The sequence below is a fragment of the Ipomoea nil genome, unplaced genomic scaffold (genome assembly GCF_001879475.1).
Source record: "Ipomoea nil cultivar Tokyo-kokei standard unplaced genomic scaffold, Asagao_1.1 scaffold3195, whole genome shotgun sequence".
In the NCBI taxonomy this organism is placed as follows: Eukaryota; Viridiplantae; Streptophyta; class Magnoliopsida; order Solanales; family Convolvulaceae; genus Ipomoea; species Ipomoea nil.
Window position 1 is genome coordinate 4,001,459 of NW_017619623.1, and position 72,089 is coordinate 4,073,547.

At 39.1% G+C, this 72,089-nt stretch overlaps 2 long non-coding RNA genes across 2 annotated transcripts; both read right to left on the bottom strand.

Annotated features, from left to right (window-relative positions):
- Nucleotides 1-22,510: 22,510 nt before the first annotated feature.
- On the bottom strand, nt 22,511-23,535 carry LOC109168205. The gene is made up of 3 exons (XR_002052017.1): nt 23,406-23,535; nt 23,042-23,093; nt 22,511-22,730 (listed from the first exon to the last, which is right to left on the bottom strand). It is a non-coding gene; the product is annotated as an uncharacterized LOC109168205 (long non-coding RNA).
- Nucleotides 23,536-23,542: 7 nt separating this feature from the next.
- Nucleotides 23,543-44,608, bottom strand: LOC109168206. Its single transcript, XR_002052018.1, has 3 exons — nt 44,311-44,608; nt 23,966-24,066; nt 23,543-23,737 (listed from the first exon to the last, which is right to left on the bottom strand). It is a non-coding gene; the product is annotated as an uncharacterized LOC109168206 (long non-coding RNA).
- Between the last annotated feature and the right edge of the window lie 27,481 nt (nt 44,609-72,089).

Here is a 72,089-nt window from a genome sequence, read left to right on the forward strand (position 1 = left end):
GTTTTGAATACTAGCCTTTGTTTCTTGAATACTAGCTCTTGTCTCTTGTTGGAATAGTTGTGTTTCTTGTTGAAACTGCAAAGTGTTAGTAGCAAGAGATTTAACAATATCTTCTAGATTCATACCTGAGCTAGAGCCTTGGGTCGGTTGTTGTCTTGAAGGAAATGGTTGTCTATACTGTTGAAAATTAGAACGATTCTGAACAAACTGGTTCCCTTGTGAGTTCCCATAGCTAAGGTTTGGGTGATCCCTCCATCCAGGATTATATGTATTGGAGAACGGATCATACTTACCTTGAGGTTGTCCAGGAAAACCTCCAGCCATGTTAACTTGTTCAATAGGTTCTTCTTGAAGAGTTGGGCAGGCATCAGTTTGATGCCCAACTACCGAGCAAATTCCACATGCTTTTACAGTTTGCATATTGCCTACTGCTAATTGACGGACAAGAGTAGTTAAACCAGAAATTTGTTGTTCAAGAGCAGAAATATTTACCTCATTCACATGCTTAGACGGTTGGACTATTCTATTGCCAAACTGTTGAGAATTTGCAGCCATGTTCGCAATTAGAGTTCTTGCAGCGTCTGGTGTCTTGTCAACTAAAGCACCACCGCTTGCAGCATCAATCATGCTTCTATCTATTGGAAAAAGTCCTTCATAAAAGTATTGAATGAGTAATTGATCACTAATTTGATGGTGTGGGCAGCTTGCACATAGTTTCTTGAAACGCTCCCAATATTCATACATGGACTCTCCATTGTTTTGCCTTATACCACAGATTTCTTTCCTAATGTTGGCCGCCCTTGAAGCTGGGAAATATTTTTCAAGGAATGATGTCTTTAAGTTATTCCATGTGGTGATGCTCCCAGAAGGTAGATAGTATAGCCAATCCTTCGCTGAATCTTTCAACGAAAAGGGAAAGGCTCTTAACTTGATTTGTTCTTCAGTAACCCCAGTGGGTTTCATACTCGAACACACCACATGGAATTCCTTTAAATGCTTGTGAGGATCTTCACCTGCAAGTCCACGAAAAGAAGGCAAAAGATGAATTAATCTAGACTTTAGTTCGAATTGCACATTGGCATCCAGAGCAGGGAAGGTGATGCATAATGGTTGTTGATCTAGATTTGAAGCTCCAAGCTCTTTTAAAGTCCGATTTTGAGCCATGAGTTCCCCTTCTAAATCAGAATTGGTAGATTCGGTAGCCAGATCACTAAACTCCAATTTCCTCAAAGCTTGTTTCCTCCACCTGCGTATAGTTCTTTCAATTTCCGGATAGTACGGCAAGATTTTTTTATTAGCAGATCGAGTTATAGGCATAAAAAAAGAAAAGAAAATATATTGCAGCATTTATGCAAAAGTAACGAAAGAAAATGTTTATTTTTTTTTTAAATTTTTATGGGACAAATTAGCGAGAAAAACAGATGAACAAATAAATAAATAAATAAACAAACACAAAATAAGCTAGAAAATCTCCCCGGCAACGGCGCCAAAATTTGGTGAGCTGTCGTAGGCTCCCAAATTAAAACCTTACAAACGTAGTAGCGGGAGTAAGGATCGATCCCACGAGGAGTAACTAGTTTAACTTTTATGCTCAAATTAAAGGTAGGGGGTTTGGAATATATCGAGAATAAAGATAAAATAAAAGAGAATTTAAATAAACAAGAAATTTAATTGAACGAATAAAGCAATGAAAATGATATATCGAAAACACTTATAATAAGAAACCTTGGTTAGTAAAGATCCACCACCGGAATTCAACACTGATCATTGATTAATAAAGTAATTAATATGCAATTGAATATTTGTCGTGAAATTATTTCATTTCTGTTTTCCCTTAGCTGTAGGTAAATAAATCACAAACGGTTTAATTACCCCTAACTACTAAATAACCTAAGACAAGCGCTATAGATTTAATTTAATAGCAGCAATAGGAACTAGGAAAACCGACAAACTAAATAACACAAGCACAAGCGGTTGCATTTAATTTAGGAAAATATTCTACCCGAGTCCAATTATCACTAAGCAGTCAATAATTAACCCAGTTGCTACTGAATATTAGAGTAATTTGTAGCACAACATTATCTAATATAGCAAATAATTATATCAAATAAATAACTAGTAGGCCTCCCTAGCAATTAAATGACACAATTATTTCAAATAACTTAGAAGAATATTTAATACTCAAATGTATAAAAAAATATATAATAAAAATAAATAAATAACCTTACAGCGTAATGAACTCCGGGGCTTCAATTCACTAAACCAAACAAGAAATTAGCCGCGAGTGGGCATTGATAACAACCTTAAAAAATATTCGAGAGGGGAAGAATGAATATTTTATAATAAAAAACTTCTGCTATTTATATACTTCCTAAATTAATTTCTACCGCTCAATTCCTATTGTTTCTCGCCGCACGACTCCGTCGACCAAAGTTGCGCCGCATTTGCCGCACGCCCTGAAGAAGAAATCAAACAATATTATTACTTTGTTTCTTTATCTTTAGGATAGGAAATGGATTAGCTATTAATATATTATATATATATTTAGTATATAGCACGCTAAATATATTAAACTAGGAAATGGAGTAGTACGTATTCTTATATATTATATATTATATATATTATATATTATATAAGAATAGATTATATATTATATATAAAAAGAACTAATTATTAGATAATATTAAATAATTAATGCAAAATTATTATAAAGATGTACCTAAAATATGAGTGTAAAATATGCTTATCAATAGTCCTATTTTGAAAGGGATTTAAGGAATCCTTTCTAAATATAAACTAGTGTTTTCTCTTTAATTCCAAACAATTTAAAATAATGATGACCACAAATAATAAAGCTGATTTGGGCCTTCGATCTTGTGATTGACCCAATTTGTACTGTTAATGGATCTTCATTATGTTGGGCCGCATCATCCTCCCCTTCTTGAAAAATGATTCGACCTCGAATCTTCTTAACATTGTCTTCGATCCGTGACATCACTTGAAACGGGCCACTATAATACTTTCCTCTATCGAATGGAATTATTATTGGAATTCCTTGATTTTTCCACCAATGATGCTTTAAGGATGTACGTTTTGGCCTTGTGATGAGCCCACTATAGACCCTTATTGGATTCCATGTCTGCTGGTTCTTATTAGCCACGAACTCTTCTTATGCCCGGGTGATATTGTGAATTAGTCCGATGAACCACCCGACCCTCGGAACCCCGAAGGGACGATGGATGAGGATGTTTTCGTCGATTTGGATGAGCATATGCCCTCATCCTGTCATCCTTCGATTTTGTTCCGCACACCAGTGAATGAGGTTGGGTTTGTGTGTGTGTGTGTGTGTGTTTTTTTTTTTTTTTTTTTTTTTTCTCACTTCTGTGATTTTTGTTTTTTTGTTTTTTTTGTTTTTTTTTTTTTTTGTTTTTTTTTTTGTTTTGTTTTTTTTTTTTTTTTTTTTTTGTGTTTTGCTGCTTTTCTGTTTCTATGATTAGCATTTTTTTGAACTGCAAAGGAGCTGCCTCCAAATAGGGGCTCCGATACATCAAGTTTTTTATTGCCAACCATAAGCCCCCCATGTTGGGCTTACTGGAACCAAAAATCTCTGGGGCTGATGCAAGCACGATTTGTAAAAAAAACTCAACTTTGACAATTGGGTTAGATTTGAGGCCCTTGATTTTAGTGGTGGCATTTGACTGTTTTGGAATAATTGTATTACTGTGAACGTCTTACATACTGATCCACAGTTCATTCTTACGCAGGTGAAGGAAATTGGGAAAGATCCATGGCATCTATCGATTATTTATGGTAGTCCCAACCCGAGTCTTATGAATAAACTGTGGGATAACCTTGAAAAAGATCTTTTGAATATTAGTGGCCCTTGACTATCTGTGGGGGACTATAACGTTGTTCTCAACCAGCAGGAAGTCTCTTGCCCCAACAATTTCTCCCTTTATAGAAGCACCGGCTTCAAAAATTAGGTCTATGGCGAAGATTTAATGGATATGGGTTTCATTGGATCGAATTTTACTTGCCATAGAGGGAAGTCCAAGGACACATTCAAAGTTGCTAGGCTTGATAGAGCTCTTTGCAATCCAGAGTTCCATTTTGCTTTGGAGGATATCACTGTTGATATCTCCCCTATACTGGGTCAGACCACTACCCCATCTTAATCAATTTAAAGGATGCCTCAGCGGACCAGAGGAAGCATAACTTTAGGTTCTTCCTCCCCTGGTTAAACGATAGGAATTTCAATGAGTTGATTAGATCGAAAGGAAAAAAGAAAGGTTTCTTGCCCGTATAAGAGGAGCCCAAAGAAAACTTGACCACAACCATGAAAGTGGCCTCATTAGGCTTTTAAAGAAACTCCAGGGGGAACTCGATGAGGTCCTTCTCCAAGAAGAACTCAAGTAGTTCCAAAACTCTAGAGAAGATTGGATTAGATCGGAGGATCAGAATACAAAGTTCTACCATGCGAAAACCCTTGCCAACAAAAGAAGGAACAGAGTGAGTGCATTAATCAATAACGATAGCAAACGCACCACTGATAAGCAAGAAATGAAAAATCTCATTTTGGAGAATTTTACTAACCTTTTCCAAAAAAATGAGGAGGTGGATTTTTCAAATGCTCCCCGAAATTGTTTCCCTACCATCTCTGATATTGACTTGCGAACCTTCAACAGCCCGTTCACAAAGGATGACATCAGAAAAGCTCTGTTCGACATGGCCCCTGCTAAAGTAGCTGGCTCAGATGGTTACATCGCTGCCTTCTACCAAAGATAGTGGGAAGTTATTAGGACAACCTTTCGTCAATGGCCATGGATTTCTTCAATATTGGTGTGATTAGAGAGAACCTAAATAACACGAATATTGTTCTGATCCCTAAGGTGAATAACCCGGAAAGTGTCACTCAATCTGTCCTATCAGCCTATGCAACATAGCATATAAAGTGATCACGAAAACCCTTGCAAATAGGCTAACACGGGAACACATCCCAAGACCACAAGGAACAACAGCAACTCACAAGAAGTCTCAAGGTATGGTTTATCATCACACAATAGACCAACACCCGACATGCATAACTCAAAGAATAAGACACGACAAATGGCAACACATGCCAAGGCGACACATACCCTTGTGACTACACACGTCACAAGAAAAGAACTCACAACAACGGCTACACAAGCCCTCGTGACATTACCCATCACGAGTTGATATGCCTTCCTTATGCCCGGTTCCAACCTTATGGCTACCCCCAACCTTGTATCTTCTTCCAACCATTACCTCCAGGATCCCTGTACTTCTTAGTCCAACCTTTTCCCTCTTGGGACCTTCGTCCCCCACCAACAAACCACCAACAAGACCACCAATTTCATAGTACACGAGGGTACCGTTCACACACACGATGGCACACGCCTTACCCAAAACACGTGAACCTGACACACAGGTCACAACTCCATAATCACGTCATGGCCACCACGAGGACCACTGCAATACCTTGGTGACTAGTGTCCCATACCACTATTCGTGCAATCCAGGTAAAGCCACACACACATCACACCACAACAGGAATCAATCAACGGATCACAACGAAGATATGAAACCATACTCAATCAGGGAATGAAACACAGTCTAACAACAACAACGATGAATAACACAAGTTATTATCAACTCATAAGAAGGTACAAACAACACACATGCTAGCATTTAAACACCGAACTAGCATGCTTAACAAACAGGTAAACCAAACGTAGTTCCGAAGAACACACAAGACTCATCACGGTTCAACGAAACACAATGTTGAACACTTAGCACGATTCAAGACACCAAAACCTACATGGATACCTACCATATAGTTCTAGACATACGAAGCATCAAGAAGACACTCAGATAGTTCCACAAAAGAACAACGGGAAGTGAAAAGACCAAATACGGAGTTAAAAGAATTACGGGGAACAAATCCCCCAACCAAACAAACATGTTCCCCGCGGGTGGACCCACGGGTAGGCCCCTACCCATGGTCCTGCCCGCGGGTGCCAACACCCACAAGCCACGTTCCTGCGGGTGGGCTGGCGGGTAGGGCTCTGCCCGCCGTTCCGCCCGCGGGTACATTCCTGTGCCCAAAATAATCCCTTCGGGGATTTTCAACTCCAAGCTCAAATTCAAGTCCAAAACATGCCAAATCTCACCAAATACAACAAAATGACTTGAATCAAAGGAATAGCCAAGCAATGACATACAAGAACCCTAAACACAAGCTCTAGATATGCATTTTCACAAGACAATGCATAATCACTCACATTTCATAGCAAAACACATGTAGAATCCAAGAATTATTCACATAGGTAAGCAAAATAGATTTTGTAGAGCATGGGTTACCTCTTGTAGACCAAAAACCTTCACTTAACACCACACCAAGCTCCTATTAAAGCCCACCTTCCAAACCCACTTCAAAAACACACCAAAAGATCATAAAGATCCTATCTTTAAGAAAAGACACCTAAGAGAATACTAAAAACACAAGATGAACATGGATCTTACCCTCCTAGATGCCTAAATGTATGAAAGGTAAAATCTTGGAGACAACTCTTGAAGTCTTGACAAGGTTTCAACTTGTTTTGGAAGAAAAGCTACCCACCTTTTTAGAGAGAAGATGGAGCTAGGATTTTGGAAAGTGTAAGGATAAAAATGAGGTGTTCTCACTAGGTTAGGTTACAATACTAACAGAAGCTGAAAGGTCAAGAATACCCTTACTAACATGGAAAGGTGTAAGGAACAAGGGAACTCCTTACAAAGCTCAAGGTACAACTTTGACTTTGGGGTTGACTAGTTAATTACTAGTCCCTGACTATTAAATTTCAGGAATTTAAGGAATGGAATTACATTTTGAGATAGGATTAATTACTTAATTAATCCCTCAACTGAATTTGGATTTCGGGGTGTCACATCCTCTCCCCCTTCAAAGAAGCTTCATCCCCGAAGCTTGGGTACGACGAATTAGAACAAACGGTAAAAAGGATAACAATGTGACAAAGAGTGTCAAGAACAATTACTTTTGGTCAAAACCCCAAAGGATTCCAGAAGATTTCAAGGCCAAAAGAGTTCAAAACAAGAATTGGCAATAATTAAGCAAACGGATAGATTGAGCATAATGAACTCTAGTCCCAACACACACACCAACTTCTAGACAACAACTAAGAGCTAAACAACTAACTCCGAACACCAACTACAAAACTAACTAAGCAACAAAGCAACAAGCAAAGACAAACATACAAAGCAAGAAACTACTAATCGGCTAGGAAGATAACAACAACCAAAAGAAGGGCAAACAAGACGGCTTCAGCTCCACTCTAGAAGGATTCGCTCTCCGACTCCTCAGACTCATCTTCATCTTCACCTCAACGGCTAGAACTGGCTTCGATCTGGTCCAGCCTCTGGTGCATTGCGACAAACTGTGCTTCATGAACGCGAAGCCTTCTGCGATCAAACTGTTCTGTTGACGAAGCTAGGTGACAACGCGCTCCTCATGTGCCATGGCATCATGCTCCCTCTTGGTGCGAGCTTCCTTCCTTCTTCGATTTTCCTCACTTTCAGAATCACTTTCTTCGGCTTCGGCAGCTTCTGACGCTTCCACTTCTTCTGCTTGGCCTGCTTTACCCTTATCTTCTTCATCACCGCCCAAACTCTGGACTGCGAGGCTCAACTTCCCGACATGAATCCCAAGCTCTGTTGCCAACTCAGCTCTCTCTTCAGGGGCTTTCCTTGCAACTTCTTCAAGAGTGATGTAATCACCATCATCTAACTGAAACAGATTACAACTCCGAAGATTGGTGGCATCCAACACCAACTTTCCCACAGCCTTCGGTAGGTAACCAACCACACTCACACCCTTCCTAACCAAGATCCAGCTCAACACCATCCCATTCGGTAGGCTTTTCCGGTTATGATCACGACAGAAAACCATATGTTGCAACATCAAAGCTAGCAGGTTGAACTTAACCATATTCTTGAGGCAAAAGGCAAACGTGCACTCCAACTTTCCCAACAACTTACTTTTATTGTTATTGGGCAACAAATAATCCTAGACCAACATAACCAAGATCCTCTGTTCTGCAGACAACCACTTTTTCTCCGGCCTTGAAGCTTGGGTGAAACCACTCGTGCGACCCAACAGATAACTCAATTAGTCCCAGTATCCCATGGTATCCGTACTAATCCATGAGTTACCGCTATACAGAGCAACTCCCGAAGCAGATAAACTCAAAAGCTGAGCCAGCCTCTTTTCAGATAGCACAACCTTCACTTCTCTCACTTTAGAAGTGATCTCAAGCTTATCGCCATCCTTCGTCACAACCATGTGACGATAAAATTCCTTAACCAAACTCGGGTAAGTCTCGGCCCTTATGGCGAGAAACCCATCCAACAAACCTTGGAATCTAAGCATTTCCAACAAGGAATCAGAAAAAGATTCCGGGTCAAAGGCTTTACCTTCAAGAACAAGGTAATGGGCATCCACCCATTCCGCTTTCCTAGCCAAACTTGACCTTCTAGGCATGGTAGGAGATGAACCAAAGCTCAACAAAAGAAACCCGAAGCTTTCCACTACTTCTCCTTCTTCTCGCTTCTCTCTCTCACTCTCGCTGCACTCTCTCGGATTCCGGCGAACAAGGCGGCTCGGCAGTGGCGAACAATGGCGGTAGACGGTGAAGCGGTGGTGGCCGGCTGCTGCGTCGGCGGTGGGGTGGCGGGCTGCAGGCGGTGGCGACGGGTGGGGAGGGTTTCGGTGGTCTCACGGGTAGAGAAAAGAGAAGAAGAAGACTTTGGGAATTTAGGGATTTTGGGGGAAAAATTGGGGAAAAGATGATTTAATTGGGGATTTGGGTAAAATGGAAATTTATGGTTTAAATGGAATTAAAATTCGATAGGTTTAAAGAAAGATAATTGGTTTAAGTGGTTTAGAGGTTGGGTTGGCAAAGATTAGGCTTGGGTTTGAAACTCAAGGGTTGTAATTAAAATATTTTGCTTGGGTTTTAGACTACACAAGATAGGATTTTTGCATGGGTTTTCTATCCTCACATCCAAAGAATACTTGGAAAAATTTAGAGGGTTCTCAGAGGAAAGGTTGCAAGAATTTCCAAGAATCATTCCAAGCATGATCATTAGGAGATGAATAACTATTTTCACAACGAGACATACCCACAAAACTAGGGGAAATAATCTATCAAGAAAGGCTTACACTTAACTCCAAAGAATCATTATCAACGAAATATGACAAGGGTAGCCAAGTAACTCAAGTATGCAACAAATGACACAGAACAATACTCAAGGTAACAAGGAACAAGATGCGCACAAGGAATAAGGGTAGGCTAGGAAAGAATTACCTGCTAGCTCCTCCTCCACCAAACCCTCGGTCTCCGCTTGCGAATGCCCCATCACAAAGACTCTCCCTGCTGGCCTGGCCCCAGCTGCTCCGCGGCTCGAGCTACCTCCCGCTACTCCTACGGCTCCAGGGGGTGGCGGTAGCGCCCTTTGATTGGCCTGGTGAGGGCACTCAGCAACCTTGTTGCCCCTATCTCCGCATCGGAAGCACTTAAACGCTTGGCCATAACATTCCTGGCCCGCGTGCACTTTCCCACATCTTCGGCACGGAAACAACTTAGCTTGATTCCCTTGCTCCATCCGGTTGGGTACTTGAGTCGAAGATGGCCCACTCTTGGCTTGAAAACTCGGCTGTGGCTTCTTGAAGGTGGAAGAACTTCCGCTCTCTGTCCTTTTTCTTGCTTGCTCAAAAGATCCCCGCTGAAGCTACTGCACGCGGTACAGACCCGAGACACTCAGATAAGCATCTTTAAGAGAACTCGGCCTACTCACTGTCAAATCCCTCGACCTTAGCAAGCTCCGTAGGCACGAGCATCCGAGCAAAGTGCGCCAACTCCAAAAACTTCTTATGGTACTCGACCACAGACATGGATCCTTGTTGCAGGTGGAGGAATTCATCAAACATGGCGGCTCGCACGTGCGCCGGGTAAAACCTCTCGCGCATCCTATCCTTAAGCGCAGACCACCCGAACTCAGGCTTTTCAAGGAAGGTCGGACCCTCATGGACCCACCACAGATCAGCTTCTTGGCAGAAGTAGAATGTTGCCAGTTCTACTCTTTTCTCTTCAGGACAACCCACAACCGCGAAGATCTTGTAAAACACTCTCATCCATTCCTCCAAAACTAGCGGGTATTCTTCACCTGCGAAGGTCGGCGGCCTATGACCTGACACCAAACGGCCCATATCCCGGTGCCTAGCAGGTTGAGGAGGTGGCACGGGGTGGTTGTTGTTGAGCAATGCCTCGCTAAGCGTCTGCATCGTCTGTGTTAGCTGCTGGAGGTTCTGAGCAAGCTGCTCATTCGTCGGGGTCTCCGGGGTACGCGCTCGGGGTTGAGGAGGCATCACAAACTTCTACAACAACAACACAGTTACCAAAAAGACAACAAGCAAGCAAATAACTGAAAGCAACACTCAGCTCACCGCGCAACCTAGAGTCCTAAGCCTAACACTTAGGTTCTTAAGGTCGCTTAAAGGTCTCAAACCCTTCTTAGCCACTTAGAAAGTCTAGACTTTAACATCCTAGGCTCAAACCTAGGCTCTGATACCAACTGTAACACCCCCCCTAAAATCATGCTATTTAAAGCCTTAAAACATGCAGATAACTTAAACCGAAACACTAAACACATCGGAAGACTGAAAGATAAGGTTTATATAAAATGAGGAAACGAGGTGCTTTGCCACGCTCACCCAAGAGTGAACGCACAAGCTAAATCTGCAATGTTTAGTTCTAAAATCATCTAACAAAGTTCTATGTCTATACTGGCTTACAGGCCTCAAAACACAAAGGGAAAACTATGTTAGCAGGCACTAGACTGCGCACTCATCTAAGCATCACCTAAAAGAAGCATATAAAACATGGGACGACGCCCGGTCAGCGAATAATGCTAGTAACCCACCAACACATGTGAAATATCATACGTTGGTAAGATATACATTTGTAAAATCATTTGCAAAACGGAATACATATACATAAGTCAAAAACCAAGAGTAATAGTCAACACAAGACTCAACACTCTCAACAAGAACACGGGAACACATCCCAAGACTACAAACAACAACAACGACTCACAAGAAGTCTCAAGGCATAATCTATCATCACACAATAGATTAATACCCGACATGCATAACTCAAAGGAATAAAGACACAACAAACGGCAACACATGCCAAGGCAACACATGCCTTTGTGACTACACACGTCACAAGAAGAGAACTCACAACAACGGCTACACAAGCCCTCGTGACATCACCCATCACGAGTTGATATGCCTTCCTTATGCCCGATTCCAACCTTATGGCTACCCCCAACCTTGTATCTTCTTCCAACCATTACCTCTAGGACCTCTATACTTCTTAATCCAACCTTTTCCCTCTTGGGACCGTCGTCCCCCTCCAACAAACCACCAACATGACCACCAATTTCATAGTACACGAGGGTACCGTTCACATACACGGCGACACACGTCTAACCCAAAACACGTGAACCTGACACACAGGTCACAACTCCATAATCACGTCATGGCCACCACGAGTACCACTGCAATACCTTGGTGACTAGTATCCCATACCACTAATCGTGCAATCCAGGTAAAGCCACACAGGCATCACACCACAACAGGAATCAATCAACGGATCACAACGAAGATATGAAACCATACTCAATCAAGGAATGGAACACAGTCCAACAACAACGATGAATAACACAAGTTATCATCAACACTAGGAAGGTACAAACAACACACACGCTAGCATTTAAACACCGAACTAGCATGCTTATCAAATGGGTGAACCAAACGTAGTTCCGAAGAACACACAAGACTCATCACGGTTCAACTAAACACAATGTTGAACACTTCGAACCCCTCTGTTCCGGATGGTAGGATTAGCACTGGTGCAGTCGTGAGCCTCTCTTTCAACTCCCGGAATGCTAAATCGCAAGCTTGATTCCATTGGAAGGGCAAATCCTTCTTCAACAACTTTGTCAACGGTTGAGCCACCTTAGCAAAGTCTAAAACAAATCTTTGATAATAACCCGCTAAACCCAAGAAGCTTCTTACTTCCGCCACAGTTGTCGGCACAGTCCAATCTTTCACCGCCCGAATCTTATCCGAATCCACCGATATCCCCCTGCTGTCTATCACATGGCCCAAGAATGCTACACTATCTTTTCAAAACTCACACTTCGAAAGCTTGGTGTACAACTGCGTACAGCTGGTGGTAATCTAATCTCAAATCAATCTTGGAGAACACCCCGGCACCTTGGAGTTGATCAAACAAATCGTCTATCCGCGGCAGGGGATACTTTTTTTTTATTGTGACTTGATTCAGCTCGCGGTAGTCGATGCACAATCTCATGCTTCCATCTTTCTTCTTTACAAACAACACTGGCGCTCCCCAAGGTGATGTACTCGGCCGGATGTAGCCTTTGTCCAGTAGCTCTTGCAACTGAGTCTTCAACTCCTGCATCTCATTGGGCGCTAAATGATAGGGAGCTTTGGATATGGGTGCTGTACCAGGTATAAGGTCCACTGAGAATTCAACCTCTCTTGGAGGAGGCATTCCCGGAATCTCTTCGGGGAAGACATCAAGGAATTCACATACTACAGGTATGGCCTGAGCTACGTCCCTTTTGGCTTCCAGGTTTTCAACTGAGTATAAGATGATCTCGTGGCCCTTCTCCACGTACTTTTTCATCTTCAACATGGACACTAACTTTATCCCTGGTTCTTCTGTTGATCCTTGATACGACACCCTCTTTCCACCTGGTCCTCTCAAAACTACCTTCTGTTCACCACACAAGATCTGGGCTCTGAACCGTCCTAGCCAGTCCATACCCAGGACCACATCAACCCCGTCCAGGCTGAACTGTATTAGATTACTAGAGAACTCTTCATCGCCGATGTTTATCTTAACGTCTTTGAAGAGGCGATCACAAGCCTTAACTTCTCCCGATGCCACCTTGACGTTTAGCTTCACTCCGACACCTTCGGTTAGGCCCAACTTCTTCATGAGTTCCGGGGATATGAACGAGTTGGACGCCCCGGAATCGAACAAAACTACTGCTGGAACGGCATGCACCAAAAACGTTTTGATCACTACATCACCATCTCCTTCCCGAGCCTCGCTTAGGTTGAGGGTCTTCTCTTGGGTTAAATCTTCTGACAGACTCTGAGCCCCCAACCCACCACTTCTTCTTATATCACGGAACGATGGTAAGGTAGTTGCGCTGGGACTCACTCGTGTGGATGTACCACTTCGAATCCATTGCTCGACTACACTAGGAGTGTTACGAACTCCTGTTGTCCTGGGTCTCTTGGCGGCATCACACACTTCTTCAAACGAAACGATACGCCGACTAGGAGACATCGCAAATTTCTACAACAACAACACGGTTACCAAAAAGACAACAAGCAAGCAAATAACTGAAAGCAATACTCAGCTCACCGCGCAACCTAGAATCCTAAGCCTAACACTTAGATTCTTAAGGTCACTTTAAGGTCTCAAACCACATTTAACCACATAGAAAGTCTAGACTTAACCCTCCTAGGCTCAAACCTAGGTCTGATACCAACTATAACACGCCCTAAAAACCATGCTATTTAAAGCCTTAAAACATGAAGATATCTAAACCAAAACATCAAACACAGCAGAAGACTGAAAGAGGAAATATATATAAAACAGAGGAAACGGGGTGCTATGCCACGCTCACCCAAAGGTGCACGCACAGGCTACATCTGCATTGTTCAACATCTAAAACCATCATAACAAAGTATTAAGTCTAAATTGGCGCACAGGCTACAAAACCTAAGAGGGGAGCTATACTAGCTAGCAATAAACCGCGCACTCGTCTAAGCATCACCTGAAAGAAGCATATAAAACATGGGACGACGCCCGGTCAGCGAATAATGCTGGTAACCCCACCAATACATGTGAAATATCATACATTGGTAAGATATACATTTGTAAAATCATTTGCAAAACGGAATATGTATATATAAGTCCAAAACCAAGAGTAATAGTCAACACAAGACTCAACACTCTCAACAAGAACACATGAACACATCCCAAGACTACAAACAACAACAACGACTCACAAGAAGTCTCAAGACAATCTATCATCACACAATAGATTAATACCCGACATGCATAACTCAAAGGAATAAAGACACAACAAACAGCAACACATGCCAAGGCAACACATGCCTTTGTGACTACACACGTCACAAGAAGAGAACTCACAACAACGACTACACAAGCCCTCGTGACATCACCCATCACGAGTTGATATGCCTTCCTTGTGCCCGGTTCCAACCATATGGCTACGCCCAACCTTATGTCTAGTTCCAACCATTACCTCCAGGATCCCTGTACTTCTTAGTCCAACCTTTTCCCTCATGGGACCGTCGTCCCCCACCAACAAACCACCAACAAGACCACCAATTTCATAGTACACGAGGGTACCGTTCACACACACGGCGACACACGCCTTTCCCAAAATACGTGAACCTGACACACAGGTCACAACTCCATAATCAAATCTTGGCCACCACGAGGACCACTGCAATACCTTGGTGACTAGTGTCCCATACCACTAATCGTGCAATCCAGGTAAAGACACACACACATCACACCACAACAGGAATCAATCCATGGATCACAACGAAGATATGAAACCATACTCATTCAAGGAATGAAACATAGTCCAACAACAATGATGAATAACACAAGTTGTCATCAACAATAGGAAGGTACAAACAACACACACGCTAGCATTTAAACACCGAACTAGCATGCTTATCAAACGGGTGAGCCAAACGTAGTTCCGAAGAACACACAAGACTCATCACGGTTCATCGAAACACAATGTTGAACACTTTTCACGATTCAAGACACCAAAACCTACATGGATTCCTACCATATAGTTCTAGACATACGAAACATCAAGAAGACTCTCAAATAGTTCCACAAAAGAACATCGGGAAGTCAAAGAACCAAATACCGAGTCAAAAGAATCACGCGGAACAAATCCCTGTCAAATACCAAAGTGTACCCCGCGGGTGGACCCACGGGTAGTCCCCTACCCGCTGTTTCGCCCACGGATACATACCCACGAGTCCTTTGTACCCCGCGGGTAGGCGGTGGGTACACCCCCCCCCCCAATGGCATACAAGAACCCTAAACACAAGCTCTAGATATGCATTTTCACAAGACAATGCATAAACACTCACATTTCATAGCAAAATCACATGTAGAATCCAAGAAATCATCATATAGGTAAGCAAAATAGATTTTGTAGAGCATTGGTTACCTCTTGTAGACAAAACCTTCTCTTAACACCTCACCAAGCTCCTAACAAAGCTCACCTTTCAAACCCACTTCAAGAACACACCAAAAGATCATAAAGATTCTATCTTTAAGAAAAGACACCTAAGGAAACACTAAAAACCCAAGATGAACATGGATCTTACCATCCTAGATGCCCAAATGTATGAAAGGTAGAATCTTGGAGACAACTCTTGAAGTTTTGGCAAAGCTTCAACTTGGCTTGGAAGAAAAGCTATCTACCTTTTAGAGAGAAGGTGGAGCTAGAATTTGGAAAGTGTAAGGAAAGAAATGAGGGGCGTTCTTACTAGGTTAGCTTACAATAATAACACAAGGTGAAAAGTCAAGAATACCCTTACTAACATGAAGAGGTGTAAGGGAACAAGGGAACTCCCTACAAAGCTCAAGGTACAACTTTGACTTTGGGGTTGATTAGTCAATTACTAGTCCCCGACTATTGGATTTTCAGGAATTTAAGGAATTAAATTACCAATTGAAATAGGATTAATTATTTAATTAATCCCTTAATTGAATTTGTATTTCGGGATGTCACATACATGCTTGTCAAGATTGACCTGGATAAGGCACACGATAGGTTTTCCTAGGATTTTATTCAAGATACACTCATTGATGCCAAACTTAGTCCTTCCTGGGTTAAAAACATTATGGCTTGCATCACTACGGCCCTGTCTTTCCATCCTGTGGAATGGTGACAGCACTAATTTGTTCTCACCTACCAGGGGAATTCGCCAAGGAGATCCTATCTCCCCGTTACTTCTTGTTTTGTGCATCGAAAAGCTCTCTCATATGATTCATAATGCAGTTTCTTCGGGGCGTGGAAAAGGATTAAAATCTTTAGAAATGGTCCTTCTTTATCCCACCTTTGCTTTCTGGATGACATGGTCCTTTTTCGGTGAAGCTACAGAAGCACAAGCCAGAACTATTTCTGAGTGTCTGGATAGCTTATGCACCTGCTTCGACCAAAAGGTGAGTTTTCTCAAATCCCAACTCTTCTTATCTTCTAATGTTTCCCCCTCTATCGTAGATGCTGTTTCAGAAACCTCAGGGATCCCCCTAACGACGGAGCTTGGAAGATATTTGGGTGCGCCCTCTATCCATGGCAGAATCACCAAAGATACTTTTGCAGCTGTGGAGGACAGAATCGCAGCCAGACTTGAGGATGGAAAGCCAAATTATTATCCTTAGCTGGGAGGCATGTGTTGGCTCAATCGGTCCTCAACTTGATTCCTTATTATACTATGCAAACTAACCTTCTCCCTAAGGGACTCTGTGACAACATCGGTAGGAAAGTCCACACTTTCATTTGGGGAGGTACCGATTGCAAGAGGGGCTGCTACCTGGTAAGATGGAACAAGGTTACAATTCCTAAACATGCGAGAGGCCTGGGATCAGAAATACGCGTGATATGAACCTTGCAAAAATGACAACAATCACAAGTAGTAGGTTTGTCATTACAAATTTTATTGTTTATAGTATGAAGGAACCTAATTTTTCCTTCAGAAGCATGTCCCATCTGGCATGCCAAGAACTACATACATTGGTAGCAACTTTACAGTGCATAAAAGCAGGAAAAGTAAGCTGGTAGAGGCCTTTCCTGAGCTCAGCCATACCAAGCATCCTCCCATGGTGTTGATCCTGTATAATGCACTGATTAGATTGGAATAATATGCTGCAATGTGATCCTTTTATCAATTCATCCAAGGATATCATATTGTAGTGAAAAATGGGAACACATAACACATTCTGTAAGATTAGCTCAGTAGACAGTTGGACACTCCCAATGTGGGATATTTGGGCATTATGCCCATTAGGTAGATCAACATATATGCCCTGAACTCTTCTTGAATTTTGTAAAAGATGCATTCTACAGAAAATATGATGAGTAGCTCCACTATCAAGAATCTATAGAGCCTCAGTATCTGTCAATTTATGACTAGAAGTGGCAGATTTAACTTCCAGTGAGTTGTTTGGAATGAAATTGGCTTCCTTGGCACTGACATGAGGGGAAATGCTGAGAGGAGAACTGCTGGCCTTTTCAAGTTGCATGAACTCCAAGAATCTCCTATAGTCCTCTTGATTAATTGGAGGATTGCCCTCATAATTTCCAGCTTCTTGCAAGGATGATGTCTGAACCTGATTTGCTGACCCCATCCCTTTACTTCTTGGCTTCCAACCAGGGGGTAGCCATGCTTTTTATAGCACTTTTCAATAGTATGACCTGTATATCCACAGAAGCTACATACAGGTTTTTGTTTCTGGCTGGGAAAAGGTTTTCTATTGCCATTAGTCTTGGTGAAAAAGGCAGTTTCACCTATTATACTATCCCCCGGAGAGTTTGAACCAACAGTGACTTGCCTCTCTTGTTGTGAAATGTAACACCCCGTGTTACGACCCCTAAGATCAATTAAATCATTTAATCAATTACCCAAAAAAAAGAATTAAATCACAATAATTAATTAGGAAGGCCCACCATAGTCCACGGGCCCTTACCCCTAAACCCAATCCTTAGTCCCAAAAGAAATAGAACTAGCAAGCCCATAATATTAGTTCCTAACTAGGACACCTAAATATATAAATAGGGGACTTAAGGGGCACCTAGAAACCCCCACCACAAGAATAACGCCCACCACCCCAAAGAGCTCCAAGAATCCCCCTAGAAGAAATCAAGAAAGCAAGAAAGCTTAAAGAAAGACCCTTCATAGCCAAGGAATTAATTAAGGCTAAGAGGTAACCCATGTCTCAACAAAACCTATTTTCGTAGCTATGATTTCCCTCGTAGGATTTCCCCATATTATTGTGTATTGATGATTTGTGATGTTATTATTGATGACTGATGGGATAATTCCATGGGTGATCTTGATATCGGGAGATTCTTGATAATTATGGTGTTCTTAACGATTACGTTGAGTTCTTGATAATTATATGTTGTTCTTGATAATTATATGTTGCGCTTGATAATTGTATGGCGTTCTGGATACTTATGTGTTATTTGTACCGGATCTTGTAATTAGAAGACGAATCGTATTCTCGTTGGCATAAAAGTGATTAGAACCCTAGGTTGTATCGTATGGAATTATTCTTGGTATATTGGGTGGGAATTCGCATGATTGGGTGTTTATTATGTTTAGAAAAGCATGATAGGTTATGTGTCGATGGTTTCCTGATTTTGATCCGTTAATTGTCTACGTGTGTTATCAATTGCGTTTGAAAGTGTCCAAGCATGGTTTCGGGTTCCACAAAGGTTCCCGGAGCGTTTCTTGATGAAAAGAGTCAGTGGGGGGTAGGTGGGCGTAGGGGACCCGCCACCTACCCGCGGCCTCCTTGGGCAACGTCGGCAGCGGGCAGCCGGCGGGCGGGCAGCTGCCCGCCGGGCACCCGCTGCCCGGTTTTGTTACCGCCGACGGGTGATCCCTCACCCACCGGCTACCCGCTGGTTTTCACCCCAATTGGGGATCTTGGCTTCCCCGTTTGAAGTTTCCCCGACCCCCGAGGTGTCCCAACGGACTCCGTCTATCGTGCCTATGTCTAGTTTGATATTTCGGGTACCGTTCGTAGGTTGTATGAGTCTTATATATTGCATGCTAGTTGAATTGGTATCCCGCTGACCTAGGTGAAAGGAAGTATGAACCCTTAGGACTATTCTTAGTATGTGAAGGATCAAGCATAGGTTTCGTTATACGTTTCCTCCCCTTCCTAATAAGTTAATGTGGGTTGCATGTACTTGCTACGTGTTATGTGTGCGTGTCACCCCGAATTGGTTGAGATCAATCGGGTTATACGGGCAGTCGGGTGGGCTGAGAACCATACCGGCTGTTAACCAGGCTGGTAGAGACCGGTCAGGTATATAAACATTATATCGGACTAAGTTCCACTATACGGGCAGTCGGATGGGCTGAGAACCATACCGGCTGTTAACCAGGCTGGTAGAGACCGGTCAGGTATACAAATATTATATAGGACAAAGGTCCACTATACGGGCAGTTGAATGGGCTGAGAACCATCCCAACTGTTAACCAGGCTGGTAAAGACCGGTCAGGTATATAAATATTATATAGGACAAAGGTCCATCAGTCGGTTGCGATCGGCTCCTCCGTAATGTGAGACGGGGCAGGGTGCTGCGGGGCCGTGTCAGAGCTATATGCGCTGACCCTCATGTATGGGCATGCGATTGGTCCTGTGGCGCCAACAAAGTGTGCTATGTGATGAGATATGGAGGAGTTGTGTTTATGAGTATACTGGGGGTGTGACTAAGGGATTTATGCTGGGGACTGTTTACATTGGGTTATGATTATTAATTGTGCTCAGCTCTATCTGTCTTGCCTGTGGAGGATTGTATACGCCTGTTATAACTGTCGCTTGTGTCTAGCCTTGTCTGTCGAGTCATTCCCGGTTTTAAAAGCTAGAGTCTCATAGGATATATCTTCATGCTTCAAAATGGTTTTCGTATATCTATATATATATCTATATGTATTGTATTTCAACGCGTTGGAGTGGGTTACCAGCATCTCTCGCTGAACAGATATATTTGGCTTTCAGGCACAGACGAGTTGTTCACTGGAGCGCGCTAGAAGCTTGGACGTAGCTTAGATAGTTTTTCCCTTTCGGCCTGCGTGCCATGATTTAGTACAGATACTATTTGAGGATATTAGTCAGTTAGCCTGTGCACCTGAGTTCTCTAGCTTAGGTGTGGCATAGCACCCCATACTCTTGTACTATGTTTTGGGATTCAACAAGATTTCACCTTTATTTTATAAGTTTTAAATATCCTGAAAATCTGGGGTGTTACATGAAACCATAGAGAAGGTTTCTCCAACATCAGGGAGTGGCCTCATCAACATGATCTGGTGTTTGGTATTAGTGTAGTTCTCATTGAGGCCAATGAGAAAGGCTGACAACATATCATTCTCCAGATGATTTCTAACCTTCTTAGACAGGTCACTTCTACAGTTACAACTTGGTGAACACTCACAAGCAGGAACAGGCCTAAATACAAGTAATTCATCCCATAAAAGCTTTAATTGAGTGAAGTATTCATTTACCATAGATGTGCCTTGTCTTGTCTAATAAATTTCTGCTTGAATTTCAGAGATACGGAACACGTCCTGCTGGCTGAAACGTTTTCTCATATCATTCCATACGCGTTCAGCTGTGTTGATCTATAACACGCTTCTACCAACAGTAGGTGAGAGGGCTCTGAGGATCCATGATAGGATCATAGTGTTGCATTGATCCCAAAAAAAAAAATACATAGGATCAGATCTGCTAGGGATCACCATCGTCGCGTTGACTAGAACCATTTTGTTTTTGGATCTGAGCGCCATTTCCATGGCTCTTGCCCCATGGGTGGTAGTTTGATCTTCCCTCCAATTGGACGGTCACAAATTGCAGCGATGGACTCTCATTTGGATGAAGGTAAAGAGGATCAGTCCGATCCTTAGGATCAAAGCCAACAGCTACTGGAACTGGAATTGGAGCGGGTGCCGGAATTGAAGTCGGAATCGCATTCGAAGTTCCAGCATGATTGTTGGATTTGCAACCATTGATGGACGAATTGTGTTTACAGAGGGTGTACGCCAAGCCATAGTGGCTCTGATACCATATTGGGAAACTGAGATGAGAGTTTCCAAAGTAACAAAGAGAGAAAAGAAAACTGCGTGTCTCTGTATTGCAACTAGTTTACACGTATACAAAGCTACATTAGCTAACTGGAAAGAAGCGGGAAGAAAGAAGCTATAAAGCTAAGCTAACAGAAATCAGTTACAAGAAGTAGTTGCATGGATATTTATAGAGGAGGCTGTTGACTTGACTTGTGCATCTGTTGACAAATATTGTGATACAAAGTGACTCCGTCAACGTGGTCAACCATATCAATGACTCCCTTTTTTACGCTAACGGAGGTGGAACCCTTTGCAACAACATTTTTGAATGCAAAGCTTGGATCAAGAAAATTGGAACGTGAAGTTCATCTACATTTTGAGGGAACAGAGTCAATTTGCGGATTGGCTTGCAAAGAATTTTGCCCCTAACCACGAGTTGACTGTGTTGTATATTTGCCCTAACGCCATGCTCGCATATTGCATTTGCAAGGATAGTTTTGGTGTTCCCTATGTCCGCGGTGACTGATCGTTTTGTTTTCCAGGGTTCCACCCTTCCCTTGTATTGAAATAAATAATATAATAGTGTGTACGTTTATCCCAATGTGAAGTCATTGAAAACATCAGTATATTGTTTTTATTTTAATAAGTATGATAATATTTACAATTTAATATATATGTGAATATTTAAATAACAATACTTAACACTTTATAAGTCATATCCGTGCATCGCACGGGTACAATACTAGTTAACTAAAACTATCATGCGTGTAATATCTACTACTTATTTAGATATTATGTTTTTTACAGGTATCATGCTCAATAGAAAAATTTATAATAGGCACACACGGACTTAGCTTAGTGGTTAGTAGGTAGTATTAATTTGGAGAAGAAACGGCCGCAACTGTGTGAGAATTACGCCCAAAGTGGGCAGATTACTTGTGCACACCGGTATTTGGTCCTGTCTATTAAGCTATTGAGTTACCGTGATTTACCTCATCTCACATCATTGTTGGAAATCCTGCTATTTTCGTCCAACGAAAATTGGACGGAAAATGGGGGATATTAGTCGAAAAACGGGTTTCCGTCCAACATTCTGTCCAAAATGAGACCTCGGAAAAATGAACATCGGTAATTCTGTCCAACATCAGATATCGGTCGGTATTTCCGTCCAACGGGTCAAAGTTGGACAGAATTTCCGGATGATAACCCAGCATTGTTAAAATGGGAATTTCCGTCCAACTTTGACCCGTTAGACAGAAATACTGCCTCCATGTTGGTCGGAAATCCTCCTAGTGCATTATGTTAATTTCCTTCCAACTGTTGGTCAGAAATTGTGACCAACTGTGTTGGCAGGAAAATCTATATTTATATCAATTGTTTTTATTATTTTGATTTTGATCTTGCAATAATTTTGTTTTATCTGTTGTCAATACATTCTATATCATTTACAAAATAATGTACACACTATCCAAACTCAAATTGAAAATATATTTAAATATCAAAATTATTTTCAATAAAAACATAGTATTGTGTCCAATCCATAAATATTTAAGCAATAAACTATTGCTATACATACAAAAAAGTCATAAAAATATAAAGTACTTAATCTTCATCAAAAGGAACTTGTTTTTCATCATTTAGTCAATCTCCCGGTTAGCTCCAGTTTAATCTCAAGAATTTGTGCCCTCATCTACAAAAATTAAAAAAGCAATAGAAACATGTATATTTAGATGTCAAGTGCAACCCAACGTAGACACTAAGGTGAAGCAATTTAGTCTAAAGCAAGAGCCAAAACATGAGTAAAGTATGAGGGAACCATATCCAATAAGAGTAAGAAGAAACTGAAAATGAAGCAAACAAGTTATTTATCTTTAAAGCATAATAGATACACTATAAGGGGGGGGGGGGGGGAGAGGGGGGGGGGGGGAGAACAAATAATTAAGGTGGAAAGTCTAAACATAGTAACTACATAATAAGATGCTTAGATAGTTAGATATGAACCTGCTATTGACTGAAAAAAAACTCATCCAAATTCTTTCCCTGCTCTGCACAACTACAAAATGTGACAAACATTAGTGCGAGTGCTAAGTGCTCACAGCTCTGTTCTCATATTAAAGAATTCTACGAATCCTTACATAATCAAATACATCATGTTTCAAGTGTTATCTGAAGAAATATTTATAACTCCAATCAAATAAAATTATGTTATACTCATGCTAGTATAAGAAAACAAGAAAACAAGAAAACAAACAAGCACTACAACAGTATACTTAGATAACAGGCAAGTTCTCAAGACTTCTAAGTTACAAGACAGTACCTCCAGCAATTTGCTCAACAGTTTACTTAGATGTCTATTTCTGCATACCTTATAACAAAGAAACAAATAAACAAGACTATCAGCATCAGTTGTAGTACCAAAACAATCATCACAGAGAATCTGCACAGTCCTACAACATATTTAGGCAAAACAGCACTACAGTAACCACTTAAGTCATGTGCAGAGTAAAACATTTGAAGTTAATATTTGTTTTATACACTTAATAATGACAGTAATGCATCATTAACCGGCATAAATCTTTTTCTATGACATTAAATGCATTACCCCAAAAAGAAGAGATACATTTCGTAAGATCCCATTTCATGAGGATTTGATAGTGCCTATGCCAACTCTTATGTACAACCGTGGTAGACAAGAAGCTGAAATATTTATCAACAGCATTGTGAATCATTTCCTCGTAATCCAAAATGCATATATACCCACCAAACACTACAATTAGCTGGGGAGAAAACAAGTGCAGAAATAAGAATTCATAACATTCATATATAGGTACATCTAATGAGTGAGTAAAGGATGAAACATGAAAGGTAGAGTTGATGAAGCCAGGAAAATGTAGAAAGAAACATTATATATATTATTGTACTTACTGCTTGCACAATCTGAACAAAAAAATCCTTAACCACAAAGAGCTTGTGCTTTACTCTTGTGACGATGTCAAATATCACCTATTTCACTTGTAATCGAAATGCTGCATTACAAGTGGAGCATTAAAACCCAAAAATGAAGACATAAATGCGTTTCGGAAGTTGTGAGTATTAGAACCCCAAAAAGAAGCAAGTTGAAATAAACTGCAATCACAATACTAACACAACCTTCGCACAAATATTCATAAAAAATGCTCCAGTGTCAATATGTTAAATTCTAACTCAAATGATATGAACCTAGTCCAAGGTTCAAATAAAGATGGAATATTGTCCCAAGAATGCTCTCAAAACTAAATATAGAGATGGATTAAAATACCTTATACCTCACAAGAAACCCATTGTCTCGAATCCTCAAAGACTGGGAAGAATCCCATTGTAGCTTCAAGTACCTCGATGATGCAATCTTCAATCAACTAGAGTCGGATCTAGTTTCCTTCGATTCAAGAACGAGTCCACGAACCTAACTCTAAGGTTGAAGAAAGGAAGATTGATTCGAGCCCATGAATCAATTTGCTAGTCGAGTCCATGACTAGCTACTAATTGAGTCCACAATTAGCCATAAGGTTTCTTACACAAGTGTAAAGAAAAAACTTAAGAATTTTATTGAATTAAAGCCTCCTCAAAACTGATATGGATGTGCCCTATTTATAGGTATAGGGGAGCATTGTAATCCTAAATACAATGGGAAGAAGAGTCCTAAACCAAATCTAGAAAGCAAGTAAATATAGTCCTATTTAGAAAGGGATTTAAGGAATCCTTTTCTAAATACAAAAAGAGTCCTAAACCTAATCTAGAAAGCAAGTAAATAGTCTATTTAGAAAGGGATTTAAGGGATCCTTTTCTAAATACAAACTAGTATTTTCTCTTTAATTCCAAACAATTTAAAATAATGATGACCACAAATAATAAAGCTGATTTGGGCCTTGGATCTTGTGATTGGCCCAATTTGTACTTTTAATGGATCTTCATTATGTTGGGCTGCATCATCCTCCCATTCTTCAAAAATGATTCGACCTCGAATCTTCTAAACATTGTCTTCGATTTGTGACATCATTTGAAACGGGCCACTTATAATACTTTCCTCTATCGAATAGAATTTTTATTGGACTTTCTTGTTTCTTCCACCATTAATGCTTTAAGGGTGTATTTATGGGCCTTGTGATGAGCCCACTATTTACCCTTACTAGATTCCATGTGTACTGGTTCCTATTATTCTCCCCTTCTTGAAAAGGATTCGTCCTCAAATCAAAATCTTCAATGAAAGACAAAGTAGCAAGCTCACTTTCTGTTTTATCACGCTCATGGAAGTTTTTCTTGGGATGCTTGACACGAGTCGCTCCAATCATCATCATACAATCAACAAGTAAGGCAATTAAGTCTAATGACACATCATGGAATTTAAACATTCTGGATGGTAATAATTCAACAAAATGAGACATATAAAATTTAGGCATCTTGTTTGAATTGTCAACAAGCACAAAATCTTTCCTCCTAGAGATTAAGGTAAAATCAAACAGAAAATTCATGGAAATATCAAGTACTGATTTAGATGTATTATGGTGGTGAGTAGCACAATTCTGAACATACGATTCTACATCTTTTTTCTTCTTTGGCCAATGAAAATATCCATGCAAAACATCGTCACTCTTTGGAAAATTAAAATGTCCCTTATGTGAATCAACAATTAAATCATTGCCCAAAACAAAGCAAAAAGTGCCAATCCCATTGACTTTGAACCAAAACCCCTTGTGCAAGTAATATTTGACATAAGAAGTTTTCAAATGTGCCTTATAAATTCCAAGTGATTCCTTATCTCTATCAAATAAAGTTTTAGTAAAATCAAAATTAAGGAATCTTGGATGTATGGAGGCAAACAAATTTCTAACACATCTAACAAGTATGTCATTAATAGAAACATGGCAAACAAATCTAGAGAATTTTAATGCATGCTTTTGAAATAAAAGTGAGTAAATAGTTACTCCCCTTATTTTCTCTTGCTTATTATCCTTTTTTGTTAGCAAGCGAGGCTGCACTTTGATAGCTCTGGCTGGTTCTTTCCATTGTACCACTGATAGCGGTTCCTTTGTTTGGCTACAATCTAGGTTAGAGGATTGGAGTGGTGACTCCAATTCTAAACATGGAGGTTCCAGTTTGCTCTCTTTGATATCTTCTTTCTTCATGGCTGGTTTGAGAGCTTGATTCGATCTCAGTTGAATTTCTTCTACTTGTTTAGGAGACAAAGGAGGCAAGACATATGTAATTCCATTCATATGAAACACATAAGTGTTCCTCATTCCATCAAAACTTATTTTTCTGTCAAATTGCCATGGTTTACCTAACAAGATATGAGTATCCTGCATTGGGATAGTATCACACAAGATTTCATCAGAGTAACTGTTAAAAGATAAAGGAATAAGAGCCTGTTTGGTAACTCTAACTTCTCCTGCATCGGATAACAACTGCAAACAATAACTGTTCAGGTGATCAAACAAAGGTAACTGAAGAAATTTAACCATAGCTGAAGTAGCCTCATTTGTGCAACTTCTGGAATCTATTACCATAGCAGAAGCATTCCCTCTAATTAACCCTTTAGGACAAAATATATTTTCACTTTGAGACTCATCTTCTTTTATAGGGTGAACATTCAAAACCTCCTTAACAACATCAGTATGACTAGACTTACTATCAACATCTTTAGAATCAAAATCTAAAGGTATAAATGGTTCCCCCTCAACATGTTCATTGGGGGTTTGAAAATGGTCACAAACCTCATCCTCAGATTTATATTCAAGACAAGAAGTAAATTTTTCAGATTGTTTTGTTATCTTAACTTCCCACTTGTTAGGGCAATCACGAGCTATGTGGCCTCTCCCATTACATCTATAACAAATCAATTCTCTATCATGTTGAGGCCTCACTGCCTCACTTACCTTATCCTTACCTTTTTCTCGTGAATCATCTGTTAGAGGAAGATGTTCATCACACCTTTGAGGGGTTGAACGAGTGTTGTTCCATCTTGATGCACCATTGTTGGACTTGTACATTTTCATCTATTTTATTTTTGCCTCAGATTCACGTGCAGCATACAAGGCATCATAAAGGGTTTCATATCTCTGAATACTCATTCCACATCGAATGTCTAAGTTCAATCCATGTACGAAACGAGCAACAGTTTTTGTCCCTTCTTCATGTATATTTCCCTGTTCAAGCAAAATATTTATGGTTTGGTAGTACTCATCAACTGACTTTGTTCCTTGCATCGTTCCCTGCAATTTTCTTTCAAGATCATAGAAAAAAGATTTAGGACGAAAGGTTAGGCACATATCTTCCCTCACTTGAACCCAAGATTCATAAGGAATAAAATTAGCAACTCTCTCTCTATTTCTTTTTCGCCACCAAGATAATGCATGCATACCCCTTAAAAGATGTAGCAACTAGCCTAATTTTTGTAAGATCAGAATATTGCTTTAAATAAAAAAAAGTTTCAACAGCATTCTCCCATTCTATGTATTCGGTAGGTCCTTTCTCACCAGTGAAGTTAGGAATTTCAAGTTTAATGTTTCCTAACTCCGCATTACGCTGTTGGATCCTTTGACGTCTAGGCTCCACTCTTCCTACCGGTGGCAAATATTGCTGATCATTGTGTATCGATTGCACTTGCTGAGGGTGTTGCTCCAGATTATTTATTTTTGTGAGTAACCTTTCGTGGCGAAGGTTAGAGCATCTATTTTCTGCTCTAATCTCTTACGTGTATTTGGAACCTCTTCAGTCATCTGTAGATGAGAAACAAAATCTCAAAACAAGAAGATATGTGAGTATTCATGTTAGTGAAACCATAAAGTTGGCTCGCTTCCTCACTATTCTCAGCTCGCAGGTAAGAGGTGGATTATATGGCTCTGGGGGTGCACTACACAATCTTACAAACACACACTCCACTGTGTATCACTCCAAGTGGCAGATACTCTCACAAGCCTTTTTCCAAAAAGGAAAATTCTAGTCCTGAACTCAAGTTGATATGGATTCAACCTCAAAGTTCAAGAAAACGTACCTCGGAAAACTTCACAAGCCTTTGAGAGTAAGGTGTATCGCGAGGTAGGTAATAAAATTAAGAGCAAGAAGCAAAGAAAAAGGACAATACAAGCAAAGAAACTAAGCAAGATTTGAAAGAAAAAGAGGAAGCAAAGAAAGAAGTATGACAGAAAGATATGTAGGGCCAATATTAGAAGATAGACACAAATATAATGTAATAGGTGTGCAAGTGTACCACAACCAAATAAGATTATATCAAGAACTACTTCCAACCTTATACTTTTCTCATCCATATCCCTCCAAAATTCTCCTACCAACCAGATTCTTTCCCCAACCTTATTCTTCTTCTTTATTGCTTTCTCTTGTTTTTTTCTTTTTTTTTTTTTTTTTCAACTTTCTTGATTTTTTTGATTTTTTTTTTTATAAGTAACCTCCAAATAACTACTGTAAATATCAACAAAAATTTTGGACCAAGAAGATCCACACAACTCCTTCAAAACATAATCAAGAATTTCAAGAATCACACAGAAAAACAGAAACGCTGCCCTCACTTCGAAGATCAATATCTCAATGACCGTAATGAATTAGCATGTCTATAATATATCAAAAGAACTCCCCAGAACTTGTATCAAGATTCAAGAAAATAATCAAGAATGCGAAGGAAAATTTTTTTGGCGTTTTTTTAATGAATAACACACGAAAAAAGTAGTATGTAAGATAAGAACGAGAAAAACCTAAGGAACCAAAGAAACCAAATTTCTAATGATGATGAGATAAACCAAGACACTGATGCCAAATTGATATGAACCTAGTCCAAGGTTCAAATAAAGATGGAATATTGTCCCAAGAATGCTTGTTGGTCCCAAAAGAGGTAAGGTGAAAGTCTAGAGGGGGGGGGGGGGGGGTGAATAGACTTTCAAACTTTTTTGCACAGCACAACAATTGCTAAGCCAGAGATAAACCAAAACTCTTAACTAGATTGTTAGAGTATGGTGCACAGCAGAAATAAATAAACATAAAGTGTGTGTGAGATTGTGTGAGCAGTATATCTCGTGTAGAGCGAATATGTAAAGAGCAGTAAGTAAAGAAAGCAGTAAAGAACACAAGACAATTATAGTGGTTCGCGAGGTGGTGTAATCCTCCTACTCCACTTGCTCTTATCTCCAAGAGAAATTCACTATATCTACCACTCCTTGGTTCCAAGATACAATGAATTTCCGTGATCTAGTGCTTTGATCACAAAGCCCGCACTAATCACGCCCAGTGACACCACACTGCTGCTTCGGGTTTCACGTCGCCGCGCTACTATCCCAGGATTTCACAACTCCGCGTTACTTTCCCCCCCATCTTCCACACTTCGGTAGAAACGTATCCCGTGATCTAGTGCTTTGATCGCAAATCCCGCACTAATCACGCCCAGTGCCTCCGACACTGCTGTTTCGGATCTCACAGCTCCGTGTGACAATCCAGGATTTCACAGCTCCGTGCTACTTTCCTCCCTTCTCTTGTTTTGCTCCAAAACAAGTGTTGTCTTGCTTCCAACTTCTGAGACTCTGTAGATGATCTTCAATGATGCGCAGGTCTCTTTGATGAAGATAAACACTCTGGAATGATTTCTCTTAATAGCTCTGAGTGTTTTCTCTCTTTGAATTTATCAAGTAAAGCACTTGATATTTTTGCTCTGCTTTGCTCTGTTTAAGAACTCTCAGAATATTTCTCTTTTGAAGCTCTCTGAGTTCTTTTTCTTTTCTCACTTCTCACTTGAAGATTTTTGGTATGCTCTGTACCAAATGAGATTTTTTGCTCTATGCTCTTTCAAGCTTAATTGCTCTATTCGATCTCCTTGATGAGTTTCGGATTTTCTGCTCTCTTGTTCGTGAGTTCCCCATCTTCAAGTCTTCATATCTTCATCATTTTATAGCTTGTAATGAGAATCTGTCCGTTGGAAAGAGACGCTCTCATTTTTGAAATCTTGTATCTTTTTGTCAGAGATCTTATCTTATCTTCTGCGAAGGTGTCAGAAAGGATAAGCTAGCCGTTGATGGATTTTCATCTCCATGTAAATGAGCTCCCAAACTTCATCTGATATTCCTCTGGTTCAACGTTTGAGTGAGAATATCTGGGTCTCAGTTTTGGTGTAGAATGGCTTCTCTGATCAGCTCTGGAGTGGTCCTTGCATCTTTGGGATTTAAAAATATTCATCAATTTAATCCCATACTAGTTAAAACTAGTATTTTTCCTTGTGAGAATATTTTCACTGTAAGTTCATCTTCATCTTCTTCATTCTCACGTCTGGGTGTTTTCAGACTTCAAATTGGTTGTGAACTTCCACCCAATTTGAATTTCTCCTTTGTAATTGACACCCAATTTCAATTTGCTTGTAATTGGCACCCAATTTGAATTTCTCCATTGTAATTGGCTCCCAATTGACTTTGACTTGCAATTAGCTCCCAAACTGCTCCTGGTGCTTTCAATTGCTTCCCAATTTGAATTGTTAACTTTGACTTCGAAATTGGCTCCCAGACTTCTCCTGGTATTGAATTGTCTTCTTTGAATCGGTCCCCAACTTTGAAATTACATCCCATACTACAACCTCAATTGGTGATCTCCATGTCTTCTTTGAAATACTACAACCTCAATTGGTGATCTCCGTGTCTTCTTTGAAATACTACAACCTCAATTGGTGATCTCCATGTCTTCTTTGAATCGGTCCCCAACTTTGAAATTGCATCCCATACTACAACCTCAATTGGCTCCCAATTTCAATTCTACATTGGCTCCCATCTTGAATTGATTGGTGATCTCCATGTCTTCTTTGAATCGGTCCCCAACTTTGAAATTGCATCCCATACTACAACCTTCTTTGAATCGGTCCCCAACTTTGAAATTGCATCCCATACTACAACCTCAATTGGCTCCCAATTTCAATTCATCCCATACTACAACCTCAATTGGCTCCCAATTTCAATTCTACATGGGAGCTCTTGAATTGATCCCATACTACAACCTTCTTTGAATCGGTCCCCAACTTTGAAATTGCATCCCATACTACAACCTCCCCAACTTTGAAATTGCATCCCATACTACAACCTCTGGCTCCCAATTTCAATTCTATACTACAACCTCTGGCTCCCAATTTCAATTCTATATTGATTCCCATGTGAAACTTGCATCCCATACTACAACCTCTGGCTCCCAATTTCAATTCTATATTGATTCCCATGTGAAACTTGCTCCCAATTTCAATTCTATATTGATTCCCATGTGAAACTTGCATCCCATACTACAACCTCTGGCTCCCAATTTCAATTCTATATTGATTCCAATTTCAATTCTATATTGATTCCCATGTGAAACTTGCTCCCAATTTCAATTCTACATTGGCTCCCATCTTGAATTGATTCCCATGTGAAACTTGCTCCCAATTTCCCAATTTCAATTGCTAGGCTCCCAATTCCGTGAAATTGCTTCCCAATTTCCACACTTGTAAGCTCCCAATTCCGTGAAATTGCTTCCCAATTTCCACTTGTAATTGGCGCCGAAAGCTTAAACTAGCGCCCAACTCCATCAGATTAATTTAATTTGGCTTCTCAAATTTTACCTTGTAAAATTGTTAATGGTGAGTTTCAAACCTGAGCCATTTCACATAATATATCAAGCATCATCCACTTCATCCGTATAACTTTTGATTAAATCTCCAATCACATTTGATGTACTCCTTTCTTTCCATAGATGCTTGATCTCCAAGTCAATTTCATGCATTCTTCCAATATTAATTTTCTTCACAGAAAATTCTTCTGGGATATTTCTTTAAGTAGTAGCGACGTGATTTCATATCATTCATCTTCTTCTTCAATTTGTCATTTTCTCCAGACAAATTCTTGATTTTAGGCTTTATATCTTCTTCTTCTATTCTCATGCATCTTCCTTTGTTTTTCTCTTTTCCAATTTAAATAATTTCCCGGTCATGGTCTTAAGACTCTACTAGACCTATAAATAAAATTGGGGGATCTACAAATATAAATTTGGCATATCAAAACCATTACACTTTATTCCTAACAATGCTCTCAAAACTAAGATAGAGATGGATCAAAATACCTTATACCTCACGAGAAACCCTTTGTCTCGAATCCTCAAAGACTTGGAAGAGTTCCATTGTAGCTTCAAGTACCTCGATGATGCAATCCTCAATCAACTAGAGTCGGATCTAGTTTCCTTTGATTCAAGAACGAGTCCACGAACCTAAATCTAAGGTTGATGAAAGGAGGATTGATTCGTGTAACACCCCCGATTTCCATACTAATTTAAAGCTTAATCATGCAGATAATCTAACCATAAAAAGCATACGCAGTGAAAGACTAGATATGAAATAGATGGAAAACGTAGAGTGCTATACCACGCCCACACAACGGTGAATGCACAAGCGTAAATCACATCAACATAATCCGTCTATCCAAGAACAAAGTCAACGACAACAAGCCTAAAGTCTATCAAAGGCACACAGGCCAAAACTACTACACGGTTCGAGGGATCTACTCTATCCATCTCTAGACCGCACTCGCCTCTACTTGGCACCTGAAAGAAACACATAAATATATGGGACGACACCCTGTCAGCGAATAATGCTGGTAACCCACCAATACTTGTGAAATATGATACATAGATAGGATATATATATATATATACAAAATCATTTGCGAAACAGGATATAGTATATATAAGTCCAAAGCCAAGAGTAGAAGAAAATCACAAGACTCATTACACTCACAACGAAGACAAGGGAACACATCCCAAGACCGTAAGAAGCAATAACGACTCATAAGAACAGCTCAAGGCGTATTCTACCATCACTTAGTAGAATAACACCCGACATGCATAACACAAGAGAATAAGGACACAACCATTGGCAACACATGCCTTTGTGACAACACATGTCACAAATAGAGAATCACACAACAATGGCAACAAATGCCTTTGTGACAACACATGTCACAATTGAGATGCCTTCGTTATGCCCGATTCCAACTTTATGGCTACCCCCCACCTTATATCTAGTTCCAACCTTTACCTCCAGGACCCCTGTACACCAAGTCCAACATTTTCCCTCCGAGGACCGTCATCCCCATCCACCAACAAACCACCAACAAAATTCCATCAATTCGCAGTACACGAGGGTACTAATCACACACATGGCACACATGTCTCTCCAGAACACGTGAACCCATCACTAGTGTCACATCCTCCATAATCACGTCATGGCCACCACGAGGACCACTGTCTTACCTTGGTGACTAATGTCCCATACCATTAATCGTGCAATCCAGGTACAGCTACACACACGACACCATCATAGGAATCAATCAACGGATCACAACGAAGATATGAAACCATACTCAATCAAGGAATGGATCACAATCCGACAACAACGATGATTAACACAAGTCATCATCCACAATAGGAAGGGACAAACAACACACACGCTAGCATTTAAACACCGAACTAGCATGATTATCAAATGGGTAAACCGAAAGTAGTTCCGAAGAATACCCAAGACTCACCATGGTTCAACGAATCACAAGGTTGAACACTTAGCACGATTCAAGACACCAAAAACCTACATGGAATCCTACCATATAGTTCTAGACATACGAAACATCAAGAAAACATCGGGAAGTCAAGAGACCAAATACCGAGTCAAAAGAATCATGGGGAACAAATCCCCGCCCAAGCCACATATGTACCCCGCGGGTTGGGCCACGGGTGGACCCCTACCCGTGGTTTCGCCCGGGGGAACACACTCCCACACACCACGTACCCCGCTGGTGGACGCCTACCTGCCGATCCGCCCACGGGTACAACCTCTGTACCAAAAAGTCCCTTCAGGGATTTTCAACACCAAGCTCAAATTCAAGTCCAAAACATGCCAAATTTCACCAAACACAACAAAATGACTTGAATCAAAGGAATAGCCAAGCAATGGCATACAAGAACCCTAATAACAAGCTCTAGATATGCATTTTCACAAGACAACGCATCAACACTCACATTTCACAGCAATATAACATGTAGAATCCAATAAATCATCATATAGGTAAACAAAATAGATTTTGTAGAGCATGGGTTACCTCTTGTAGACAAAAACCTTCACTTAACACTTCTTAAAGCCCCTAACAAGGTTTACCTTCCACACCCACTTCAATAACACACCAAAAGATCATAAAGATTTCACCTTTAAGAAAAGACACCTTAGAAAATACTAAAAACACAAAAGGAACATAGATCTTACCCTCCTAGATGCTCAAAGGTAGGAAAGATGGAATCTTAAAGACAAACTTTGAAGATCTTGGAAAGTCTAAACTTGGCTTGGAGAGAAAGCTAGCTAGGTTTTTAGAGAGAAGGAAGAGCTCTTTGCTTGAAAGTGTAAGGATAGAAATGAAAGATATCTTCTAGGTTAGCTTGGAATGAAATCATGAAAGGAAATATCCAATTTACCCTTACTAAAATGAAGAGGTGTAAGGGAACAAAGGAACTATTCACAAAGCTTTAGGTACAACACTTGACTTTGTGTTGACTAGTCAATTACTAGTCCCCGACTATTGAATTTTCAGGAATTTAAGGAATTAAATTATCAATTGGTTTAGGATTAATTACTTAATTAATCCCTAAATTGAATTTGGATTACGGGGTGTCACAATTCGAGTCCACGAATCAATTTGCTAGTCAAGTCCACGACTAGCCACTAATTGAGTGCACAATTAGCCATAAGGTTTCTTACACAAGTGTAAAGAAAAAACTTAAGAATTTTATTGAATTAATGTAGCACCCCTGATTTCCATACCAATTTAAACCTTAAACATGCAGATAAACTAACCATAAAACATACACAGCGGAAGACTAGATATGAAATATATAGAAAACGTAGAGTGCTATGCCACGCTCACTCAACATTGAACGCACAGGCGTAAACGTCTGCAACATAATCCAACTAATCAAAAACAATGTCAACGACAAGAAGTCTAAAGTCTAACAAACGCACGCAGGCCCAAACCAACATAAGGTTCAAGGGATCTATTCTAGCTGTCTCTAGACCGCGCCCTCGTCTACTCAGCACCTGAAAGAACACAAATATATATATGGGACGACGCCCGGTCAGCGAATGATGCTCGTAACCCACCAATACATGTGAAATATCATATGTAGATAGTTTATATATACACAAAATCATTTGCGAAATGGGATATAGTATATATCAATTTCAAAGCCAAGATAGAAGTTAAACACAAGACTCTTTGCACTCACAATAAAGATATGGGAACACATCCCAATACAACAAGAAGCAATAACGACTCACGAGAACGGTTCAAGGCATAATCTACCATCACACAGTAGATTAACACCCGACATGCATAACACAAGAGAATAAGGACACAACCATTGGCAACACATGCCTTTGTGACAACACATGTCACAAATAGAGAAATACAGAACAACGGCTATACAAGCCTTCGCGACATCACCCATCACGAATTGAGATGCCTTCCTTATGCCCGGTTCCAACCTTATGGCTACCCCCAACCTTATGTCTAGTTCCAACCATTACCTCCAGGACCCCAGTACAACCAAGTCCAACCTTTTCCCTTCTGGGATCGTCGTCCCCCACCAACGACCACCAATAAGACCACCGATTCATAGTACATGAGGGTACCGATCACACACACGGCAACACATGCCACCCAAGAAATATGTGAACCCACCACTCAGGTCACAAACTCCATAATCGCGTCATGGCCACCACGAGGACCACTGTCGTACCTTGGTGAGTAATGTCCCATACCATTAATCGTGCAATCCAGGTACAGCCACACGCACCACACCAGAACAAGAATCAATCAACGGATCACAATGAACACTTAGCACGATTCAAGACACCAAAACTTACATGGATTCCTACCATATAGTTCTAGACATACGAAACATCAAGAAGACGCTCAAATAGTTCCACAAAAGAACATCGGGAAGTCAAAAGACCAAATACCGAGTCAAATGAATCACGGGAAACAAATCCCCGAACATGCCAACATTGTTCCCCGCGGGTGGAGCCACGGGTGGACCTCCACCTGTGGTTCCGCCCGCGGGAACCACTTCCCACCGGCTATGTACCCCGCGGGTGGGGCGACGGGTAGTGCCCTGCCCGCCATTCTGCCCGCGGGTTCACACCCTGTACCACATATATTCCCTTCGGGGATTTTCAACTCCAAACTCAAGTTCAAGTCCAAAACATGCCAAATCTCACCAAATACAACAAAATGACTTGAATCAAAGGAATAGCCAAGCAATGGCATACATGAACCCTAATAACAAGCTCTAGATATGCATTTTCACAAGATAATGCATCAACACTCACATTTCATAGCAAAATCACATGTAGAATCCAAGAAATCAACATATTGGTAAGAAAAATAGATTTTGTAGAGCATGGGTTACCTCTTGTAGACTTATCCTTCACTTACAACACTCCTCAAGCTCCTAACAAGGTCTCCTTTCCACACCCACTTCAAGAACACACCAAAACATCATAAAGATTTCACCTTTCGAAAAAGATACCTTAGAAAACACTAAAAACACAAAAGGAGCTTAGATTTTACCCTCCCAGATGCTCAAAAGTAGGAAAGGTGGAATCTTGAAGACAAACTTGGAAGATCTTGGTAGCCCTAGATTTAGCTTGGAGAGAAAGCTAACTAGCTTTTTAGAGAGAAGGGAGAACATATAATTTTGGAGAGTGTTTGAGAGAAATGAAATGTGTCTCTTAGGTTAGCTTGGAAGACTATTACAAGGGAAATGTCTTATTTACCCTTACTAAGACAAAATGTGTAAGGGAACAAGGGAACTATTCAAAAGCTTTAGGTACAACACTTGACTTTGGGTTGACTAGTCAATTACTAGTCCCCGACTATTGAATTTCAGGAATTTAAGGAATTAAATTACCAATTGGTTTAGGATTAATTACTTAATCAATCCCTTAATTGAATTTCGGATTACGGGGTGTCACATCCTCTCCCCCTTCAAAGAAGCTTCGTCGCCGAAGCATGGGTACGACGAGTTAACACCAATGATGAAATGGAACAACAATGTGACAAGAGTGTCAAGATCATCATCTTTTGATCAATACTCAAAGGATTCAGAAGACATCAAAAACAAGTAGGTAGCGGTATCATTGCAAAGATTGAAGGATATAACCAACGAAGATAATGGGCATATCAAACTCTAAACCAACCACAACCATCAACTTCTAACCAACCACCAAAGGTCTAAACCTCTAACTCCTAGCATCAACCACTAAACCAACAAAACAACCAAAAAAGCAAGCAAAACAAACACACGAAGCAAACCACAACAACCAGCAACGGTAAAACGAGGTACCTGCCGAGAACAACTCCGGATAACGCTCCCTCATGGTTGACTCCAGCTCCCAAGTAGCTTCTTCTATGCCATGATGTGACCACCAAACCTTCACCATCTTTACTGACTTCCTACGCATATCCCGGGTCTTAAAATCCAGGATCTGGAGCGGCCTCTCTTCATAAGACATATAATCGTCCAGAGGGATCACTTCCGGTGGTAGAACATGTGCCGGGTCGTGAGCATATTTCTTAAGCTGAGACACGTGACAAACATTATGCACTCACTCCAACTCCATAGGTAAAGCCAACCGATAAGCCAGATTCCCAACCCTCTCGAGTATCTCATAAGGTCCTATGAATCGGGGGCTTAGCTTACCCTTCCTTCCAAACCTCATCACTCCCCGAGTGGGAGATACTTTCAGCCAAACCTTATCCCCAACCGCGAACTCTACTTGCCTTCTTGCTAAGTTGGCGTAGGATTTTTGACGATCTTGTGCCGCTTTCATCCTTTCCTGAGTCTGTTTAATCTTTTCTGAGGTGTCAAGCAAGAATTGCAGGCCCAAAACCACCGGATTGACCATATTCTCCCAGCACAACGGACTATTACACTTTTGACCGTATAGAGCCTCGTATGGAGCCATGCGTATACTCGAGTGATAACTGTTATTATAGGAGAACTCTATTAAATCTAGGTGATCCTCCCATGATCCTTGAAAATCCAGCATACATGCTCTCAACATGACCTCGATGGTCTGAATAGTCCTCTCTGTTTGTCCGTCTGTGGCCGGATGGAAGGCGGTACTGAGGTTTAGCTTGGTTCCCAAGGCTGCTTGCAAGGATTTCCGAAACTGAGATAAGAACCTTGGATCCCGATCGGAGACAATATCCCTTGGTACCCCATGATATTTCACCACCTGATTAACATAAGCTTGGGCCAACTGTGTCATCGTCCATGTTTCTTTCATCGCAATAAGGCGATCAGTCTTGGTCAAGCGATCAACTATTACCCAGATTTTGTCCTTACCGGAGCGGGTCACCGGTAAGCCTCCCATGAAATCCATAGATATGGAGTCCCATTTTCCTTGTGGAACTTCCAATGGCTGTACTAAGCCCTTGACCCTACAACGCTCCGCTTTAACCTTCTAACAATTCAAGCATCTGTCCACGAACTCTGCTACCTCTTTCTTCATGTTGGGCCACCAGAAGAGCTTCTTCACATCTTTGTATAATTTGTCGCCTCTGGGATGTACCGAGTAGGGTGTATTATGGCCTTCTTCCAAAATCTGACGCTTCAACCGATCACATGATGTAGGTACACATAAACGGCCCTCGTACCTCAACTCCCCGTCTGTGGACAACTCAAACGGTCCCCCTCTTCCTTTGGCTAGGTCATCTCTTGCCCTCATTAAGCTAGCATCCTTCAATTGTTCCACTTTGATCTCCTCCAAAAGCGTAGGTACGACCCTTAGGTTGAAAAGTCGGGCTTTCGACTCAACTTCGCCTTGGTCCACCACTTCTAGGTTCATCCTTTGGAATTCCTTGCAAAGCTCGTCAGCCACTACCCAAATGGAACTAACGGCATGTTTGGTCTTCCTGCTTAGAGCGTCCGCCACAACATTGGCTTTCCCTTCATGATACTGTATGTTGAACTCGTAGTCTTTGATGAGTTCTAACCACCGTCTTTGACACATGTTGAGATCCTTTTGGGTGAAGATATACTTGAGGCTTTTGTGGTCCATGAAGAACTTACAACACACGCCATACAAGTAATGCCTCCAAATTTTTAAAGCGAAAACCATGGCTGCCAACTCTAGATCGTGCGTGGGGTAGTTCTCTTCATGCACCTTAAGCTGTCGTGAGGCATAAGCTATCACTCTCCCATTCTGCATCAATACGCATCCTAGTCCTTTCTTGGATGCATCACTGTATACCTCGAACCCCTCTGTCCCAGATGGTAAGATCAGCACTGGTGCGGTCGTGAGTCTCTCTTTCAACTTCCGGAACGCTAACTCACAAGCTTGATTCCATTGAAAAGGCATGTCCTTCTTCAACAGCTTTGTCAACGGTTGAGCCTCCTTAGCAAAGTCCAACACAAACCTTCGGTAGTAACCAGCTAGCCCAAGGAAGCTTCTTACTTCCGCCACGGTGGTCGGAACGGTCCACTCCTTTACCGCTCGAATCTTTTCCGGATCCACCGAGGTGCCTCTGCTGTCTATCACATGGCCCAACAATGCCACGCTATCCTTCCAGAACTCACATTTCGAAAGCTTGGCGTACAACTGCTTTTCCCTCAAAATCTGAAGTACTGTCCGAAGATGCCCTACGTGCTCTTCTTTATCCCGAGAATACACAAGGATGTCGTCGATGAACACGATCACGAAGTCGTCGAGGTGAGGCTTGAACACTCGATTCATTAGGTCCATGAACACCGCTGGTGCATTGGTCAACCCGAACGGCATCACCGTGAACTTGTAGTGGCCGTAGCGAGTTCGGAACACCGTCTTAGGTATGTCCTGATCTGCCACTTTCAACTGATGGTAACCTGATCTTAGGTCAATCATGGAGAACACTCCGGCACCTCAGAGTTTATCAAACAAGTCGTCGATCTGCGGTAGGGGATTCTTGTTCTTGATTGTGACTTGGTTCCGCTCGCGGTAGTCGATGCACAACCTCATGCTCCCATCTTTCTTCTTTACAAAAAGCACGGTGCTCCCCACGGTGACGTACTTGGCCGGATGTAGCCTTTGTCTAACAGCTCTTGCAACTGAGTCTTCAACTCCTGCATCTCCTTAGGCGCTAAACGATAGGGAGCTTTAGATATAGGCGTTGTACCAGGTACAAGATCCACTGAGGATTCAACTTCTCTCGGAGGAGGCATTCCCGGGATCTCCTTGGGGAAGACATCAAGGAACTTGCATACAACAGGTATGGTCTGAGTCGCATCTCCTTTTGCCTTCAGGTTTTCAACTAAGCACAAGAAGATCTCGTGGCCTTTCTCCACGTACTTTTTCATCTTCATCATGGACACTAACTTGATCCCCGGCTCTTATGTTGATCCTCGGTGCAACACCCTCTTCCCACTTCGCCTTCTCAAAACCACTTTCTGCTCACCGCACAAGATCTGAGCTCTGAACCGCCCTAGCCAGTCCATACCCAGGACCACATCTACCCCGTCCAAACCGAACTGTATTAGATTACTGGAAAACTCTTCTCCACCGATGGCTATCTTAACGTCTTTGATGAGACGGTCGCAGGTTTTAACTTCTCTGGATGCCACTTTGACGCTTAACTTCACCCCGACGCCTTCGGTTAGGCCTAACTTCTTCACGAGTCCCAGGGATATGAACGAGTTGGACGCTCCGGAATCGAACAAGATTACCGCTGGGACGGCATGCACCAGAAATGTCCCGATCACTACATCACTGTCCCCCGCTCGAGCCTCGCTTAGGATGAGGATCCTCTCTTGTGATGACTTTTCAGAAAAACTCTGGGTTCCCAGCCCATTACTCCTTCTTAGATCACAAGACGTTGGCAAGGTAGCTGTGCTGGAGCTTATCCGAGTGGACGTGCCACTTCGAATCCACTGCTCGACCACACTAGGAGTGTTACTAACTCCTGTTGTTCTGGGTCTCTTAGCATTATCACCCACATCTTCGAACGTCACGATACGCTGCTGACGAGGAGGCGTCGCAAAGCCTCTACAACAACAACACTGTTACCAACAAGACAACAAACAAGCAAACAACTATAAACAATGCTCAGCTCACCGGGCATCCAAAGAATCCTAAGCCTAAACACTTAGATTCTTATGGTCACCTTAAGGTCTCAAACCAAACTTAGCCACTTAGAAGTCTAGACTCTATCATCCTAGGCTCAAACCTAGGCTCTGATACCAACTGTAGCACCCCTGATTTCCATACCAATTTAAACCTTAAACATGCAGATAAACTAACCATAAAACATACACAGCGGAAGACTAGATATGAAATATATAGAAAACGTAGAGTGCTATGCCACGCTCACTCAACACTGAACGCACAGGCGTAAACGTCTGCAACATAATCCAACTAATCAAAAACAATGTCAACGACAAGAAGTCTAAAGTCTAACAAACGCACGCAGGCCCAAACCAACATAAGGTTCAAGGGATCTATTCTAGCTGTCTCTAGACCGCGCCCTCGTCTACTCAGCACCTGAAAGAACACAAATATATATATGGGACGACGCCCGGTCAGCGAATGATGCTCGTAACCCACCAATACATGTGAAATATCATATGTAGATAGTTTATATATACACAAAATCATTTGCGAAATGGGATATAGTATATATCAATTTCAAAGCCAAGATAGAAGTTAAACACAAGACTCTTTGCACTCACAATAAAGATATGGGAACACATCCCAATACAACAAGAAGCAATAACGACTCACGAGAACGGTTCAAGGCATAATCTACCATCACACAGTAGATTAACACCCGACATGCATAACACAAGAGAATAAGTACACAACCATTGGCAACACATGCCTTTGTGACAACACATGTCACAAATAGAGAAATACAGAACAACGGCTATACAAGCCTTCGTGACATCACCCATCACGAATTGAGATGCCTTCCTTATGCCCGGTTCCAACCTTATGGCTACCCCCAACCTTATGTCTAGTTCCAACCATTACCTCCAGGACCCCTGTACAACCAAGTCCAACCTTTTCCATTCTGGGACCGTCGTCCCCCACCAACGACCACCAATAAGACCACCGATTCATAGTACACGAGGGTACCGATCACACACACGGCAACACATGCCACCCAAGAAATACGTGAACCCATCACTGAGGTCACAAACTCCATAATCGCGTTATGGCCACCACGAGGACCACTACCGTACCTTGGTGACTAATGTCCCATACCATTAATCGTGCAATCCAGGTACAACCACACACACCACACCACAACAGGAATCAATCAACGGATCACAACGAAGATATGAAACCATACTCAATTAAGGAATGGATCACAGTCCAACAACAATGATGATTAACGCAAGTCATAATCAACAATAGGAAAGGACAAACAACACACACGCTAGCATTTAAACACCGAACTAGCATGCTTATCAAACGGGTAAACCAAATATAGTTCCGAAGAACCCACAAGACTCATCACGGTTCAACGAATCACAATGTTGAACACTTAGCAAGATTGAAGACACCAAAACCTACATGGATTCCTACCATATAGTTCTAGAGATACGACACATCAAGAAGACTCTCAAATAGTTCCACAAAAGAACATCGGGAAGTCAAAAGACCAAATAACGAGTCAAAAGAATCACGGGAAACAAATCCCCGAACAAGCCAACATTGTTCCTCGCGGGTGGAGCCACGGGTGGACCTCCGGCTACGTACCCCGCGGGTGAGGCAGCGAGTGGTACCCCACCTGCCGTTCCGCCCGCGGGTACACACCCTGTACCACAAATAATCCCTTCGGGGATTTTCAACTCCATGCTCAAATTCAAGTCCAAAACATGCCAAATATCACCAAATACAACAAAATGACTTGAATCAAACGAATTGCCAAGCAATGGCATACATGAACCCTAATAACAAGCTCTAGATATGCATTTTCACAAGACAATGCATCAACACTCACATTTCATAGCAAAATCACATGTAGAATCCAAGAAATCAACATATAGGTAAGCAAAATAGATTTTGTAGAGCATGGGTTACCTCTTGTAGACTTATCCTTGACTTACAACACTCCTCAAGCTCCTAACAAGGTCCTCTTTCCATAGCCACTTCAAGAACACACCAAAACATCATAAAGATTTCACCTCTATGAAGAGATACCTTAGAAAACACTAAAAACACAAAAGGATCTTTAGATCTTGCCATCCTAGATGCCCAAAAGTAGTAAAGGTTGAATCTTGAAGATAAACTTGGAAGATCTTGGTAGCCCTAGATTTAGCTTGAAGAGAAAGCTAACTAGCTTTTTAGAGAGAAGGGAGAGCTTATGATTTTGGAGAGTGTTTGAGAGAAATGAAATGTGTCTATTAGGTTAGCTTGGAAGACTATTACAAGGGAAATGTCTTATTTACCCTTACTAAGATGAAATGTGTAAGGGAACAAGGGAACTATTCACAAAGCTTTAGGTACAACACTTGACTTTGGGTTGACTAGTCAATTACTAGTCCCCGACTATTGAATTTTAGGAATTTAAGGAATTAAATTACCAATTGGTTTAGGATTAATTACTTAATTAATCCCTTAATTGAATTTCGTATTACGGGGTGTCACAATTAAAGCCTCCTCAAAACTGATATGGATGTGCCCTATTTATAGGTATAGGGGAGCATTGTAAACCTAAATACAATGGGAAAAAGAGTCCTAAACCTAATCTAGAAAGCAAGTAAATATAGTCCTATTTAGAAAGGGATTTAAGGAATCCTTTCTAAATACAAACTAGTGTTTTTCTCTTTAATTCCAAACAATTTAAAATAATGATGACCACAAAAAAATAAAGATGATTTGGGCCTTGGATCTTGTGTTTTGCCCAATTTGTACTTTTAATGGATCTTCATTATGTTGGGCTGCATCATCAAATTAGATTCCAGTTGAAGAATTAAGTTCCTCATATGGTAGAATAACATTAGCACCACGGTTTGAACTTTTAGCTACAAATTTCTAGAAGAAATCTTAAATAATTATAAATAAAATATAAAATATTAATAATATATTTTTAGTTCTGGAGTTGGGATGGATGAGATGAAAGATGAATGAAAGGAAACCCTAGAAATCCCTTAGAATCCAAATTAAAGAGGGAATCCATCAATAATATATTTTTATGTACCTTCACTTGTGACGATGGAGACCGGAGATTTTAACAGCGACCGGCGACCTTCCCCTGCTGTGTATATACATACTGACGGCGACCAAAGCGAAAGGCAGGGGGGGCGACTGTGTGAACGGCGAGGAGGGGGCTGTGCGAGGCTGTTTTGTTGGCGGCAGAGGGGAAGGCGATGGAGGGCGGTGACGACTGTTTTGTTGACTGGTGTGGTGATGGATTTGGAGCATAGCTGAGTGTTAGAGCGTATGAGATATAAACCCTTGTTTTGAGCGTGAGCAGGTACCACCCAAAGGCTTCAGCGTTTTGACCGAAATTTTGTGAAATTTCTAACCGCCAAAATACTTCTAAAAACTTTTAAGTATGGCGGTCAATTTAGTTTTCCGTCTAACGTGCAATTGTTGGACGGAATCTTCGTCAAACATTTAATGTCGGTCGGAACTTCCGTCCGACGCGCAAGGGTTGGACGGAAATTCCGTCTAACTTTCTGTCCATTTCTATTTGTGATGAAAAGTTGTGATTTTTTACAAATTACCGACGAACATTATTGTTGGACAGAAATAGCGAAATTTCCAGCAGTAATGCTCTATTGGGTTGGGACGTGGGGGGCCCTTAGGGTTGGGGATTCAATCTTTAGGGGAAAAAAAGTTTATAATAGTGTGTAAAAATGCTATACACGTGTAAAAATAACGTTAATTGTTACACCGTCTAAGGGGTGTATTCAATTAAGACTTTTATAGACTTTCAAAGAGTTTTAAAGTGATGGATTTTAAATGATTTTCATAAAATCTTTCAATATTTTCCTAGAATTTTTTAAACTTTCATCAACTTCAATTGATATAAGTCTATTAAAGTTTGTTGGACAAACATTTATAAACTTTTAAAAACTTTTTCATATTAAAAAGTGTACAAAAGTCATTAAAACTCTAAATTGAATGCACATTTACAAACATTTCATAACTTGTATTAATAAATTATTTATATTTTGTTACAAAAATTGTTATAATATATAATATATTTTTATGTATGTATGTATTTATAACACTCAGAATTGTTAACAACTATATATATATATATATATATATATATATATATATATATATATATATATATATATATATATATATATATATATATATATATATATATACTAGTATTTTGTACGCGCGATGCACGAAAACTTATGCCCAATATTAAAATATTTGTAAGTAACAAAATTTAAAAAATTGGTTAAAATTATGTTTTGTAATTTCTTAAACTGACGACACTTTCGAATTATCATATATTTGAATAATATAGTGATCAAAACAAAAAAAAAAAATTATACATTTATATAATAATAATTTACAAATAATACTAAGCTAACACTCACATATACGATATATTGATAAGGATACACAAATAATATACATACATATTATATATACATATATATATATATATATATATATATATATATATATATATATATATATATATATATATATGGTACACATATATAATTTAACATTCATATAAATATTTAATTAAAATATAATTTATAATTAAATTAATTGTTATATGATAATTTTAATAAAATGATAATTAAAAATAGGAAAAAGATATGATAGTTGTAGGTGTATGGTAAGATTGGTAGATATATTAAAAACTAACGGTGTTATAACGGTGTAAGGGTGATTTTGTCCAATGCAAATGAATGTACGACAATTAAAGCACATTGTATATATATATATATATATATATATATATATATATATATATATATATATATATATATATATATATATATATATATAATGAAACATGTAGCAAATAGAAGAAAATTCTTCAGTAACCATGCACTATATGTATAGATACACACGTTGAAATAGAAGAATACCTAGAATAGCACAACTTCATCATACGTATCTAGATGTAAATTCTTTTAATAAATAGCGTCGTTAGTCTTCATAATGGGAGGATAATTTTTATTTATTTATTTATGAATTAATTTTATACATTTCAATCACTCGGAAAAAAATAGTCCTACCCCCTATGTTAGATTTAATTTGCTTAATATTATGAAATTAGATTTCTAGTTGCCCAAACTTTTTTAAGTCAAACGTGAGAATTATTTTTCCACCTCTTTAATTCCCAAAAAATTTTGATATTCGTTATCAAAAGCCTTCTAAATTCGTATTGTTAGGTTAGTGCAAGTGATTAAACTAGCACGTATATGAACTCAAGAAAAATTAGATAAGTATAATAAGTACGGCAAATCAACTAGTATAAGACCAACAATGTGCCTACAAGGAACACTAGCAAAACCTAGTTGTTGTTTGCAACAATAATAAAAATTTTGTTATGATTTTTTATAGATATATATGTGCGAAAATAAAAAGATAAATATCAAAAGTGTGAGTATTTATGAAAGTTTTGAACGTACCGTAAAATTTGACATGAATAGATAAAAAGTTTGTCTGGTTTCGACAGAAAAAAAAAAAGTCTGTAGAGAAATTTGAAAAGTTTGGAGTTAGAAGGTTGGATTTTAACTATGTATATTTGTGAAAAAAAAAAGTTTACATAAATCCTATATATTCTGATAGAGTCTATAAAAGTTAATAAGTTTTTGAATAACAGTAGACTTTTAAAGACTATAAAAGTTCGAACCGAATACCAATATACTTGTAAAGACTCTTTAAAAGTATGAATCGAATACTATTAGACTTTTAAAGAGTCTTTAAAAATCTAGATCGAATACCACCAAATTTTTAAACTCGTTAAAAGTCTTTAAAATTTTATAAAAATCTTGATTGAATACACCCCCAACCTAGGTATTGCATTATGTCGTATTATATGACTAGTTTTTCATGGGCATTGCACGAATGTGATAATGCCCAATGTTTATTTTTAAATAAGTACTTCAAAGTATATGAATACAAGATTATATAGGGGATGTTCATGCATAGGTAATTGAATGTTGAATTTCTTTATTATTTAAATTTGTAATTCAAAGTATATGAATGCAAGATAATATATGAGAGATTGATTATAATTTTCATTAAAATAAATGTTTGCAACTTTGTAAAAACTCTAGTCTAAATACTTAGTCTAAAAATGATAGTCTAAATAAATATTACTTTTGGTTTGAATTTCTCTAAGTCTTCGTAATTCTCTTTTGATTAGCATTGTCATTGTCTTCATCTTTAGTACTTGTCCTCTTCTTCTTTATTGGTAGTATGTCATGTGCAATCGGGTTACTGGTGGTAGCATATAGGGAAGCGTCATGCAATGAGATTATGGTGTAGGAAGCTATGGATTTGCCTTGTTGTGTATATGACCGGGATCTTAGTTGTACTATGAACTGTTGATCTTGCAAGCACTAGTTGATATTCGGTAGTGGTATTTCTTTCCCCTACATGTTTCATGTGTTGTGAGATGTGTGTCATAGATTTTCTAATAATGTAAAAGTATTGAACAAAATAGTAATATTTAGTATATTTATAGAAAGTTCATGAGTAATACCTCTTGTTATAGTTCCATAACTTGTTTACTTGATAGTAACATCAATGACTCTACAAGTAGTTCGAATATTAATGCCACAATGTATCCAGTTTCATCAACAATTTCCACATCATTTTGCACATGTTCATTTTGAAGTTCATATTTTTGGAATTAGTATGAGTGAGTGTAGTACTTGATTGTGTGTGTGTGTGTGTGTGTTTGTGTTTTTGTAAAATTTTGTTGCTGAACTGATTTTGCCTTTAATCCAAGCATGTTGAGTCTAGAAAATGAAATGAATTGTAAATTTATATTAGCTCTAATATATTTAAAGGATGCACAATAAGTATTTTACATACAGGATCAATGAATGCTGCAACGATGACTATTTTTGAAATTTCTTCATTTTCTAGATTTGCAATATTGATTGCAACATTGTTGTAGACTAGGTATATTTTCAATGCGTCAAATGTATCACGGTGTTCTATTGTTCTACATTGACATTTTTAATAATGAGTTTTAAATATAGCTACGTAAGATAAGGATCTAATTACAATTTACATATTATTATCAGCATAAAAGCATACCAGTCCTTTAGGTGTTCTGCTCGAGATACTTTTGGTTCAACCATTATTGTTGAATAAGTTCTTGTGGATAGAGAAATTCATAGTTTATTTAAGGAATAAGATTAGATAGGGTAGTAAAATTGTATATATTCGAAATGAGTTAATACCAATATAGTCATCGACTATAGTGGTTTTACTCAATTCACTACAAAAAAAACAAGGGAATAGTGTCGGACGACGCTAAATAGTGAAAATCTGTCGCCAAATACTTTAGCGTCGGATTTCGTCCATCACAAAAACCCGCATCACTGGAATTTAGCGACACAACTTTTTTCTATCGCTAATTGTAGCGACGGAATTGTCCGTCGCTAGCCGAAATAAATCTGTCACTACATTCCTTTCGACGAAGGATTTGAAGACGAAATTTGTGAGCGAATAAAGACGGAATATTCTGTCGCTACAATTAGCGATGGATTTTTCCGTCGCTAAAGCAACAAAAAATCCGTAATTAAGTTCCTACTACAACGATCCGGCGACGAGATTTGCAAGGCATAGCTACGGATTTTTGAGCGCAAACGAAAATTATCATCGCTATTCTTTTATTATTATTCGAATTGAATGTGATTTAGCTACAACTTAGTGACAGAAATATTCGTCGCTAAGTTTAACTACGGATTTTTTCGTCGCTATTTCGTTGCCTTACTACCATATTTTTCCGTCGCTAAATTCTAAAAATTAATAAAACAATTGTATCCGCTAATTAATATCCAAAACCTGCATTAAGCCTATAATATAGTACTTGAATTATACAATTATAAAATATATTATATTAAAGCATTCAAAGTCAATAACAATAACAAAAGCATAGTAGTATAATGTTACATCATTAGAACCAGTACCACATATAAATAAACATAATCTAATCATCTCCTAAGTTTTCATCATTTGAATTAGCCGAACGTTCAGCTTGAGTACATGGAGTGGATACCATGTCGTTGCGACGCAAATCATCCATCAAACTTGCAATCTGAACTTGCATTTGAGCCTGAATCTGAGCTTGCATTTGATCCTGCGTTTGAGTTCTTTCAGCTTGTAGTTTAGCTTCCATCTGAGCCTCCATCTCAACTCGCATGGTCTCTAACTCAAGGTTCACCATCTCCATTGCCTCTTGTTGAAGTTGTGAAGTAGCAGATGAACTACAGTTATTCCCGCTAATAAATGTAGATGACTTAATCCCTAAGCTATAAATACGCTGTTTTTTTACCCCACCAACAACATCCACATACATCTGTGACATGTCTATAACTAGTGGCTCAATTGAACCTTCCGCATCTTGCATTGCAGCATCACGTCGTGCTTGTATTTCGTCCTACAATTAAAAACATATACAAAATAAGACAAATATATAAATGCATATAAGAATTTTATCTATTTAACAATATACGGTTGTTGGGTTATACTTACAACAATTTTATTTGACCTCTCATCAACGAATGTACCATTCTTCTTTTTGTGCGTATGCTCAAAGCACTCAAACAGGTCAGGCTCCTTTTGAAGTTTATCCCGCTATTAAACAAGCACAAGCAATAAAATGATACTTAAATCCGTAAAATATATACAAATAATAATTTTTTATGTTAAATGTATTACCAATGTGTGATAGTGCTCAATAGTTGATCTAGATCCTCCGGTATGTCGAGAACATCCCGTACCAGGTCCTGATACCTCACTCATCCTATTTTTGCGTTGTTGTTCAGATTTAGCTTTCACTTCAGGCCTATCCCAATATGCCTCCCAAATGTGCCATGTATCTTCATGTACACAATCTGGCTTCCCAGATGAAGTCCGATTCTTCTTCATTTTGGAGACTGTATCTTTATAGCGTGTGCTTGCTTGTGTTAAAAACGCTTTATGTACTTGACTGTCAATGGACTCGTCCCACTTGAAAAAATTCTGTAACATTACAAATTTATCAAATATAGGCAATATCATCCATAAGATGCATTGGACAAAGTTACTAACATAAATTAAATAACAATCTAGCTTCAAGAATGAACCACAACATTGGGTAGTTTTGGGTTACTTCACTAACATTGAAGTTTTCAATTACATTGGTTTCAGTTTTTTCAGCACGAACCATGTGAAACTTCAATAAACTGCAATATTTCCTAGATTGAGGATAAATAGATGATGTGCTATCTCTACAGGCAACACCATAATATCATCCATAAGATGCATTTGACAAAATTACGAACATAAATTAAATAACATTCTAGCTTCAAGAATGAACCACAATATTTTCAAAAACATATCGTGAATTTAATTACCTTAAATTCTTCAAAGTATGATTCCTTGTACTCATTAGACACAGTCTTCCAAGTATACCCATCAAGGTAGATCCTTTGCTTTAATATTTGTGTAATTGTATTTGAACATGCGTGAGAAAGCATTAACCTGTACATATATAAAAGATTAATAAAGATAAAAATAATATACACATAAATGTAAACATAATAACACAACACATTTTTACCTCCCATGCTCTACATGAATAATAGGCAAATCACAAGTAGTAGATGATCCTACAACTGATGAGGATGTGGGTGGAGCAGTAGAGTCTGATGGTGATGGAATCGGCAAGTCGTCAGTTGGTGAACCAATAGAAGAAGGTGACACAATAGGTGGAGCTACCATAGTAGGAGGAGGTGCCACAGGAGAAAGAAGTGCAGACGAGGATGGGGTAGAACTCGGAAGTGTAACTGATGCACCTCGTCCACGTCCTCTTATGTGTCCAGCTCTACTACCACCTCGTGTCATCTAAAATAAAATATAATAAAGTTAAATAACATGTAAATATAACATGTCCATTTACTCTTTAATCTATGTAGTAACTATCAATACCATTATCACTATCTCTTATTACTGAACCTCCACTTGAGTCATATATTTCTTCCTGTAACTCAAGTTCATCTTCAATGTCACCATGTTCACCATCAAATTCTATCACCCCACCATTTGGGTCATTTAAATGCAAAAGGGTCTTTATCTATTTTCATGAGATCATGAGTGTCGGTAGTTTCCTCTTGAAATTATGCAGGTATTTTTTATTCTTCAGTAGATATAGATGATTCAGGAATGACTATTTCAGATCTCGCTTTAATTTTTCAAATAGCCCACTAGTCAAGCTTGTCGCGACGCAAACTTGGGTATGTACAATAATAAACCTGAGCGGCTTGCATTGCTAGAACAAATGGTTCATAGCGATTAAATCTACGCTTATGATTAACTTCAACAAGTTTATACTCAGAATGAACCTTCATGCCCACACTTGTCAGGTCAAACCACTCACACATGAATAATATTGTCATCTTGGTTGATAAGCCAGGGTACACTACTTGTAGAACTTCTACCAATCGGCCATAATAATCACTTTCATCTATACTATAGTTTATACCTTTTATGCAAACTTGACTATTCATTGTTTCTTTAGCTCTACCATAACCAATGGTGTGAAATTTAAAGTCATTCACATAATACCCTGAATAGGTATTAACACATCTTAGTGACCCTTTTGCAAGATTCTTTATAAATTTGTTTGAAATGTTATGTGAAGGATCATGTGCATGTATAATACATAATATAAGTGTTAAAGTTTATTAAATAGTTTGAATTTTAATATACATAATATATATACAAATCTTACATAGTCATTGAACCAATTTGCAAATTCATTTTCCAATTTACCATCAATGGTAGTACTGAAAATGTTTGGTTGACTCCTCTTTAACTCCTCAATATAAACCCTTTAAAAAAAATAAGTGGGTTAACATTTATAACACATTGCATAAGAAAATTGAACAGAAATGAATTCTTACTCCATAAATGACTCCACTTCTAAATAATTTAATAACACATAGGTTTGAGCAACTTTATACTCTTCATCTGTCATGTATCTCGTTTTTGCTTTACCAAATGCTCGACCCGCATACTTGAATGTAGAAAGAGTTTCTTCATATTCATCAACTACATATTCACTACTATCCGCATTTCGAGGCACATTTCTGTGCTTCGTGCTAACATGGTCTTCAAAATAGTATGAACAGAATGATGATGTTTCTTCCACCAAATACGCATTGGATATAGAGCCCTCGACTTTCACTTTATTTTTGACATTATTTTTCAATTTTCGAAGGTATCTAAATACAATTGACATATATAAGTGACAATGTTATAATATGTTTGGAAACATATAAAACAACTAATAAAAATTATATCTCTCAAATGGATACATCCACCTATATTGAACTGGACCAACAATCTTTGCTTCATAAGCTAAGTGGATTGGTAGATGCTCCATAGAGTCGAAGAAAGTAAGAGGAAATATACGTTTAAGTTTACATAGAATGAGAGGTATGTCATTCTCAAGCTTCGTCATTTCCTCAACTGCAATTGTAGTGGAAGTAAGGTTCTTAAAGAATAAACTCAACCCTGTAAGAACTTTCCAAGACAAAAATCATTCAAAGAAATTCTCAGAAACATTGAAATAGAGATCCAAATAAACAATCATATTCTCATAAGCCTCCGGTACCCACAGGCGGTTTAGCCGGAGAAAACACAAGTTCCGGCACCCACATGCTGTTTAACCGGCAAATAAACAACAATTTAAAATTTTGTAAGTTCAAAACAAACCTTAGCAACCCAAGAAGAGCTTGAAGACATTGTAAGTTCAAATTTGTCACGCTCGCAATACCTAGTAGTCAACACGTTTACAATAGATTATTTATCCATAAGAAAAGATCAAAACATCTTAAATAAGTTCAGAAACTGACATCTTCTATAAAAGCTGTTTTCAACTTATTTTAATCAACTCCTTAAATTAGTTTATGGAAATGAGTTAAGACAAGTTTTCAAAATCTCATAAGCCAATTCAAACCAAGTAAAAATTCATGTAAATGCATATTATATTATATTATATTATACTCATATCCATCGCTACACTTGAATCATGAATACATGCCACTTGAAAAATTAGCGACGGATGTTTATTTAATTCTGTCGATAGTCTGTAGCTATTAAAAATAAGAAATTAACCCGCAAAAATTCCGTCGCTAATCTGTCTCTAAGTTTTGCGCAAAAAAATCCCGCTAATAATAGCTACATATTTAACGACAACATTGTTCCATGGCAATATCCGTCGCCAATCCGTCGCTAAAATTCTATTTAACAAAAAAAATAAAATCGGTCACTAAGTTGTCGCTATTCCGTCGCAATATTAGCAACGGAATGAGTCTGTCGTTAATTCCGTCGCTATTTACGCATTTTTTTGTAGTGATTTAGTCCTAAATTACTTTTTGTACTCAATTTAATCCTCGACTTTGATGGTTTTACACAATTTAGTCCTTTGTTAAAAATTCTGTTAGTTGAATGTTAGAAATATGGTCCTAATGGTAATTTCTCATCGTTATCTCATTTGGGATGATTCCTTCTTCTTCCCCTTTTTAATCTCCACGCAGAAATGGAGATCATCCCCAAATCAACTTCAACCCTAAATAAATAAATATTTGCCTACAATTTTTCTTTTAAATTTAGGGTTGAAGTTGATTTGGGTACAAAGATTTGCATTTTTACGTGGATCTTAATTAGGGGAAGAAAGAATATCCCATATTTGGGATGAAGGATGAGAAATCACCATTAGGACCCTATTTCTAACAGTCAACTAACAGAATTTTTAACAAAGGACTAAATTGTGTAAAATTATCAAAGTGCATGACTAAATTGAGTACAAAAAGTCATTTAAGATTAAATTAAGTAAAACCACTATAGTCAATGACTATATTGGGTATTAACTCTATTTTAGATAATCTTAATAAACAACAATACAAGTTATGAGAAATCTCTAGCACTTTCTCTCTTTAGCTCTCTCTAGCTAGTTTTCTCCTCCTTGTTCATGTAACAAGTCTTTTCCTCTGCATCCTTCATTCCTCTCCTCCTCTCTACCATGTCTCTTCATGGCTCATGTTCATGGCAGAACTCCCAACTTCCAGTGACCCTGGCCCATCCGCTCCAGTTGTTCCCTCTGTTGGAAAAATAGGCTGATAAAGTGAAAACTCAATAACTGATGTGCCGTGGGATAATCACTGCCATAGAAGCGAATTCGCCGCTACCGGTGCAGGCTCACAACAACAGCGTCGCCCCCGAAGGTTAACACAGCAATCCCCGTCTCTGTGCACCCGAAACAGGGATTGGAACATACACAACATTCTCAGAGTGGAAAGGGGATAATAGAGTTAACAAGGCAATGTTTGTCTGTATGTCTTAACTCAATAACAGCCTCACCTTAAATAGTAAAAGGCTAAATAATTAGGACCATGTACTGCTTAATAAATCTTGGCCATTCACCACCTTGTGGTGAATAGTGGACCAAGACTAAGTTATCAGTGAATATTGGCCACACACTTGCATTTTCCCAACAATCCCCCACAAATGCAAGGGAATGACAAAGATGCTAAGACTCTGAGAAGTATAAAGGTTTGGCACTTAATTTCTAGTGAACGAATCTTGAACTGGCACGTAGTGACACGTGGTATCCTCTGATCTAGTGAGTGAACGTATCTTGAACTTTTAGACTAGAGGTTTAAACCAAATAACACGCATCACACCTTAGATCTTATGTAAGTTCCGCGAAAAACTACATGTACATTTAGCCCAACTGAACTTCTGGTTGCTCATGAGTGCTCTAGAAAGATAGCCCATTATCTTTCATAAATGGTGGCTAACTCTTTTCACTCAAGTAGGTGATCTTATTAAGTCTATCTCAATATAGACTATACCAAATTAGGGTATGAAATCATTAAGAACATTTTATGTTCACCCTCTCAATTATTAAGTGGTGAATTCATTAAGTCCATCTCAATAGGACGACCCATCTCATAGGTTCTAAATTCATTAAGAATTGTAGGTCAACCTCACTAGTACACACGTCATTGGAATGACCAATTACGGTACTACTTTGTGATTCTTTCGATAGCTTCGTTTCACCACAAAAGTGGGATCCACCACGAATTCATCACCTCTTGGGCTTTGAGTCATTTCATCAATAACTCAACAACTAACCTCATAATTAGTCTTCTCTATTAAAGTAAGTTGATCTTCTCGATCAAACTTACACTTCAACATTTACTTTATTTACTCACAAATAATTCCCTTGAAATTTTCATGTTCAGCATGAAACATTCTCTTTTACCCTCAAATTTAATTCTCAAAATAAACTATAAATAGACTTACTAAAAATAGAAACTGCTAAAAATAGAATTCCTGAAGAGTGCATACCAATTTAGAAACTAAGTAACAAATCAACTATCAAAATAAATTTTAAGTCATTAATAATAAATGAGGGTGAAACCGTCACATCTAATCTAACACTGCCTAGATATAAGGCTCTAAACCATAACATTCAATCACCAACTTAATCCAAAAATTAAAGAAAGAAATACAATCTGAATCAACCACTCTAAAACATCATAAATGGAACAACTACTAAGTTCTATCACGCGCTCACAACCAACAACTTATTCATTCACCTACACAAATCACAAATAAGAGAAACACAAAACAATAAAATTAACAAAACATTGCTAAGTAAGGCTTGCTCCACCCTGTAAAACGGATTTAATACAGTATATATATTTAACTTCAACATAACACTTACTTCACATCACATCCCACATAAAGATTTTCTCAAGTTAAGATTTCAAAACAATCCTTTTCAAAATAACACGTTTCCAAAAGAAATCATTTTTAGGAAATATGGAGGAATATCAAATCAAATAATGGGTAGGGTCTTAATTACTTAAGCCCTAGTGAACAGTAATCACTCTACTGAACACTACGCAAAAATCCCATTTAAACCAACCAAAAACTGGGCAGGGTCTTATTCAATAAGCCGTAGTGAACTGTATTCACTCTACTGAACACTACACAAAAATTCCATTTAAGTGGAACAGAACAAATACCTTAAGTGTGCACACCCCCAATGGGTTTCCAAGCCCAATGGGTAGTAACTAGTCCTAGTAGCCAGGATACGTTTCTACTGACTACTACTCAACAGGGTAAATACCCTAGTGGTAGAATCCGCTAACCACTCCTCAAAATATAACAGGACTAAAAGTCCTAGTGAGACAGAATATATTTCTACTGCTCACTCCTCAAAATCCTCAAAATAACAGAGAGTTTTTAGGCTCCCTAGTGAATCAGTATATTTCAACTGTTCACTCCTCAACAAATTGGGTCACAGCCCAAGTATCCAGAATTCATAACAGGATACTACACAAGTCAACAAAGCCTTTTTATCCTCCGTCTTTATAACAACGATAACAACAATGATATTTCTCAGGTAAGCAACTTCCCAATATCTCAAATAAGAAACTGATAGAAATTTTCAGAAACTATGACCTGGATTGCAGAATTTACTAAGAAAAATCAGTAATACATTTCCACATGAAATTTTCTAGATAAGAGTTAAAGTGAGTCTAGATTATACAAAAAAAGTTTCAAGACAATCCAAGGTCTAAAAGTATTTTTTTGAAATTGTTTCCCAACACTGCGGCAGATAGAAATTAAACTGGCAGTACACTGCCTCAACATCACGAAATATTCTGGAAAAACCTAAACATATTTTTAATCAAAACTTTTTACAAACATCAAGTATATCAAGTCTAGATTCTCTAGAAAAAAGTTCAAGAAAAAATAAGTTTAGGAAGCATTTTTCACGAATTTTCCTTCCCAGCTGCGCCAGTCAGAATTTTCACAGGCAATAATCAAATTGAATAAAAATTTTCATTTTTAATCACCACAAAATCACTAAATCACATATGTCTATGCAATCAAGGAAATATACACATTTTTACAGAGTAAAAATAAATTTTGATAGATATAAACACTTACCTGGATACGTAAAACAAATCACACACTTGACCCGAGTCCTACGTTTACTCCTCTGCAAACTCTCATTCTAACCAAATTGAATGTTCATATAAACACAGAAAATCACATATAAGCATATAATCATAGAAATTTTACCACAAAACAAATAATTAAACTTACGAATAGATGACACTAGATGGAAGAAAAATTGACGCCTAGGAGTTCTCTTGTGTCGAAGCCGAAATTGGGAATGAAAAGAATGAGAGTGTCGACTGTGAAGATGATGATTAAGGAGGGGAAGGTGGCGTATATGCTAGGGTTAACATACTATATCTACATATAAGCATATTCTGTTTACTAAATAGTTAAACCACATATAAAAAAAAGTTAAACCTTTTAAAAATCACATTCTGTTTACAAAAAAAGTTTATACTAACAGAAAATCACATATAAGCATATTCTGTTTAGAGAGTGAATTTAAAAAGGTTTAGGAAACTAATATCATAGAATTAGAGAGTGAGTTTAAAAAGGCTTAGGAAACTAATATCATATTGAACTACATCCTCACTAAACATATATATACCAAACTTAATCTAATAAATATATCTACATCTATCTACAATCTACATCTACAATTCTAATAAGAGCCAATAATGTTAGGCCCTTAACTGGAACAAAAAATATGTCGGTATAATTATTTCTACAATTCTAATCAGAGCCAATAATGTTAGGCCCTTAACTGGAACAAAAAAAAATGTCGGTATAATTATTTCTTAAAATGAATGGTTCATATTATTTTTATTTTAATAGTTTTTTTAATGATTTTCCTTATTTACCCCTATTATATTATTTTCTTCCCTTAAATAACTTAAATTCCGTTAGTATAAACTTTAGTAACGGAATATTCTGTTAACTATTTATTATTTTTAACATACTCATTAATTTCTATAATAAAGGTCTTAGGTTCGAATCTCATCCCAATTAGAGTTGGCATAATTGTTAAACATATACTACGAGTATGTTAAAATGTATTAAAAAGTATATAATATAAAATTTAACATAAATTTTGGTCAAATAATTAGTTCGATTAAATACATATAGCCTTCAATGATTATAAATCATGAACTTTAAAAATCATTTGATTTTTATGCATTTAAAAAAAAAACAAGTTTAGGTTAAGGTTTTTTCGTTTAATTAATCATATTTTGATTATTCAGAACAAAACTTAATATTTAAATTATACTTTTGCATTTTTGGAATGATTTAGATCGTTATGGTATTAATATTTTTTGTATGTATTTTTTATAATGGTACAATTGTACATTACTTTATAAATATTATATTACTTTTTTTTTTATCGGACAAAATTGTTTTTACATTATTATATTGTCAGACCTGCGCGATCTAACTACAAAGTTGTTGATCATAAATACAATTACATATGGACTCTAAAACAATATGACCATTTTCCAAAGAATTGACCATGTTGACATCACACTGGCTCCAATTGAACAAGTTTACACATCAGAATTTTATCAATGTATGAAAACTTCTAAAGAAATTTGTAAGTTAATTTTTACTATATCATTATAACAATATCTATTGTAACCATATATTTTAAATTATTTATTATCATCCTCTATTGACAGGAATTGTAACAAATGTCATTGACAAACTCTCAAAACAATTTGTCCCAACAACGAATGGAAATTTAAAAAAAAATCAATAATATCATTATTGTTGATGAAAAGTATGTACGCCACTTTATTACTCTTATTAAATTAAATAAATTAGTAGGTACAACAAAAAATAATACATATGCATTTAATTAATTTTGAATTAGATATCTATAATGCCTTTATTTATATAAAAAAAAAAAAAATATATATATATATATATATATATATATATATATTCATTCTAAAAAATTTAAAAATAGATATAATTTGATTAGTTATATTATCTTTATTTTCTACAATTCAAAGATTCGCTACGTTCAAATTTATTAATTTATTATGTTCACTACATTGTCCATTGTCTTGTTTTTACATTATCTTGTAATTAAATATCAAAATTATAATACAAAATGTGTTATGTATATTTATTTACCAAGTATTTTATACAAATATAATAAATATTAATATTTTGTTCAATACTTTCACATGATAACCTACGACACAGATCTCACAATGTATGAAACATGTAGGGAAAAACTACCACTACCAAATAACAATAGGTGATTGTAAGATAAAGGGTTCATAGTACAACTAAGATCACATCATATACACAACAAGGCAAATCTAAAGCTTCCTACATCATAATCTCATTGCACGATAAATCCATCTATGATACACTACCAATTAAAAAAAAAAAGGACATGTACGGAAGAAGAATGCAATGACAATGTTACCCAAAAGAGAATTAAGAAAAATTAGAGAAATTTAAACCAAAAGTAGTACCGGAGTATTTATTTAAACTATCGTTTTTAGATTAAGTATTTAGACTAGCGTTATTACAAAGTTGCAAACATTTATTTTAGTGACAATTATAATCAATCTTTCATATATTATCTTGCATTTATATACTTTGAATTACCGATTTAAATAAACAAATTCAACATTTATTTACCTATGCATGAACATCTCCTATATAATATTGCATTGATATACTTTGAAATAATTATTTAAAAATAATCATTGGGCATTATCTCATTCGTGCATAAAAAAACTACTGTGTGTGTATATATATATATATATATATATATATATATATATATATATATACTAAAGCGGTACTGGACTAACATATATATATATATATATATATATATATATATATATATATATATATATATATATATATATATATATATGTATATATATATATATATATAATAAGGCTCATATGCGGCAGTGGCTTTAGGTGCAGCGGTGCGTCCATATTAGCATCGTTCATTCTGCTTAATCTAACGGCAGCGGCTAATTTCTGAAGATTTAAAGATTTAAGTGCGTCCTGGTAAGTGGGGGTGTTATGGTAATTGTAGTGGTCATTTATACGGTCGCTTGTCAGTATACACCAACAGTGTTAACAAAAGACACCAATAGTGTTAGGAAAAAGCACCACAATGAAATGCACAAATACACCAAAAAAACACACAACACACCCAAAAAATACACCATATAACTCACCACCCCAATGGTGTATTTCTGAACACTGTGTGATGCTTTTATTCATACCTAGTGGTGCGTTCTGGTGATGCGTATCTAACTTGTGCATGTTTTTTTTGTGTGCATTTTCTAACATGGATGGTGTATATTTGTATAACTATTAGTGCGGTCGCACTGACCGCTCGAGAAGGCACCAACACGAATTCTCAAATACACCACAATAAGGTTAATAATGCACCAATAACGAACATAAAACACACAACGCTATGATATGATCTATTCTGGTGCCCAATGACGACTTTAACCTTGCAGTTCGCGTAGTGTGAGAACGCACGCGAAAATATAGAAAAAGCCTTGATGAATGTGATTTGTTGGATTTATCTAATCTAATGACCTACAATTAACTGCACTGCCGCACTTGAACCTTCCTCTCTCTCTCTCTCTCTCTCTCTCTCTCTCTCTCTCTCTCTCTCTATATATATATATATATATATATATATATATATATATAACTTAAGTTAAGTTTATTTAATATAATATAAACATACTAGTTTTAGGATTTAAAATTAGTTTATTATTATCATATAAGTATTATGGGTTTAGGAAAATAGTAATAACGATAAAATAATAGTAGTAGACTAATTTCAAATAGTTTTGGGTCTCATAAAATAATATTACTATGGACCATATAGTAAAAATATTTTATTTCACATAACAACTGTATTGTAAAATTTTATTTAGAAAAATAATATTTATAACAAAATACTCAAATAACCGGGGTATCACACTCTACCCCTCTTAAAAGATGCTTCGTCCCCAAGGCAGAACCATAAGGCAACAAGGGAACAAGGAAAGAAACTCAAACTCAACCTCACAAAGAAACTTAAACTCGAGTTTCATACACAAAAATGGAACGATGCAATTAACACACTAAAAGAACAATGCAATTAACACACTAAAAGAACAATGCGGTGTTACATTCTACCCCGCAAAACACAAAGTTACATCCCCGTAACTTAGACTAGTACCTTGATCGAACAATGTCAGGTAACGATTCCTCATGTAACACCCCCTAAAACAGGCTAATTAAAACCTTAAAACATGCAGATAACACAACTACACAACGAACACATCGGAAGACTAAAAGATATAAATATAAATCCAAGTCATGGGGTGTTATGCCACGTTAACCAACAAAGATGAACGCTACGACAAAATCTGCATTGTTTACAACTATCCAAAAGTCACCAAAGATCTACAACTAGATAGGCGCACAGGCCATAAACCAACGGGAGAGCTATGCTAACAGGCACTAGACTGCGCACTCGCCTAGACATCACCTGAAAGAAGATAATAAAACATGGGACGACGCCCAGTCAGCGAATAATGCTGGTAATCCACCAATACATGTGAAATATCATACATAGATAGATATAAGTTATAAAGCCATTTTCGAAACGGAATACATAAGTATATAAGTACAAAACCAAGAGTAATAGTCAACACAAGACTCAACACTCTCAACAATAACACGGGAACACATCCCAACACCACAAAGAATAACATGACTCACAAAAGGAGTCAAGGCATGATCTATCATCACTCAATAGATCAAAACCCGACAAGCACAAGGCAAAGGAATAAGACTCACCCAACGGCAACAAATGCCAAGGCAACACATGCCTTTGTGACTACACACGTCACAAGAGAAGAACTCACCATAATGGCTACACAAGCCCTCGTGACATCACCCATCACGAGTTGATATGCCTTCCTTATGCCCGGCTCCAACCTTATGGCTACCCCCAACCTTGTATCTTCTTTCCAACCTGTAACACCCCGTGTTACGGCCCCTAAAACCAATTAGTTAATTAATCAATAGCCCAAGAGAAAGAATAAATTATAATGATTAATTAGGGAAAAAGGCCCACCATAGTCCGTGGGCCCTCATATCTAAACCCAACCCCTAATCCCAATAGGATTAGGCTCTAAATAAGATCCCTAGATCTATAAATAGGGAACTTAGGAGGCACCTAGAATCCCCACCACAATAATCTCTCACTACCCAAAGAGCTCCAAGAATTCCCCTAGGAGAAATCAAGAAATCAAGAAAGCTTAAAGAAAGATCCTTCATAGCCAAGGAATTAATTAAGGCTAAGAGGTAACCCATGTCTCAACAAAATCTATTTTCATAGCTATGATTCCCCCTTAGGGTTTCCCCCATATTATTGTGATTGGCGAGATATGATGATGATTATTGATGTTTGATGTGATGATCCCATGAGCGATCTTGATAATCTTGATATTGGGAGATTCTTGATAATTATGGTGTTCTTGATGATTATATGGAGTTCTTGATGATTATGTGTTGTTCTTGATAATTGTGTGATGCTCTTGATGGTTATGTGTTATTCATACCGAATCTTGCAATTAGAAGACGAATCGTATCCTTGTTGATATAAAAGTGATTAGAACCCTAGGTTGTATCGTATGTTATGATTCTTGGATTGTGGGGTGGGGAAATCGCATGTTTGGGTGTTGATTATGTCTAGAAAAGCATGATAGGCTATGTGCCGTTCGTTTCTCGTATTTGATCCGTTAATTGTCTACGTGTTGTCGTTAATTGCGTTGTAAGGTGTCTAAGCATGGTTTCGGGTTCCACAATGGTTCCCGGGCGCAAAAGTGATGAAAAGAGTCAGTGGGGGATAGGTGGGGGGGTAGGGAACCCGCCACCTACCCACGGCCGTGAAACACCTCCCGGCAGCGGGTAGCCGGCGGGCGGGCAGCTGCCCGCCGACGACCCGCTGCCCGGAACAGTACTTTCCGGCGGGCAGCCGGCGGGTGGCCCCCACCCACCGGCTACCCGCTGGAATTTCCCCCACCTTGGGTTCCCGGCTTCCCCGTTTGATGTTCCCCTGTTCCCCGTGGTGTCCCAACGGAATCCGTTTATCGTGCCTATGTCTAGTTTGATGTTTCGGGTACCGTTCGTAGGTTTATGAGTCTATTATATTGCATGCTAGTTGAATTGGTATCCCGTTGACCTAGGTGGAAGGAGTATGAACCCCTTAGGACTATTCTTAGTATGTGATGAATCACGCATAGGTTTTGTTATGCGCTTTCTCACCCTTCCCAATGTGTAATATGGGTTGCATGTGCTTGTTATGTGTTATGTGTGGGTGTTACCCCAATTCGGTTGCGATCGGATTGGTTATCCTGAGCTGTGGTTCAGAAGCTGGCTGCGGTCAGATTGATACTCTTGGGCTGCGGTCCACCGTTTGGTTGTGATCAAACGTTTCTATACGAGCTGCGATTCGTCCTTTTCCTGGCTGCGGTCAGATGACATTCTCTTGGGCTGCGGTCCACTGTTTGGTTGCGATCAAACACTATGATGAGCTGCGGTTCATCGGTCGGTTGCGATCGACCCCTCCGTGTTGCGATATGGGGCAGGGTGCTGCGGGGCCGTGTCAGAGCTATATGCGCTAACCCTCATGTATGGGCATGCGATTGGTCCTGTGGCGCCAACAAAGTGTGTTATGTGTTGTGACATGGACGAGTTGTGATTACGAGTGTCTTGGGGGATGTGACTATGGGATTTATATGGGGGATTGTTCATGTTGGGTTATGATCATTGTTTATGCTTTGCCTTATCTGCCTTATCTGTTGTGAACTGCATATGCTCGTTATAACTGTTGCTTGTGTCTGGCCTTATCTGTCGAGTCATTCCCGGTTTTTAAAGCTAGAGTTAGTAGGATATATCTTCATGCTCAAAATGGTTTTCGTATATCTATATATATCTCTATATGTATTGTATTTCAACGCGTTGGAGCGGGTTACCAGCATCTCTCGCTGAACAGATATATTTGGCTTTCAGGCACAGAGGACTAGAGCACTGGAGCGCGCTAGAACTAGAGCGTAGAAGTAGATTAATTTCCCTTTCGGCCTGCGTGCCACATTATGCATTGTATTTCGGTGGATATTAGTTAGACAGCCTGTGCACCTGGGTTCTCTAGCCCAGGTGTGGCATAGCACCCCGTACACTTATGATATACTTTGGGATGTAATGAGATATTACCTTTATTATATAAGTTTTAAACGTCTTGAAAATCTGGGGTGTTACACAACCATTACCTCCAGGACCCCTGTACTTCTTAGTCCAACCTTTTCCCTCCTGGGACCGTCGTCCCCCACCAACGACCACCAACGAGACCACCAATTTCATTGTACACGAAGGTACCATACACACACACGGCAACACATGCCACCCAAGAATCACGTGAACCGTACACAAAAGTCACAACTCCATAATCACGTCACGGCCACCACAAGGACCGCTGCAATACCTTGGTGACTAGTGTCCCATTCCACTAATCGTGCAATCCAGGTAAAGCCACACACACATCACATCACAACAGGAATCAATCAACGGATCACAACGAAGATATGAAAAAATACTCAATCAAGGAATGGATCACAGTCCAACAACAACAACGATGAATAACACAAGTTATCATCAACCAATAGGAAGGTACAAACAACACACATGCTAGCATTTAAACACCGAACTAGCATGCTTATCAAACGGGTAAACCAAAGATAGTTTCGAAGAACACACAAGACTTATCACGGTTCAACGAAACACAATGTTGAACACGTAGCACGATTCAAGACACCAAAACTTACATGGATACCTACCACATAGTTCTAGACATACGAAAATCAAGAACACACTCAAATAGTTCCACAAAGAACATCGGGAAGTCAAAAGACCAAATACCGAGTCAAAAGAATCACGGGGAACGAATCCCCAAACAACTCCACTTGTGTACCCGCGGGTGGACCCACGGGTAGTGCCCCACCCGTGGATCCGCCCGCGGGAACACATTCCCACAAGGCCCGTACCCGCGGGTGGGGCGACGGGTGGTGCCCCGCCCGCGGGTACACGTCCTGTACCACAAAACACCACTTCGCGGATTTTTCATCTCCAACTCAAATTCAAGTCCAAAACATGCCAAATCTCACCAAACACAACAAAATGACTTGAATCAAAGGAAATGCCAAGCAATGGCACAAAAGAACCCTAAACACAAGCTCTAGATATGCATTTTCACAAGATCATGCATCAACACTCACATTTCATAGCAAAACACATGTAGAATTCAAGAAATCACATATAGGTAAGTAAAATAGAATTTGTAGAGCATGGGTTACCTCTTGTAGATTAAAGATTTCACTTTACACCTCAACAAGCTCATCACAAGGCTCACTTTCCAAACCCACTTCAAGAACAAACCAAAAGATCATAAAGATCCTAGCTTTAAGAAAAGACACCATAGATAGAACCACAAACACAAGACGAACTTAGATCTTACCCTCCTAGATGCCCAAATATAGGAAAGGTTGAATCTTGGAAGCAACTCTTGAAATCTTGGCAAGGTTCCAACTTGGCTTGGAAGAAAAGCTACTCACCTTTTAGAGAGAAGGTGGAGCTAGATTTTTAGAAAGTGTAGGGATAGAATGAAGATGGTCTACTAGGTTAGGTTACAATACTAACACCATGTGTAACACCCCCCCCCCCCAAACACGACCTATATAAAAAGGCCTTAACACCTGCAGATCATACAACAAAACTAGCACAGCGGAAGATAAAACGATAACTGGATAAAAGAAATCCAAACGGGGTGTTATGCCACATCTACCAAACATGGTAAACGCTACGGCGGTCAATCTGCAAAGTGTATACATCTATCCCAAAAGACATCTGTCTAAAACTAGAACGGCACACAGGCCACAAAACAAAGGTAAAGACACTAGACTACCGGCCACTAAACATCGCGTTCGTCTATAAATCACCTAAAGACACAAAGATAAACATTGGGACGACGCCCGGTCAATGATAATGCTGGTAACCCACCAACACCTGTTAAGTATCATACATAGGTAGGATATATATACAAAAATCATTTCGAAACGGAATACATATATATATATATATGTGTGTGTGTGTGTGTGTGTGTGTGTGTGTGTGTGTGTGTGTGTGTGTAAAACCAAGAGTAAACACCAACTCAAGACTCATCACTCTTCAAGGATAACACGGGAACACATCCCAAGACCACAAAGGACAACATCAACTCAAAGATAACGACACGACAAACGGCAACACATGCCTTTGTGACTACACACGTCACAAAAGAGAACACACAACCACGGCTACAAAATCCCTCGTGACATCACACATCACGAGTTGAAATGCCTTCCCTATGCCCGGTTCCAACCTTATGGCTACCCCCAACCATATATCTAGTTCCAACCTTTACCTCTAGGACCCCTGTACACCAGTCCAACCTTATTCCCCCGAGGACCGTTGTCCCCTCTCCAACAGATCTCCAACAAAACCACCGATTTCATAGTACACGAGGTACCGTACACACACACAGCAACACATGCCTCCCAAGAAATACGTGAACCTTACACAAAGGTCACAACTCCATAATCACGTCACGGCCACCACGAGGACCGCTGCAATACCTTGGTGACTAGTGTCCCATACCACTAATCGTGCAATCCAGGTAAAGCCACACACGCATCACCCCTCAACAAGAGTCAATCAACGGATTGCAACGAAGGTACGAAACATACTCAATCAAGGAACGGGTCACGGCCCAACAACATCAACGATGAATAACACAAGTTATCATCAACCAAACGGAACGTACAAACAACACACACACTAGCATTTAGACACAAACTAGCATGCTTATCAGCGGAGAAACTCAAGATAGTTCCGAGGAACTCACAAGACACTTCACGGTTCAACGAAACACAATGTTGAACACTTAGCACGATTCAAGACACCAAAGTCCTACATGGATACCTACCATATAGTTCTAGACATACGAAACATCAAGAAGACACTCAAATAGTTCCACGAAAGAACATTGCGAAGTCAAAAGACCAAATACCGAGCCAAAAGAATCATGGGGAACAAATCCCATCACATCACCATCTATGTACCCGCGGGTAGGCCCACGGGTAGTGCCTCACCTATGGTTCCGCCCGCGGGAACACTTTCCCACAAGGCACGTACCCGCGGGTAGGCCGGCGGGTGGGTTCCGCCCGCGGGTACACACTTGTACCACAACAAATCCCTTCGGGGATTTTCTTCTCCAAACACAAATTCAAGTCCAAAACATGCCAAATCTCACCCAATACAACAAAATGACTTGAATCATGGAAAATTCCAAGCAATGGCACAAAGGAACCCTAAACACAAGCTCTAGATATGCAATATCACAAGACAAATGCATAAACCCTCACATTTCATAGCAAAACACAAGTGGAATTCAAGAAATCACATATAGGTAAGCAAAATAGGTTTTGTAGAGCATGGGTTACCTCTTGTAGACCAAAAGACTTCCCTTTACGCCACAACAAGCTCCGCACAAGGCTTACTTTCCAAACCCACTTCAAGATCAAACCAAAAGATCATAAAGATCCTACCTTTAAGAAAAAGACAACTAAGATGGAACCAAAAAGACAAGATGAACTTAGATCTTACCCTCCTAGATGCCCAAATAGGTGAAAGGTTGAATCTTGGAAGCAAATCTTGGAATCTTGACAAGGGTCTCAACTTGGCTTGGAGAATAAGCTACACTTCTTTTCTAGAGAGAAGGTAGAGCTAATTCTAAGAATTGTAAGGAATGAAATGAAGAAGTCTTCTAGGTTTGGTTACAATACTAACTCTTGGTGAAAAGTCAAGAATACCCTTACTAACCTTTAGAAAGTGTAAGGAACAAGGGAACTCCCCTCAAAGCTCAAGGTACAACACAATTTTAAGGTTGACTAGTCAAATACTAGTCCTTGAGTATTAAAAATCAGGATTTTAGGAATTAATTCCTCAAATGAAATAGGATTAATTATTCAATTAATCCATGGATTGAATGTGGATTTTCGGGGTGTCACACCATGTGAAAGGTCAAGAATACCCTTACTAACATTAGAAAATGTAAGGAACAAGGGAATTCCTTACAAAGATCAATGTATAACTTTGACTTTGGGGTTGACTAGTCAATTATTAGTCCCCAAGTATTGAATTTTCAGGATTTTAGGAATTAATTCACTAATTGAAATAGGATTAATTACTCAATTAATCCCTTAGTTGAATTTGGATTTCGGGGTGTCACATCCTCTCCCCCTTCAAAGAAGCTTCGTCCCCGAAGCTTGGGTACGACGAATTAAAGGCAAATGGTGAAAAGAAACAACATTGTGATAAGAGGTTCAAGAACAAACTCTTTTGGTCAAGGATTCCAAAAGATTCCACAAAATGTCAAGGCAATGAATTATTCCAAAGCAAGAAAGAAGGTATTTCAAATCAAGGATTGGCAAGAGTTTAACAAACGGATAAATTGAGCATCAGGAACTCTAGCCCAACACAAACACCAACTTCTAGACAACAACTAAGAACTAAGAAACTAACTCCAAACACCGACTGCTAAGCTAACTAAACAACAAGGCAACAAGCAATAAACAAGCACACAAGGCAAGCACAAACAACGAAGACGAGGTACCTGCCGAGAACAACTCTGGATACCGCTCTCGGATGGTGAACTCCAGCTCCCAAGTAGCTTCCTCAACCCCATGATGAGTCCACCAAACCTTTACCATCTTTACAGACTTCCTACGAGTGTCCCGAGTCTTGAAATCCAGAATTCTAAGCGGCCTTTCCTCATAGGTCAAGTCCTCATCTAAAGGTATTACTTCCGGTGGTAAAATGTGAGCTGGGTTGTGAACATATCTCTTGAGCTGCGATACGTGGAACACATCGTGCACTCTTTCCAATTCCAAAGGCAACGCCAAACGATAGGCCAAACTTCCGACCCTCTCAAGGATTTCATACGGCCCTATAAATCTGGGGCTCAACTTTCCTTTCTTTCCAAACCGCATCACTCCCCAGGTGGGAGATACCTTTAACCAAACTTTATCCCCAACCGAGAAATCCACTTGCCTTCTAGTCAAATTGGCTTAGGACTTTTGGCGATCTTGAGCCGCTTTCATCCTTCCTTGAATCTGTTTAATCTTCTCGGTTGTGTCAAGCAAATATTGCAGTCCCAACACTATCGGATTGACTAAATCCTCCCAACATAGCGGACTGCGACACTTCTGACCGTAGAGGGCTTCATAAGGCGCCATGCGTATGCTAGAATGGTAACTGTTGTTGTAAGAGAACTCGATTAAATCCAAATGGTCCTCCCATGAACCTTGAAAATCTAGCATACAAGCTCTCAACATATCTTCGATAGTCTGTATAGTCCTCTCTGTTTGCCCATCAGTCGCCGGGTGGAAAGCAGTACTGAGACATAGTTTGGTTCCAAGAGCTGCTTGCAAGGATTTCCAGAATTGAGACAAGAACCTTGGATCCCGATCGGAGACGATATCCCTCGGAATTCCATGATACTTTACCACTTGATTAACATAAGCTTGAGCCAACTGCGTCATTGTCCAAGTCTCCTTCATAGCGATAAGGCGAGCAGTCTTAGTTAAACGATCAACTATCACCCAGATTTTGTCCTTACCCGAACGGGTCGTAGGCAGCCCTCCCACAAAATCCATAGATATAGAGTCCCATTTTCCTTGTGGAACCTCCAATGGTTGTACCAACCCCTTGACTTTACAACGCTCTGCTTTAACCTTTTGGCAATTGAGGCACTTCCCAACAATCTCTGCGACCTCCTTCTTCAAATTAGGCCACCAGAAGTGACTCTTCACATCCTTGTATAGCTTGTCGCCCCCGGGATGGACCGAATAGGGTGTGTTATGACCTTCTTCCAAAATCTGTTGTTTCCACCGCTCACAAGATGCGGGTACGCACACACAGCCTTTATATCTCATCTCTCCATCCTTAGACAGTTCAAACGGTCCCCCTTTTCCTTTTATCAAGTCATCTCTTGCCTTCATCAAGCTTGCATCTTTCTGTTGCTCTTTCCTGATTTCTTTTAGAAACGTAGCTACCACCCTTAAGCTGTAAAAACGGACTTCCGATTCGACCTCACCTTGCTCTACCACCTCCAAGTCTAACCGTTGGAATTCTTTGCAAAGTTCATCAGCTACTATCCAAATAGAATTGAAGGTATGCTTCGATTTCCGGCTTAAAGCGTCCGCCACTACATTAGCCTTTCCCTCGTGGTACTGGATGTCCAACTCATAGTCTTTGATGAGTTCTAACACCTTCTTTGTCGCATGTTAAGATCCTTTTGGGTGAAGATATACTTGAGACTCTTGTGATCCGTGAAAACCTTGCAACGCACCCCGTACAAACAGTGCCTCCAATTCTTCAAAGCAAACACTACGGCGGCCAATTCCAAGTCATGGATGGGGTAATTCTCTTCATGAACTTTAAGTTGACGCGAGGCGTACGCAATTACTCTCCCATTTTGCATCAACACACAGCCTAATCCCTTCTTGGATGCATCGCTGTATACCTCAAACCCTTCTGTTCCTGATGGCAAAATTAAAACTGGTGCAGATGTGAGCCTCTCCTTCAATTCCCGAAATGATAACTCACACGCTTGATTCCAAACGAAAGGCACTTCTTTCCATAATAACTTAGTCAATAGTTGAGCAACCTTAGCGAAATCCAAAACAAACCTTCGATAATAACCAGCTAAGCCAAGAAAGCTTCTTACTTCCGCCACCGATGTAGGCACCGTCCAATCCTTCACTGCCCGTATCTTGTCCGGGTCCACAGAAATACCCCTACTATCAATCACGTGACCCAGAAATGCCACACTGTCCTTCCAAAATTCGCACTTTGAAAGCTTGGCGTATAATTGTTTTTCTCTTAGAATCTGGAGTACCGTCCGTATGTGTCCAACATGTTCTCTTTTATCCCTTAAATACACCAGGATGTCGTCGATGAACACTATCACGAAGTCGTCGAGATGTGGTTTGAATACTCTATTCATCAGGTCCATAAACACTGCAGGGGCGTTTGTCAAACCGAACGGCATCACCATAAACTCGTAATGGCCGTACCGAGTCCGAAATGCGGTCTTAGGAATATCCTTATCTGCCACCTTTATCTGGTGATATCCTGATCTGAAATCAATCTTGGAAAACACTCCTACGCCACGGAGTTGATCAAACAAGTCGTCGATTCACGGAAGGGGGTACTTATTCTTGATGGTGACTTAGTTCAGCTCTCGGTAGTCGATGCACAACCTCATACTGCCATCCTTCTTCTTTACAAACAACACCGAAGCTCCTCACGACGATGTACTTGGTCAGATGTAGCCATTGTCTAAAAGCTCTTATAGTCGGGTTTTCAGCTTTTGCATTTCCCTCGTTGCTAACCGGTATGGGGCCTTGGAAATGGGTGCAGTGCCCGGTATAAGATCCACTGAGAATTCCACTTCTCTCGGAGGGGGCATACCCGGTATTTCTGTGACACCCCAAAAATCCACACTCCAATCCATGAATTAATTGAGTAATTAATTCTATTTCTCTTGAGGAATTGATTCCTAAAATCCTGATTTTTAATACTCAAGGACTAGTATTTGACTAGTCAATCTTTAAGTTGTGTTGTACCTTGTGCTTTGAGAGGAGTTCCCTTGTTCCTTACACTTTCTAAGAGTTAGTAAGGGTATCCTTGTCTTTT